The sequence below is a fragment of the Hyla sarda genome, chromosome 3 (genome assembly GCF_029499605.1).
Source record: "Hyla sarda isolate aHylSar1 chromosome 3, aHylSar1.hap1, whole genome shotgun sequence".
Taxonomy (NCBI): domain Eukaryota; kingdom Metazoa; phylum Chordata; class Amphibia; order Anura; family Hylidae; genus Hyla; species Hyla sarda.
Genome location: NC_079191.1, coordinates 417,137,036 through 417,209,124, shown reverse-complemented (window position 1 = coordinate 417,209,124; position 72,089 = coordinate 417,137,036). Strand labels below are relative to the sequence as shown.

General features: G+C 44.6%; 2 protein-coding genes across 6 annotated transcripts in view; one reads left to right on the top strand and one right to left on the bottom strand.

Annotated features, from left to right (window-relative positions):
* The window catches only part of PTPN14 (protein tyrosine phosphatase non-receptor type 14), a 155,298-nt gene extending 153,436 nt beyond the window's left edge, over positions 1-1,862 (top strand). For all 5 annotated transcript variants that reach the window (XM_056568314.1, XM_056568317.1, XM_056568316.1 and 2 more), the window contains one exon: positions 1,319-1,862. In XM_056568314.1, coding sequence (XP_056424289.1) covers positions 1,319-1,447 — 129 coding nt within the window. In that variant the 3' untranslated portion in view covers positions 1,448-1,862. The remainder of the gene's footprint in view (positions 1-1,318) is intronic.
* A 10,700-nt stretch (positions 1,863-12,562) lies between these two features.
* Positions 12,563-71,249, bottom strand: SMYD2 (SET and MYND domain containing 2). The gene is made up of 12 exons (XM_056568319.1): positions 70,916-71,249; positions 59,637-59,700; positions 55,651-55,761; positions 51,501-51,561; positions 47,992-48,116; positions 42,999-43,066; positions 41,016-41,118; positions 31,509-31,619; positions 29,490-29,610; positions 28,087-28,261; positions 19,837-19,945; positions 12,563-13,612 (listed from the first exon to the last, which is right to left on the bottom strand). Exons 1-12 carry the CDS (start codon positions 71,080-71,082, stop codon positions 13,535-13,537), a joined length of 1,293 nt encoding a protein of 430 aa, XP_056424294.1. The 5' UTR covers positions 71,083-71,249; the 3' UTR covers positions 12,563-13,534.
* Between the last annotated feature and the right edge of the window lie 840 nt (positions 71,250-72,089).

Below are 72,089 nucleotides of genomic sequence, written 5' to 3'. Positions count from 1 at the left end.
TGTTTGGGTCAGTGTATATATGTGTGTGTCACAGTGTGTATATGTTTGGGTGAGTGTATATATATATATATATATGTGTGTGTCACAGTGTGTATATGTTTGGGTCAGTGTATGTATATGTGTGTCACAATGTGTATATGTTTGGGTCAGTGTATGTATGTGTGTGTCACAGTGTGTATTTGTTTGGGTCAGTGTATGTATGTGTGTGTGTCACAGTGTGCATATGTTTGTGTCAGTGTATGTATATGTGTGTCACAGTGTGTGTTTGTCAGTGTAAGTATGTCACATACATATACGTATATGTTTGGGTCAGTGTATATATATATGTGTGTGTCACAGTGTGTATATGTTTGGGTGAGTGTATATATATATATATATATATATATATATATGTGTGTGTCACAGTGTGTATATGTTTGGGTCAGTGTATGTATATGTGTGTCACAGTGTGTATATGTTTGGGTCAGTGTATGTATGTGTGTGTCACAGTGTGTATTTGTTTGGGTCAGTGTATGTATGTGTGTGTGTCACAGTGTGCATATGTTTGTGTCAGTGTATGTATATGTGTGTCACAGTGTGTGTTTGTCAGTGTATGTATGTCACAGTGTGTATATGTTTGGGTCAGTGTATGTATATGTGTGTCACAGTGTGTATATGTTTGTGTCAGTCTATGTATATGTGTGTCACAGTGTGTGTTTGTCAGTGTATGTGTGTCAGTGTGTATATGTTTTGTGTCAGTGTATGTATGTGTGTCACAGTGTGTATATGTTTGTGTCAGTGTATGTGTGTGTCACAGTGTGTATATGTTTGGGTCAGTGTATGTATGTGTGTGTCACAGTGTGTATATGTTTGGGTCAGTGTATGTATGTATGTGTGTGTCACAGTGTGTATATGTTTGGGTCAGTGTATGTATGTATGTATGTGTGTGTCACAGTGTGTATATGTTTGGGTCAGTGTATGTATATGTTTGTGTCACAGTGTGTATATGTTTGTGTCACAGTGTGTATATGTTTGTGTCACAGTGTGTATGTTTGGGTCAGTGTATGTATATGTGTGTGTATGTTTGTAGGAATGTATAATAGTGTGTAGGTCTGTGTGAATCTACAGTGTGTGTGTGTGTGTGTATATATATATATATAATATAAAGTGCACGTGTGTCAGTATGTTTATGTTTGTGTTAAAATATGTACTGTATATATACAATACATTTTTAGTTTTTGTTATTTACATTTTAATAAAAAAAAACATTCTGAATCACATATTAAACTGTATAAAAATTTGTTGCATCTTCAAATTTTAATAATTTTTTTCTTTCTAGAAAATTGAGATCCCAACAATGTTGAAACTTCTGCGGGAACAGAGGATGTTCATGATTCAGACGATCGCTCAGTACAAATTCGTCTACCAAGTTTTCATCCAGTTCCTTGAAAGTTCCCGACTCATTTAATATTGTAACTAGGACGATTTTGTTTGTATTTAAAAAGCTCTGTTCTGCAGAAGATACGGCCATTGTTGTTTTTGTTTTTTTATAAGTTAATTTATTTCTCTTAATTTATGTAAAAAGTTGAACAGATTATTGAACCACATTTTATGATATAAGATGTTTTGTGGTTCTGAGTATTTTTTTTTTTTTAATCGGACTGAATATTCGATCCTGGAACGGCGCTCTGCGTCTGTACGAAAGCAATAAAAACAGTAACAATTGCTTCTTGTGTAATATAAATATAACGCACTAGTGTATATGCATAGACACCTGCCGTGCTTACCATTATTTTTGTGTTTTTTTTTATTTTTGTGTTTTATTTTTGTGTTGGTTTTTTATTTTTGTGTTGTTGTTTTTTTGTGTTGGTTTTTTATTTTTGTGTTGTTTTTTATTTTTGGTGTTTTTTATTTTTGTGTTTTTTGTTTTTGTGTTTTTTGTTTTTGTGTTTTTTGTTTTTGTGTTGTTTGTTTTTGTGTTGTTTGTTTTTGTGTTGTTTGTTTTTGTGTTGTTTGTTTTTGTGTTGTTTGTTTTTGTGTTGTTTGTTTTTGTGTTTATTGTTGTGTTTATTGTTGTGTTTATTGTTGTGTTTATTGTTGTGTTTATTGTTGTTTATTTTTGTGTTTATTTTTAATTTTTTTTAATTTTTGTGTTTTTATTTTTGTGTTTTTATTTTTTATTTTTAAGTAATATATACTCTTGTCTATATCCTGCTGTATAGATAGTATACCTGAAAAAAAAAATGCACCTTACCCAATTTATATCAGACCATTATAGAGACCAAAGAGCCTCATGCATCAAGCCGCCAGAATAAGTGATCATGTGACCCAGAGTCATCAATCAGAGCACAGCTTCACTTTTCTAAACTGCACAGGAAAAATAAAAGCTGAACCCTGATAGGTCGGTACGGCCGCTTGTTCTTTTGATACATGAGAATCTATATCCCCTAAAATTACCGCACTGTTCTGGGAGATTTATGAAGAGAAATGCAAAAAGTGTTACCCATGGTAACCAGAGTACAGACGTCATTTTTGACAATAGGAGCAGCAGCTTTTTTTTTTTTTAGTCGTTGGTGGTAACTTCTCCGTTTTTAATTATGTTTGTTAATTTTTGTAAATCTCAAGTGTGATATTAATATATTTCTCAACTGCAAAATTTACCTGTTTATTTGCCCTTGTTTATGTTAAAAGGATTATACGGGATTAGAAAACATTTTCTCCCCGAAACAGCACCATTCTTGCCCTCAGGTTGTGTGTAGTATTGCGGCTCAGTTCCACTGAAGTGAATGGAGCCGAGTTGTAATACCGCACACAACCTGAGGACAGGTGTGGTGCTGTTTTTTGAAGAAAGTAGCTATGGTTTTCCGTATCCTGAATATCCCCTTTAGGGTACGTTCACATGGACGGATCCGCAGTGTATTTTACGATGCGGATCCGCCGACGATGGAGCAGCAGCAATCCACCGCTTCGAGTCACCGCACGCATGCGCAGTATACTCTCGCACATCACGGCTGCTCTCGGCCTAGCTGGGGGGGGGAGCAGCCGCTACGTGTGCGAGCACACTGTGCATGAGCGCGGCGACTCGCACATTGCAGTGTGTCTGCTTGTAGTGGCGGATCGCTGCATCAGGCCCAGATGGAGGCAACACTGTAGGGTCCATTGTTGGCGGATCCAAACCGTAAAATACCCTGCGGATTCATCCATGTAAACGTACCCTTAGGGTCTGTTTACACATCCATGTTCTGCTGCATATTTTCCACATCTGATGTTGCTACCCTTTAAAATTAATGGGAAGCAAAACCCAGCTGCACAAAATATGCAAACTAAATGACTGAACACAGCTTCAAATCCTGCGTGTCAAATATGTGTGAATGCACCCTTAAAGGGGTATTCCAGGGAAAAACAATTTTTTATATATCAACTGGCTCCAGAAAGTTACAGATTTGTAAATTACGAAGAAAGTAGGTAGATGCCAGCGATTAAGAAACTTCCCCTTTATTAGGACCACGTAAAATCATCGACATGGAGAGACTTCAATAAGACAAACATTTAAAATTCCAGGAATCAGCGCCAAGCATGACGCGTTTCAGATCATGTGACCTCTCATTAGATGCATGCATCTGATGAAAGGTCACATGACCTGAAATGCGTCATGCTTGGCGTGGATTCCTGGAATTTTAAATGTTTGTCTTATTGAAGTCTCTCCATGTCGATGATTTTACGTGGTCCTAATAAAGGGGAAGTTTCTTAATCGCTGGCATCTACCTACTTTCTTCGTATCCTTGGAGGATTTATTGCCGTGCGGTGGCCGGGTGAGCTGACTACTCTTCTACTTTGCTCCAGATTTGTAAATTACTTCTATTAAAAAATCTTAATCCTTTCAATAATTATCAGCTGCTGAAGTTGAGTTGTTGTTTTCTGTCTGGCAACAGTGCTCTCTGCTGACATCTTCTTGTCTCGGGAACTGCACAGAGTCGAGGAGATTTGCTATGTGGATTTGTTTCTAAACTGGGCGGTTCCCGAGACACGTGTCCTCAGAGAGCACTTAGACAGAAAAGAACAACTCAACTTCATCAGCTCATAAGTACTGAAAGGATTAAGATTTTTTTTTTATAGAAGTAATTTACAAATCTGTTTAACTTTCTGGAGCCAGTTGATATATAAAAAAAGTTTTTTTTTCCTGGAATACCCCTTTAAAGAGTATCTGTCACTAAATTCTCAACATTTATATGTTTTTAATGTGATTGAAAAAATGTCCACTAGGTGGCTCTGTTCTGTTCTCTGCCGCAAGTCAAACAAGTAGAGATCTCCTTTTAATACTGTTTAGTACCTCTGGGACAAAGATGAAGTATTTATATGCAGAACTGTATATATATAAAACAAATTATTCATTTTTTCCCATATGTAGAATATTTAAAAGGGTTATTCCAAGAATATAAATTCACTGAATAGATGATAGTAGGTATCTGATTGGTGGGAGTTCGGCCCCTAGGACAAGCACAGATTTAGAGAACACAGATTTTTTGCCCCCTAGATCAGTGTTTCCCAACCAGTATGCCTCCAGCCGTTGCAAAACTACAACTCCCAGCATGCCTGGACAGCCAATCAGATACACTGCCCTAGAGGAATGTAGTGGTGGTCGCTGCACACTTCTTTATTCTTGCTCTGTGGGACTGATGGAGAAAGTGAGAATAGTATTGGAGTGAATGGAGAGACAACACACATGCTTGACAGCCGCTACTGTCACTCCTCGGGTTGTCAAGCTACGAGTCCCTAACAACCAATCAGTTTTACTCCCGGGGTTGTCAGGCAATGAGTCCCTAGCAACCAATCTGTTTTATTCCTTGGGTTGTCAGGCATGGAGTCCCTAGCAACCAATCTGTTTTTTACTCCTGAGGTTGTCAGGTAACGAGTTCCTAGCAACCAATCTGTTTTACTCCTGAGGTTGCCAGGCAACGAGTCCCTATTAACCAATCTGTTTTACTCCTGGGGTTGTCAGGCTACGAGTCCCTAGCAACTAGTCTGTTTTACTCCTGGGGTTGCCAAGCAACGAGTCCCTAGCAACCAATCTGTTTTACTCCTGATGTTGTCAGGCTACGAGTCCCTAGCAACATATCTGTTTTACTCCTGATGTTGTCAGGCTACGAGTCCCTAGCAACCAATCTGTTTTACTCCTGATGTTGTCAGGCAACGAGTCCCTAGCAACCAATCTGTTTTACTCCTGGGGTTGCCAGGCAATGAGTCCCTAGCAACCAATCTGTTTTACTCCTGATGTTGTCAGGCAACGAGTCCCTAGCAACCAATCTGTTTTACTCCTGGGGTTGTCAGGCTACGAGTCCCTAGCAACTAGTCTGTTTTAGATTATTCCTGGGGCTTTCAGGATAAGGTCATGTTCACACGACAGAATTTCCAAGCCGATAGAGTTGCTAGGGATTCGATTAGTCCTGCGAGTCCTTAGTTAACAAATCTGTTCTAGATTACTTCTGGGGTTGTCTGTCCTTTTAAATTGTAACATGTAAAACTTCACATTCCCGGTGCCCTGAGCACACACATTCTATACTATGCATTTTTATATTAATTATTTTTATTTTAACAAAAATGTTTGAGTAAAATTCAACATGAACTTAACTACTTCAGAACCTGTTTGCACAGTGCGGATGTATATGTATGAGCTTTGATACTATACTGTATTATATTTCAGCTTTTGTATATTGGCCTTCTTACCGTTCATTTTCTTGTTTAACACCCTGTGTGCGTTTTTTTTCCCCTTATGGCTGTTTTTATACTGAAAAAAAAAAAGTTTGTATTTTGTGTATATTTCATTTTCATAAACTTTTTGCATTTGTTTTTATGTTAACTTTTTTATTTTAAGAAAAAGAAAATCCTAATTGGTTGAACAAAGTTTTTTTTTTTCTATTAATGTATATATATATATAAATAAACACTGTTCTTGCCAAGTGAAATTTCTTTTTTTTTTCCTCTTCTTGAATAACCTACGACGCACAACCGGATACCAGTATGACAAATGTGGCTGCTACCCCCTTGTGCCATTCCCCCCCCCCCCCCATGATCCCCCTAGTGTCACTTTTCCTTCCCATCTTAAAATCGCCCCTGTGCCACATTACCCCTTTGATCCCCCACCCTGTACCACTTGATTCTTCCCCATCACCCCCTGTGCCACATCCTCCCTCCCCCCTTGATACCCTCTTGACCACCCCCTGTATTTCAATGTCCCTGCTGGTAACTTTGTCTGAAAAATACCGTACGGCGCAGCAGCACAAGCCGCAGCTCACCATTATATGAAATAGCACAACCGCCCTATGTAATTTCAACACAAACCCCCCCCCCCCTCTGATCGCGCCCCCCTTGTACTATTTCAGTCCCCCCATCTGATTCATCCTGTGCCATTTCAATCCACCCTCCGATCACATGCTGCCCCCCTATGATTCCCCCCGTGCCATTTTCATCCCCTTCTGATCCCCCTGTACCATTTCAATCCCCCCCAACAGATCCACCCTGTGCCATTAAGTATGAGGCTCGGCCTTATGGTCAGTTCACACGTCCTTATTTATGCTGCAGATTTTTCTGCCTTTTGACTGCAATAGGTAGCAAAATCTGCAGCAGAAACTACAGTGTGAACTCTCCCTTAGGCTGCGTTCCCGCTGTGAGTGTGAATGAGGGCGAGATCTCCACAGCAGATTGTCGACAGCAGAATTTCCTCTGTGTAAAATGCGCCACAGACCCTATTGACTACAATGAGGTCTGTGGTGGACTTTTTTCCATAGGGAAAATTCTGCTGCTGTAAATTTGCCGCAGAGAGCACCTCCCCATTCACACTCACCGCAGGAAACACAGTATGATTGTGGAAACATATAGCATATATTTTGCTGCATATTTCACTGCCCTTTGCTGGTTTAACCACTTTAGACTTCAATGGGTATGAAAATCGGCAGCAAAACACTGAGTAAAATGTCAATGTACCCTTATGCAGAATGATGACTTGTATGGTGGTATTGTTCAGTCATGATGTGGCGGTGTTATCCACTCTTGGTAAGTTGGTATTGTTCAGCCCCGTTATGGCGGTGTTATCCAGTCGTTGTGTGGGGATTTTCAATTACAGTATTATTTAAGGTAGGGTAAATCTTTTATGGAGTCAGTATATAGAATAAATTCATATATGGGGTCAGTATAATAGTATAAATTCATATACAGTGGGGCAAAAAAGTATTTACTCAGCCACCAATTGTGCAAGTTCTCCCACTTAAAAAGATGAGGCCTGTAATTTTCATCATAGATATACCTCAACTATGAGAGACATAACGTATTTTCCGGCGTATAAGATGACTTTATAACCCTGTAAAATGTTCTGAAAAGTCGGGGGTCGTCTTATACGCCAGCTTATTATCCATTATCCATACCGCGGGCGTTCCGGCCGAGATTAATTTCTCCCATCACTATTAAGGACATCCCTGTGTCCCAAAAGATCTTTTCGGAACACAAGGATGTCCCGGTTACCTTTGTGTGGCACCGGTTTAACTTTAAAAGCACAGGGGCCCATAGCAACAGCAAAGCAGAGCAGCGAAGACGCACGGGCATGGTAAGTTACCAGCACGTCATCTTCGCTAAAACGACTATGGTCGGAGCACTGAAGTGGGGCAATACATAGACATACAGCCTCCAGCCATACAATGTATATGGCTGAAGGCTGTATGTCTGTGGGGTCCACTGCCAACCTAATGTGGGGGAACTATATTGCCAACCTAATGTGGGGGAACTACAATCTAATGTGGGGAACTATACTGCCTACCTAATGTGGGGGAAACTATACTGCCTACCTAATGTGGGGGAACTACAACCTAATGTGGGGGAAACTATACTGCCTAACTAATGTGGGGGAACTACAACCTTATGTGGGGGAAACTATACTGCCTACCTAATGTGGGGGAACTACAACCTATTGTGGGGGAAACTATACTACCAACCTTATGTGGGGGAACTACACTGACAACCTAATGTGGGGGAAACTTTACTGCCAACCTAATGTGGGGGGAACAATGGTAAGGTACCGTATCGCAGTAGAGGGGTAGTCTTATATGGTGAGTATATCCCAAACTATATTTTAACTACAAAAGTTGGGGGTAGTCTTATATGCCGGAAAATACGGTAATGAGAAAAAAAATCCATAAAATCACTGTCTGATTTTTTTTTAAAGAATTTATTTGCAAATTATGGTGGAAAATAAGTATTTGGTCAATAACAAAAGTTAATCTCAATACTTTGTTATATACCATTTGTTGGCAATAACAGAGGTCAAACATTTTCTGTAAGTCTTCAGAAGGTTTTCACACACTGTTGCTGGTATTTTGGCCCATTCCTCCATGCATAATCTCCTCTAGAGCAGTGATGTTTTGGGGCTGTCGCTGGGCAACACTGACTGTCCACTCCATCCAAAGGTTTTCTATTGGGTTGAGAGCTGGAGACTGGCTAGGCCACTCCAGGACCTTGAAATGCTTCTTGCAAAGCCACTCCATTGCCCGGGCGGTGTGTTTGGGATCATTGTCATGCTGAAAGACCCAGCCATGTTTCATCTTCAATGCCCTTGCTGATGGAAGGAGGTTTTCACTCAAAATCTCATGATACATGGCCACATTAATTCTTTCCTTTACACGGATCAGTCGTCCTAGTCACTTAGCAGAAAAACAGCCCCAAAGCATGACGTTTCCACCCCCATGCTTCACAGTAGGTATGGTGTTCTTTGGATGCAACTCAGCATTCTTTCTCCTCCAAACACAAGTTGTTTTTACCAAAAAGTTCTACTTTGGTTTCATCTGATCATATGTAATTCTCCCAATACTCTTCTGGATCATCCAAATGCTCTCTAGCAAACTTCAGATGGGTAGGACATGTACTGGCTTATCCAGGGGAACACGTCTGGCACTGCTTGATTTGAGTCCCTGGCAGTGTAGTGTGTTCCTGAGGGTAGCCTTTGTTAATTTGGTTCCAGCTCTCTGCAGGTCATTCAGTAGGTCCCCCCGTGTGGTTCTGGGATTTTTGTTCACCATTCTTGAGATCATTTTGAAACCATGGGGTGAGATCTTGCATGCAGCCCCAGATCAAGGAAGATTATCAGTGGTCTTGTATGTCTTCCATTTTTTAGTAGTTGCTCCCACAGTTGATTTCTTCACGCCAAACTGCTTGTCTATTGCAGATTCAGTCTTCCCAGCCTGGTGCAGGTCTACAATTTTGTTTCTGGTGTCCTTCGACAGCTCTTTGGTCTTGACCATAGTGGAGTTTGGAGTGTGACTGTTTGAGGTTGTGGACAGGTGTCTTTTATACTGATAACAAGTTCAAACAGGAGCCATTAATACAGGTAACGAGTGGAGGACAGAGGAGACTCTTAAAGAAGTCACAGGTCTGTGAGAGCCAGAAATCTTGCTTGTTTGTAGGTGACCAAATACTTATTTTCCACCATAATTTGCAATTAAATTCTTTAAAAATCACAGTGATTTTATGGATTTTTTTTTCTCATTATGTCTCTCATAGTTGAGGTATATCTATGATGAAAATTACAGGACTCTCATCTTTTCAAGTGGGAGAACTTGCACCATTGGCTGAATATACTGACCCAAAAGTATTTATTGTATAAATTCATTTGTGGGGCCAGTATATAGTTTTGATTCATATGTGGGAGGTATTAAAAGATCTATTTAGAAAAAAAAAGGGGGGGGGGGGAGGGGTCGGTGGCACACCGGGTGACACCCTGACCCAGGTGCGTCTAACCAGCCCAGTCACTGGCTATTTTGGTGAGCTCAGTGCAGACTGCATTTCACAGCGAGTGCATACAGAAACAGCCAGTGACAGGGACAGTCCGAGGCCTGTGGAGGATAAAGCTCCCGCTGGGAACTTACTCAGCTCCTCTTCTGATCAGTAGCTTTCCCTGCACAGGTCATGTGACATCATCACATGACCCCAGAAAGCAGGAAGAGCTTCTGATTAGTACAGAGGATACAGGAGTCCAGCAGGTCAGGAAGCCTTCTGAGGCAGGTAAACTGGGGGGCACTGTGTCCTCCAAACAACCCCCATCTCTCTCTCACACACACACACCATCCCTTTCCCAGAACCGTACCCGCAACAACAGATAGCGTGTGAACGCACCCTTAAATAGCAAACAGAGGTCGTGAATAAGAGGAGATGGATTGGCTTACCCTGGTTGTCCGCCGCCGCCGCCTGCAAAATCCCCATGACCACAGACACAGCCATTAAAACTTGGCTAAGCTTAATTGACACAATTTTTCTGTGATGATGATCTAACTTTGGCCTAAAGGGGTTATACAGGATCAGAAAAAATTTATCAAAACCTGTGCAGAGGAAGAGTGGTGCAGTTGCCCATAGCAACCAATCAGATCGCTGCTTTCATTTTTCAGTCCTCTTTAAAAATGAAAGCAGCAATCTGGTTGCCATGGGCAACTGCACCACTCTTCCTCTACACAGGTTTTGATAAATCTCCCCCATAGTTTCTTTCTTCCAAACAAAACCTACAACTTGGCTCTATTTGCTTCAGCAAAACAGAGCTGCGATACCACACACAACCTGAGGATAAAAGTGGTGCTGTTTCTGAAAGAAAAAGTTATGTTTTTTTTGGGGGGGGGGGGGGTTTGCATCCAGGTTTTAGTATACAAAACATTATGTTGATCCTTATTTTGCTCGGTATTTTTACTAAAACACAGTATTTTTAACCAAAAGGTTATATTTTCTATGTGAGAAATTGCCTAATGTTTCCCAACCAGGGTGCCTCTTGCTGTAGCAAAACTACAACTCCCAGCATGCCCGGACAGCCAAAGGCTGTCCGGGCATGCTGGGATTTGTAGTTTTGCAACAGCTTGAGGCATGCTGGTTCAAAAACACTAGCCTAATGCGTAACTCAAATAACCGCTGGCACTGGGCTGGATGGCAGCCAGTCTCATCGCCATTGCGAGAGTGGGCGCCACCGTTTATACTTCCCAGAAGTCTTCTAATCGGTTGCCGGTCCGAGGCTAATAGTGCGACCCTCGCTGGCAAAGAGGCTTCATGTGACCCATACGGTCTTCTTAAGTATAAGAGCATATATGACAGTGTTGGATTACAGTTTCTGTCCTTTTAACTTTACTCCTATAACTCTATAAAGCACCCCTGATGACTTCACTGAATAACTAGTGATAGAAACGTGTTGGGTGAGGGTGAAATAAGTGACCAAGGGAGTGTTACCCATAAGAGTAATCCTACATAGGTGCTCTGAGGGGGTCTAGGAGTGCTTTTTGTAAAATATTATAGCACCCTTGACCATATTTACCGTATTTTTCGCCGTATAAGATGCACTTTTTTTTCCCCAAAAGGGGGGGGGGGAAGTTGGTGCGTCTTATACGGCGAATACACACCTATCTGGTCGGTCCCTGCGGCCATCAACGGCCGGGACCCGCGGCTAATACAAGATATCACCGATCGCGGTGATTCCCTGTATTAACCCTTCAGACGTGGCGATCAAAGCTGACCGCCACGTCTGAAGCGCAAGTCGTGCTGTTCAGGACCGCCGCGGTGAAATTGTGGCGTCCCGAACAGCTTACAGGACATCGGGAGGGAACTTACCTGCCTCCTCGGTGTCTGCTCCTTGCCGGGATCCCCTGCATGGCGGCACTCTCCTTCGACGCCATCACGTCGTCATCCAATAGGAATGGCGTGCGTAGCGACGTGATGACAGAGCGTGGATTCCGTGGAAAAAGACGTCCGGAGCGTCGGGGGACACCCCGGGGACGCGGCGACAGCGATGGAGCGACATCCAGGGCAGCGGTGACGGGTCCGGAGCGGCAGGGACACATGAGTATTACCTCCTATCCAGTGGTCTTCAACCTGCGGACCTCCAGATGTTGCAAAACTACAACTCCCAGCATGCCCGGAGCATGCTGTCCGGGCATGCTGGGAGTTGTAGTTTTGCAACATCTGGAGGTCCGCAGGTTGAAGATCACTGTTGGGTGCAGAATCTTTTTTTTTCTAGATTTTGCACCTTTAAAATTGGATGCATCTTATATGCCGGTGCGTCCTATAGGGCGAAAAATACGGTACAGTATATCTTGCTCTTTATAATTTGAGAATCAATACAAAATTGCAAGCACATTATACACTTTAATTGCTTTAAACTTTTAAATGGACTAATAAAAGCTATATTTTAGGCACCTCTAACACCCAGTTTAATTTTGGTCAGCTGGTGATTAAGATAACTAGAGAGGAGCGAACTTACAGTAAATTCGATTCGTCACGAACTTCTCGGCTCGGCAGTTGATGACTTTTCCTGCATAAATTAGTTCAGCTTTCAGGTGCTCCGGTGGTCTGGAAAAGGTGGACACAGTCCTAGGAGACTCTTTGCTAGGACTGTATCCACCTTTTCCAGCCCACCGGAGCACCTGAAAGCTGAACTAATTTATGCAGGAAAAGTCATCAACTGCCGAGCCGAGAAGTTCGTGACGAATCGAATTTACTGTAAGTTCGCTCATCTCTAAAGATAACTCAAATAACCCATAAGAAAATGCAGCCCAAAATAAAAACACGTTTCTTTTCTCTCTTTTTTTTTTTAATTACTTTGCAGTGATAAACAGCAATTCCGTAATAAAACTCAGGGACAAAACTTTGGTTGCAGGCAAAACAAAGAGAAAAAAAAAAAAAAAGCATTTTAACATTTCTAAAAAGAAATGAACCAAAAAAAAATTATATATATATTTTCATCCAAAAATCATAAAACAATTGCCAAAAATTATTAGCTTCAGTATACGTTGCAGGCGTGAAATTGAGATGTCTCAGGCTATGTTCAGACGGCGGAAATATTCCACACGGAAATTTAGTTGCAGCAGAGTTCCACTGTTTTCAATGCACACCGCAGAATTTCCGCATCTGCCGTGGTAAATGCCGATTTCGTCTCGGAAACACCATAGACTGCGCCTATCCCAGGGGTCCTGCGGGAATATCAACTCGGGAAGTCTGCCGTGTGAACATAGCCTTAGAAGGCTGCCATCATCAAACGAAAAAAAAAAAAGACTGGGTTCTGTGCAGGACGGAACGCTGTCAGAAATCAATAGCTCACGTTGAGATAGAAATTAAATGAAATTTTAAAAATTGACTAAATTATTATTTTTTTCAAAGTAGAAAGTGGTCAGAATTTTTTTTTTTTTTTTTTTTATTATTTTCTATTCCTGCAGATTTTATGTTTCTGCTACACGGGCGCTGGACATGTAGCCCTTTAAATGCTACAACAACCCCTGCAGGGTTTACAGTTCATCCAAGGATGAGTGTTCCAAGAGTGCCCCCTAGTGGCGGCATGAAAAGTATCGTCCGATTTTTAGCGAAGAAGCCCCTGAGTGCTGTGGGTGAGACATGCCATGACGGGACAAAGAATAAATATAGATTTCAGGTGTTCAGCTCCAGCACACGGGGTAAAGCAGCACGTCGCTTAGCGGCTCCATACAGACATACACGTTTGCATTCTGACTAACATTTAAGGAGGAGAAGTGCGTTGCATAGACCTCAGACTTCATTGTTCCAGCTCCTTCTTTACTTCGGCTACATAATGGTGATCGGCACCGTGCGCTATCTCCATAATAGCGATGGCCTAGAGGGGAAAGCACATTGCACAGAAAAAATTTAATAAAAAAAAAAAGTGACCAACACGCTGGGAGAACAGCCAAACTCCATGCAGATGTGACCCACAGTCTAAATAAAAACCCAGGACCACGGAACAAGTGCCAAACACAGTTACCTATTGGTTACTTTGATTCCAGAAATATTCTACTAATATCCTGCTGACACATCTGCGCGGTTTGTTACACTGTGTCAGGCATTTTTGCGTAACAAACAAGCACCTACACTAAGACACAGGTAGAATGCATTTTAGGTAGGTCTACAGACCCCACACTGAAAGCACCATTAGGGTCTATTCACACGGCAGAGTTTCTGCTTGCCAAATTCCGCCTCAAATTAAAGCCCATAGACTTCTATGGGATTCCGCACTCCAGTTCACACTTTACGATAGCGGAAATTCAGAAGTGTAAGGCTGGGTTCACACTGTGGAATTTCTGGGCAGAATTTGTTGGGAGATCAAGCCGGCGGCACTAGGACCGCACGGACTGCATTGCCGTCCCCATAGATGTCAATGCATTCTGAGCAGATCTCCCAAAAGATCCACCCAGAAATGTATTGCCGTCTATGGGGACGACAATGCAGTCCGTGTGGTTCCTAGTAGGGATCGACCAATATCGTTTTTTTTAGGGCCGATACCGATAATTGGTGGAGGTTAGGGCCGATAGCTGATAAGTTATACCGATATTCCGGTATATACCCCCCCCCCCCCCGCTGCAGATCATTGATTTAAAGCGGGCGCTTTAAATCAATGCACTGCAGTGGCTTTTGTGGTGCCATAGACCGCCGCTGCTCTCTTTTCTCCCCCTACCTGTCAGGATGGTCCTGAGTCCTATCACTGCCACCGCCCCCCTACCGCCCCCCCGCACCGCCCCGGCCCCATTGCTTCCCCCATCCCCGGTTTTATAATTACCTGTTCCCGGGGTCCACTCTACATCTGGCTCCGGTGGCGTCCTCCTGAGCTGTCACTGTGCACGGTGATTGTGACGTCACGTCGCGCACGTCACGTCACTCGTCATTGAGCACAGTGTAACGCAGGACGCAGCAGGAGCCAGAAGTAGCGTTGATCCCGGGAACAGGTTATTATAAAACCAGGGATGGGGGAGGCAATGGGGCCAGGGCGGTGGGGGGTGCGACACGGTGCGGCGGGGGGGGGCGGTCGCAGTACGTGGGGGCAGTGCGGGGCATTATCGGCAAGGTAATTGCCGATACCGATAATGCCCAAAATCGTGATTATCGGCCAAACCGATAATCGGTCGATCCCTAGTTCCTAGTGCTGCTGGCTAACTCTCCGGCAGAAATTCTGCCCTTTAGACTAGGTTCACACTACGGAATCTCCGGATTCCGAGTGCGGCCAGCGCTGACTGAATCAGTTGGTGCTAGGACGGCGCGGACACTGCAGTCTCCAATAGACTGCAATGTGTTCCGTGAGTATTTCCGCCTAAGGAATGAGAAACGCTATTCTTCTTCAGGCGGACATTTTAAAGCGGATTTTCCGTTCACAAATTCCAAAGTGGGTAAACCCATTCACTATACTCTATATTTCAAAGCAGAACTTCAGGCGGAAATTCCGTATTGTGTGAACCTATCCTTAATGGGAGTGCGGAATCCCATAGAAGTCTATCGGCTTTAATTTGAGGTGGAATTCTGAAAGCCAAAATTCTGCCGCGTGAATAGACCCTAATGGTGCTTTCAGTGTGGGGTCTGTAGACCTGCCTAAAATGCATTCTACCTGTGCCTTAGTGTAGGTGCTTGTTTGTTACACTGTGTAATTCCCTTGGTCCTAGAGGGATTAAAGGGAACCTGTCATTTAAAAAAAAAAAAAGTTTTTTTTATATATTTAAATAAATACAAAATATTTTTATATTCTTTATTAAATATATACTTTGTTTTTTAAATATATACAATGTTATAAAAAAATATAATATATATCAAAAGTTTTATATAAACTTTTGATATAAAATAATTTTTTATATATAAAATAATTTTTTATATAATATATATAACTTTTGATATATATTTTTTATTTATTATATATATATAAAAAATTATATTATAAAATAATTTTTTATATCTAAAATATTTTTTTATATATCAAAAGTTTTATATATAAACTTTTGATATATATTATAAAAATTATGTTTTTTATAATTATATATATATATATATATATATATATATATATATATATATATATATATATATATATATATATATATAGACTGACGAACAGGGAACCTTTTGAAATTACTTTATTATTAAAATTATGAACACTTGTCGGGTATATATTAATAGATCGCACCTTAGCTGCCTATTTCTTGCCTTAAGCGTAATTATCATAAAGAGACATGTGTCTTGCTTCTGTCTTCTTGTTGTGTAATATCAGGCAGTGTTCAGACTGTGCATATATTATGCGTTGTATTGCTATGCACAGTTATTTGCAAAAGTGGCTATGTGCAAAATTCTTCTTAACTTTCGCAATTAGTATATCAGGCAGTGTTCAGACCGTGCATATATCATGCGTTATGTTGCTGTGCACAGTTAATTGCAAAACTAACTATGTGCAGGAATTCTTCTTAACCTTCGCAATTAGTATATCAGGCAATGTTCAGACTGAGCATATATCATGCGTTATGTTGCTGTGCACAGTTAGTTACAACAGTGGCTATGTGCAAAATTCTTCTTTACTATATCCATTAGTGTAGTGCTTGTTCTTGTGAGTACATTGCATATATAGCCCTCATTTACTCATAGCCATGAAGTATTCTTGCACTGTCCACAGTTTCTTATTGCACTATTAATTATTACATATGCCACTTAGCTTATTTTCTTTTTCCTTTAGGAGATAAGGTGCGTCTTTGGCATCCTTGGAGCTTGAATGTGCATGTTAAGCCGATCCTAAGCCGATCCTACGCGTTTCCTCTGTGCGATTCTTCAGGGACCTTGTTGCGGCTTTTTAAAAATCTTGGCTTGCATCTTTTTGTGTAACCGGCTCCTTTTATGTGTGTGGCTCTGATGCCGGCCATACTCCATTTTTGATTTTCCCGCCGTGCTTTATACTCAATAACTCCTCCTTCGCTCCGCCTATTACTTTGGTCCGCCAATCTCCAGCTTGCGCATGGAACCTGCGCTCTCTATTGCCGTGGCTGGACTCTCTCAGGTATGGCTGGGGGGGGGGGGAGTGTCTTCTATACTCAGGTGTGCTGTTCAGCCCTCGTTCTGAGCTCTGGACAGTCAGTGGACAGGTAGCTTTTCTTGCGTTCCAGCTGTATTTTAACTCTTTAATCACTGGATTTCGTGTTCTTATTTTCCATTTTTCCATTTTCCACAAGAAACAGCCACAAATTCCCTGCTTCGGTGGGACAGCTGCCACCCACGACCACTGAAGCAGGGAATCCCAACGGGCCAGTACCTCCGTATTAGGAGAAATTGTTCCACCCTGGATGAATTTATAAGCAAAGCAGGAGAGCTTCGCACCAGACTCAGGAATAGGGGATACCCCAACAAAATAATAAAAAGAGCTTATCATAGAGCACTGAAAGCAAATAGGTCCTCACTTCTGACCCCAAAGAAAAAAGACTGTAAAGAAGGAAAAGAAATATCCAGAATAATAGGGGTATATGATGACAAAGCCAGAGAGATAAAACAAATCCTCAGCAAATATTGGAGCATACTAAGGCTAGATGATACTTTAAAAGAACTGATCCCTAGTGAACCTCACATCACATACAAAAGAGGATGTAATCTAAAGGACAAACTAGTCCATAGCAACTTTGAGAGAATCCCAAGTGAGAGATGGCTTACAACGAAACCCAACGGAACATTCCAATGTGGTAAATGTACAATGTGCCGATATATTAAAAAAGGAAGCAAATTTAGTAGTGCAGTAACAAAAAAGGAATATCAGATCAAACACTTTGCCAATTGTGAAACAAAAGGAGTAATTTATCTCCTAACCTGCACATGTCCACTAAACTATGTGGGCAAAACTTTTCGGAATTTTAGACGAAGGCTCCAAGAACATGTAGGGGATATAGTGCACATGCGAGACACCCCGGTAGCAAACCACTTTGCCTCCCATCACCAAAGTGATTTACAAGGTCTTCAGGCACAAATCATTGAAGTTATACCCTCACCAAATAGAGGAGGAGATTGGGATAACATACTCCTTCAAAGAGAAGCCTTCTGGACCTTCACTTTGGAAGCAGTAAAACCGGAGGGTTTAAATGACTTTATATCCTACGCATGTTTTATCAAATAATATAACCTACAGCTGTTTACTAAAATACTAGTAAAAATACTAGCAAAACAACATCAAAAAACCTAATATAACAGTTGTCAACAGAACATCAATTAATATGCGAAAAAAACAAATAATGCAAATAATGGAAAATAAGAACACGAAATCCAGTGATTAAAGAGTTAAAATACAGCTGGAACGCAAGAAAAGCTACCTGTCCACTGTCTGTCCAGAGCTCAGAACGAGGGCTGAACAGCACACCTGAGTATAGAAGACACTCCCCCCCCAGCCATACCTGAGAGAGTCCAGCCGCGGCAATAGAAAGCGCAGGTTCTATGCGCAAGCTGGAGATTGTCGGACCAAAGTAATAGGCGGAGCGAAGGAGGAGTTATTGAGTATAAAGCACGGCGGGAAAATCAAATGGAGTATGGCCGGCATCAGAGCCACACACATAAAAGGAGCCGGTTACACAAAAAGATGCAAGCCAAGATTTTTAAAAAGCCGCAACAAGGTCCCTGAAGAATCGCACAGAGGAAACGCGTAGGATCGGCTTAGGATCGGCTTAACATGCACATTCAAGCTCCAAGGATGCCAAAGACGCACCTTATCTCCTAAAGGAAAAAGAAAATAAGCTAAGTGGCATATGTAATAATTAATAGTGCAATAAGAAACTGTGGACAGTGCAAGAATACTTCATGGCTATGAGTAAATGAGGGCTATATATGCAATGTACTCACAAGAACAAGCACTACACTAATGGATATAGTAAAGAAGAATTTTGCACATAGCCACTGTTGTAACTAACTGTGCACAGCAACATAACGCATGATATATGCTCAGTCTGAACATTGCCTGATATACTAATTGCGAAGGTTAAGAAGAATTCCTGCACATAGTTACTTTTGCAATTAACTGTGCACAGCAACATAACGCATGATATATGCACGGTCTGAACACTGCCTGATATACTAATTGCGAAAGTTAAGAAGAATTTTGCACATAGCCACTTTTGCAAATAACTGTGCATAGCAATACAACGCATAATATATGCACAGTCTGAACACTGCCTGATATTACACAACAAGAAGACAGAAGCAAGACACATGTCTCTTTATGGTAATTACGCTTAAGGCAAGAAATAGGCAGCTAAGGTGCGATCTATTAATATATACCCGACAAGTGTTCATAATTTTAATAATAAAGTAATTTCAAAAGGTTCCCTGTTCGTCAGTCTATATTAAAACTTGGGAGACCTCCAAAACTTATAATAACGGGCAAACCGATCAGTGATATTAATTATATATATATATATATATATATATATATATACATACATACATCTCTCTATATACACATACATATATCTCTCAAAGTTGTCAGTCAGGATCTCAGTGCTGAGACCCCCACCGATCACGAGAATGGAGAGAAGTGCCCAGAGATCATGGAGCAGCAAGACATAGACCAGGGTGTAATGCGTACTGCCACATGCCTATCCCCACCTGTTCTCCTGATTGGTGGGGGTCTGTAACAAATAAAAAAAAACATTTTTTTAAAGTGAGAGTGTCCATTTAAAAGTGTTTTTCCTATAACCTCATAAAATAAATGGCCTGTCCGGAGGACGGTCCAACTCCCAGCACCCCCAAGCGTCAGCTGTTTCAAGGGACTGTGCCGCAGCCTATCCAATCCTTACCAGCGCTTGTACCTGCATCACTGAACTACTAGTAGAGGTGCTGCAAGGTACTTCCGCACTGCCAAGTCCACTTAAATAGGACAACCCTTCAGTATCCTGCACTGCGCAGGCACAAGCGCTGGTAAGCATTGAAGAGGCTGCGGCACTCGCATGAGCACGATGGTCCTTTCAAACCGCTCACCATGGGACATGCCAATGAAAGCCAATAGAATTTATAATACTGGAAACCAAACCCCCCCCCGATAGTTCACTCTGAATGCACAGATACCTTTTTCAGGGCTTTTATCCCGGACGATTTCTTTTCCAGGCCCATGTAAAGTCGTCCCAGCTTCAGCCACATGGAGGCGACATTCAGGGAGTAGGGCGGATAGTGCTTACTGGAAGACAAAAGCAGTCAAGACAATAGAACAGTCTCCCCCGCCACCACTCACATGTACCTAGACCAGTGTTTCCCAACCAGGGTGCCTCCGGCTGTTGCAAAACTACAACTCCCAGCATGCCCGGACAGCCTTCGGCAACAGCTGGAGGCACCCTGGTTGGAAACAATGACCTAGACCAGGCATAGGCAACCTTCAGCACTGCTGATGTTATGGACTACATCTCCCATGATTCTCTTACGACCAAAATGCTGCAAAAATCATGGGAAATGTAGTCCAAAACATCAGCAGTGCCGTAGGTTGCCTATGCCTGGTCTAGACCTATATGTGCGCCCACTTATGCATACTTCACCCCATGCATGCTTGGACTGGTGCACTGCAAAGTCACCTAAAAACTATGCACATCTCGAGCACAGTCCTTGCACAGAATTAGAAAAACATGGCCACCAAGATGGCTGTCCACAGGTTGAGTGTGGAATTACAGCTCTGCCCTATTCCCTTTAAAGAAGCACTCTTGCAATAATTTTTATTTTTTATTTTATTTTTTTTACTTAAAGGGGTACTCCACTGGAAAAAATAGCCATCAGCCTATCACCGGCCGCAGCGTTGTTCCGCCTCAGCCGGTGATAGGTAGGGGGGGGGGGGGGGGGGGGAGGGGGGGCAGAACAGCGCTCACGGGTCACATATGATTAGTTCCCTGATGTGAGGACAGCGCAGCGCTGGGCTGATAAATTCATTCATTCCCGAGGGGGAGGGGCCAAACCAGTATTGCGGTATGGGTTAAAATTCATATCGTGCAGGACAAAAATGTTGGTATTCGGTATGAACCGGTATACCGCTACATCCAAGTGATATAAACACCCGTGAAAAAAAATTAATACAAATGATATAATATATATAACCCTGCTCTGTACTGACGAGGGGCAAGTACCCCGAAACAGCTGTCTGCAGATGGGTACTCTTTCCTTCTGGAGAGAGTTCTGGCTTGGCATAAAATCCCAAACAGTTCTGAATCTTCTTAACTGGAGTCGGAGCTGGTTGCAGGACACACTACCTGTATAGGGGGTGTGGTGAGCTCATTTGAATATTTTTTACCCAGGTGCCTGCGGAGTGCAAATGGCCTACTTAAATATCCGTCTCACGTCACGAGTGGCGTCCTCTCCCTGAGGAAAATACTGATCCCGTATATATATAATTTTTTTATTTAGAAAGACAAAAAGGGTGGGAATGCAGCGCCTGAGAGAATACCAGCAACCAAGATTAGGGTGGGATAACCGTTTGGAGAACCTTATGACCAAAGGATAAAATCGGAACAGTTTCCCACGTCCAACCTATAGTGGCAAAAAAAAGTGTGAGGAGACGACCAGGTGGCCGCGCTACAGATTTGGTCTATCGTGGCCCCTCTCCTCCCGGCCCAAGAGGAGGTAACTCCATGGGTAGAGTGAGCCTTGAGACCAACAGGATGAGAAAGGCCAGAGGAGCCATATGACAAACAAATAGCCTCCCTGATCCATTAGCTATGGGGTCACTTCTAACACTATCACCCTTATTCTGGCCGGAGAATTGGATAAAAAGTCTATTTGATTTCCTAAACTCTTTAGTTCTTTCCAAATAAGAGAACACACCTCCTCCTTACATCCAGCATATGAAGAGATTCTGCCATTATTTGCCGGATTGCTACAGAAAGAAGGTAAAATTATCTCCGGAGACAACTGAAAATTGGATATCACTTTTGGCCAAAATGCTGGGTCGGTCCTAAGAACTATTCTGTCATCTAGGATACGAGTATACGGTTCAAGACATGAAACATTAGCCATCACCCCTACTCTACGAGCCGAGGTGACAGCTACATGGAGAGCAGCAGTCTTCAAAGTCAGGATTCTGATAGAAATAGAAGAATCGGGCTCAAAGGGTTCACCACATAACAAAGTGAAATCCCAAGGAGGAGTTTTAGGAATTTTTAGGAATCTGGAGTCTTTGACTACCTCTTGAAGCTCAACAAGAGAATGCCAAGAGTGTGCAAAGCAGTAATCAAAGCAAAAGGTGGCTAGAACCTAGAATATGACAGATTTTCACACTTTTTTGTTATGTCTATAATTCCACATGTGTTAATTCATAGTTTTGATGCCTTCAGTGCGAATCTACAATTGTGATGATGTTTACCTAAGGGTTAAATGGATTTGTATTAATACCATGCACCTTCCCTGTTCCCAATATGCCTGATGAAGCGGTCTTTTGCGAAACGCGTTGCATTGTGGGTAATAAACCTTTTTACTCTACACGGGATCCACGCGTCTTGCTTGATCCTGTGGTACAACCACCGATGGTGGCCCCTGAACTAGTGTTCATTTCTCCATTTCCATCTATGTTATCGCACTATGGAGCTTTCCTTTGTTTTAGCGAAGGTCTTCAAAAGGAAGAGATCCCTTTCTGGAGATCTTGGAAATAGACACGCCAATTTTTGGAGGTTGATGACAAGTTTTAGTTTCAGTGTCAGCAAATGGATATTTTCTCTTTAAAGCTTTAGGTATAAAAGTGTCTTTTTATCAGGGTTCTCCCATTCCTTAAGAATAACTTTTGAGATAATTTTGTGTATAGGAAATATCCTGTATTTTTTAGAATCAAGACCCTCAAACATTATGGCCCTCATTTTCCCGACAAGCATGTTTTGTCAGGTTGTGCGCCAGAGTCTGTCGCATTGTGCCAGAAATTCTGTCTGCGACAGATTTTGCACCAGAATTGAAAAAACCCGACTTGGGCTGGGTCCACACTACGTTTTGTCCCATACGGGAGCGCATACGGCAGGGGGGAGCTAAAAGCTCGCGCTCCCGTATGTGACCGTATGTGCTCCCGTATGTCATTCATTTCAATGAGCCGGAGTGAAACGTTCGGTCCGGTTGGCTCATTTTTGCGCCGTATGCGCTTTTACAACCGGACCTAAAACTGTGGTCAACCACGGTTTTAGGTCCGGTTGTAAAAGCGCATATGGCGCAAAAATGAGCCGACCGGACCGAACGTTTCACTCCGGTCGGCTCATTGAAATGAATGACATACGGGAGCGCATACGGTGACATACGGGAGCGCGAGCTTTTAGCTCCCCCCTGCCGTATGCGCTCCCGTATGGGACAAAACGTAGTGTGAACCCAGCCTTAGGCTGGGTTCACATCACGTTTTTGCCACTGTTTTCAATACGTTTTTCTAAAGAAAACCGTATGGCAAAAAAACGGATGGAACAGTATGGAAAAAAAGTAAACCGTATGCGTTTTTAAACAGTATACTGTTTTTAAAAGTGCATACAGTTCCGTCAGTTTTTATTGAAAAAAAAACCCCATACGTTTTTGAAAATTTTGTCCATTTTTAATGGGAGGGGTCTTGGGTGGGGACTTTAGGATTCAAATGTGCATGTGCAAAGTAAAAATGTATACGTTTTTCCTGTATGGAACCGTATACATGTGCGTTTCCCATTGACGTCCATGTTAAAAAAACATATGCGGTTGCAGTACGGTTTTTAAACCGGAGACAAAATTGTGGTCAACCACGGTTTTGACTCCGGTTTAAAAACCCTACTGCAACCGCATCCTTTTTTTTTTTTTTTTTTTTTTTTTTTTAACATGGACGTCAATGGGAAACGCACATGTATACGGTTCCATACGGGAAAAACGTATACGTTTTTACTTTGCACAAGCGCATTTGAATCCTAAAGTCCCCACCCAAGACCCCTCCCATTAAAAATGGACAACATTTTCAAAAACGTATGGGTTTTTCTTCAATAAAAACTGACGGAACTGTATGCACTTTTAAAAACAGTATACTGTTTAAAAACGCATACGGTTTACTTTTTTTCCATACTGTTCCATCCGTTTTTTTGCCATACGGTTTTCTTTAGAAAAACAGATTGAAAACAGTACGGCAAAAACGTGATGTGAACCCAGCCTAACTCTCCATTTTGCGAAGAAACCCTAAAAAGGGGCGTGGTCTCAGAAAAGGGGCGGGGTCCCGACATTTTCACAAAATCCCAACATATTTACTAAGGTTTCCACAGAAAATTTGATGGATTTGAGCCGAGGAAAACCCGACCGATCAGAACATGTGTAAAAAAAGCAAAATATAGGGAAAGTGGAAAATGTAGGGAAACCTTAGTAAATACAGTGGAAAATAAATTGTAGGGAATTAAACCCACAAAGAAACCTACACAACACTAAATAAGGGCCAATGTCTTGAATTGACCTTGGTTCTCTGGGCTCCTCCATATTCGGAGCGGAACGTACAGCTTTTACTAACTGATCAGTGTCCTCAAAGGAAGGTAATTCTTTCCCTGAGGAGTCTTCCTCCGGCTCCTCTCCTGAGTCCGACCCATCTGGCACAATAATCGCTCTTCTTCAGAATCACATTGGGTTAAGGCCACTGGAGCAGTGATAACATTTGAAGCAGAGGGAAGAGGAGCGGCATCAATGGCGAAAGGATTAGAAGCCGCTGTTAAATTGTGAATGGATGACTGGATCTCCTTTCTAATAAAGATCCTGTATTTGTGCCTGAAGAGACGGAACGAAGGCTGGAACCTCCGAATGAATAAGCTTATTAATACAAGACGGACATGAAGCTTTTTCATATTCAGGAGGTAACTTTTCTTTACACGTTACATTCACGATTTTTTTTTTTTTTTGGGAAGCTTTCCTAGATGCATCATCACTCTGCTGAAAATAACCAAAAAGACCACAATGTAGAAAAAAGATTTGAAACATAGAAGAGATACGTTCACTCATAAACCGCCGGTCCCGTAGATGGAGTCTTTGCTGACGATTCAGATGGAGTACGCGTTGGGTTGTCACCGCTGGTACTCGTGCTGGAAGTACAGGAAAAATCCCCACTCCAATGCTGGACAGGTATGGAATGACTGGCCGCCTCACAACAGGAGGAAGAATGGCAGAAAAGGACTTTTTTTTATTTTTTATATCTGCCGCCTCCTGAGCCCCGGCGTGTGACGTCACATCCGCCACCTTTGACCTCCAGAACCCTCCCGCATCCTCACTTCCTCTGTAGTGACGATGCTAATCTTCGCCCACTATGCAGCCCGCAGCCATCCGCAGCTATCCCAGCTCAGACGCCAGGATCCTCCGCCAGCAGCAGAGAGCCCGGCCGCAACCCGCCCGCATACCAGCGGCGGCGGATCATACTATTTAGTAAGTTAGCGCAGGCTGCTGACGGAGGGGAGAGGGGGAAGGGGCAGGAGATTTAAACTTTGAGGAATATGTGAACCCTGCTAAGATCCCCAAACCAGGGCTCATATAGAGATCCCCCATCGCCTACACCGAGGGGCCCAGTATAAAGGAATCCCCCAGTCATTGTGATATCCTAGAGCCCCACCTGAGACATGGCTTCTCTCCAGACCTCCCATAGGGACAGGAAACCACTGAGGATGGAGAGGAGGGAACTTTCTTTTATTCTCCAAGGTTTCCTGTCCCTAGGGGCGGAGTCCCTCTCTCAGGTAATGCTGTCATCGTGATGGGGGGAAAAAAAATATATGTTTTCCAGTGGAGTACCCCTTTAACCCCTTAAGGACCCGGGGTTTTTCCGTTTTTTTGCATTTTCCTTTTTTCCTCCTTAACTTTAAAAGAAATCATAACTCTTTCAATTTTTCACCTAAAGATCCATATGATGGCTTATTTTTTGCGCCACCAATTCTACTTGTAATAACATCAGTCATTTTACCCAAAAATCTACGAAAAAAAAAAAAAAAATCAATGAGAGACAAAATTGAAAAAAAAACAAAACGCTATTTTGTAACTTTTGGGGGCTTCCGTTTCTACGTAGTACATTTTTCGGTATAAAAGACACCTTCTCTTTATTCTGTAGGTCCATACGATTAAAATGATACCCTACTTATATAGGTTTGATTTTGTCGCACTTCTGGAAAAAATCTTAACTACATGGAGGAAAATGTATACGTTTAAAATTGTCATCTTCTGACCCCTATAACTTTTTTTATTTTTTCACGTATGGGGCGGTATGAGGGCTAATTTTTTGCGCCGTGATCTGAAGTTTTTAGCGGTACCATTTTTGCATTGATAGGACTTATTGCTAATTTTTTCATGATATAAAAAGTGACCAAAAATACACTATTTTGGACTTTTGAATTTTTTTGCGTGTACGCCATTGACCGAGCGGTTTAATTAACAATATATTTTTATAATTCGGACATTTCCGCACGCGGTGATACCACATATGTTTATTTGCACTGTTTTTTTTGGGTTTTTTTTATGGGAAAAGGGGGGGGGATTCAAACTTTGAATAGGGTAGGGGTTAAATGATCTTTATTCACTTTTTTTGCAGTGTTATAGCTCCCATAGGGACCTATAACACTGCACACACTGATCATTGTTATCCCATAGGGACCTATAACACTGCACACACTGATCTTTATCATTGATCACTGGTTTCTCATAGGAAACCAGTGATCGACGATTCTGCCGCTTGACTGCTCATGTCTGGATCTCAGGCACTGAGCAGTCATTCGGCGATCGGACAGCGAGGAGGCAGGTAGGGGCCCTCCCGCTGTCCTGTAAGCTGTTCGGGATGCCACGATTTCGCCGCAGCTATCCCGAACAGCTCCCTGAGCTAACCGGCATGCTTTCACTTTCATTTTAGACGCGGCGTTCAACTTTGACGCGGCGTCTAACGGGTTAATAGCACGCGGCACCGCGAACAATGCCTCGCGCTATTAGCCACGGGTCCCGGCCGCTGTTAGAGGCCCTGGGTCCTTAACAAGTTAAAGGGGTACTCTGGTAGAATTTTTTATTTTATTTTTTCAAATCAACTGGCTCCAGAAAGTTATACAGATCTTTAAATTAATTCTAATAAAAAATATTAATCATTCCAGTACATATCAGCTGCTGTATGCTACAGAGGAAGTTGTGTAGCTCTTTCCAGTCTGACCACATTGCTCACTGCTACCACCTCTGTCAGTGTCAGGAACTGTCCAGAGTAGAGGCAAATTCCTTTAGCAAACCTCTCCTGCTCTAGACAGTTCCTGACATGGACAGAGGTGTCAGCAGAGAGCACTTTGGTCAGACTGGAAAGAACTACACAACTTCCTTTGGAGCATACAGCAGAAGATAAGTACTGGAAGGATTAAGATGTTTTAATAGGAGTAATTTACAAATCTGTTTAACCTTCTGGCACCAGTTAATCTGAAAAAAAAAAAAAAAAAAAAAAATTATATATTATATATATATATATATATATATATATATATATATATATATATATATATATATAAATAATAAAAAAAAAATTCAGATTAACTGGTGCCAGAAGGTTAAACAGATTATACATATATATATATATATATATAGATATATATATATATATAGATATATATCTATATATCTATATATCTCTATATATCTATATCTATATAGTTTTCCACTGGAGTATCCCTTTAAATAGTGCAGCATAGGCTGTTAATAGAGAATAATGTAAAGGTTCTTGTGTATGCCTTGTGCCTACCTTTTTTTTTTTAGCAGGCATGGGTTAGGTTCCATACTGGGTACAAATAAATCACTGAAATGGTTCTATAAGGCTATATTCACATGCAGAATTCCTGTGCTTCTGCTCAGATTCCATTCTGCGTAGCGGGCAACTAATTTCTTTCGCAGTATTGCCGATTCCGCACAGAACGGGCACAGAATTTTTGCTGAACCTATACAGAATTTCTTGCACTCAACACATTCTTTTTTGCTGTTCATACTTTCTTGCTGAATCCAGAATGCGGAATTTACACAGCAGAAATTCCACAGCAAAAAATAAATAAATAAATAAAATAAATCTGCTGTGTCAATGGGAATGTGGAAAATTCCATTCATCACTAGGTTAACTTTATGTAGCAGAATTTTCTAAGCTGAATTTTTCTGCCAGAATCTGCACGGAAATTCTGCTGTGTGTACATACCCTAATGCTGCCTACATTGCCCATGTATTCTCGGGCTGAGGGTGTGGTGTTTGATCACTTGTTATCCAATCAGACTGATTCAACGGGTCAGGTGAACTCCAGCACCAGCAGCCATGTTTTACGAATCCTGTACAGCCCCCCTGGATGCCTGATTATTATTATTATTATTATTATTAATAATAACACAAATTTACCTGTAGGGTTGAACTATTTTCTGCCCGTACTTCAGAGCACCTTCCCAGTCCTGCAGGTACAGGCAGACGCCCATGGACTGGTACATCATATGTAACATGTACACGTTGCTCTCCTCGAACACGGCGCCCATCTTCTCTATGCTTAGCTCACACATCTCCAGCAGCTCATTGGGAGGTGGCACAGTTAAGGAGAGAAGGGTGATGACAATGAAGAAAGGTGCGCAAAACTACAACTCCCAGCATACCCGGACAGCCGAAGGCTGTCCGGGCATGCTGGGAGTTGTAGTTTTGCAACAGCTGGAGGCACACAGGTTGGGAAACACTGAAGCATTGTTCAAACAAGATTGCTGTCACACAATTCAATTCTATAGCCCTGATGGAGAGCGCTGAATACTCGGCTATCTAGGTCACACCCAACATGGTGCCAGACGCCATTCCTACCCCTGTGTGGGGCAATCAGGGCATAGATGGGCTGTACCCAAAGACAGGAGATTCATCTGCCACCCTTAAAGGGTTAGTCCAGGAAAAAAAAACTTTATTATATATCTCTATTAGAGATGAGCGAACTTACAGTAAATTCGATTCGTCACGAACTTCTCGGCTCGGCAGTTGATGCCTTTTCCTGCATAAATTAGTTCAGCCTTCAGGTGCTCCGGTGGGCTGGAAAAGGTGGATACAATCCTAGGAGACTCTTTCCTAGAAATGTATCCACCTTTTCCAGCCCACCGGAGCACCTGAAAGCTGAACTAATTTACGCAGGATAAGTCATCAACTGCCGAGCCGAGAAGTTCGTGACGAATCGAATTTACTGTGAGTTCGCTCATCTCTAATCTCTATATCTCTATCTATATATCTATATATCTCTATCAACTGGCTCCTAAAAAAAAAAGTTAAACAGATTTGTAAATTACTTCTATTAAAAAAATCTTAATCCTTCCAGTACTCATCAGCTGCTGAAGTTGAGTTGTTCTTTTACGTCTAAGTGCTCTCTGATGACACCTGTCTCGGGAACTGTCCAGAGTAGGAGCGAATCCCCATAGCAAACCTCTTCTACTCCGGACAGTTCCTGAGACAGACAGACATGTCAGACAGAAGAGAACAAACTGTTGTCAGACAGAAAAGAACAACTCAACTTCAGCAGCTGATAACTATTGGAAGGATTAAGATTTGTTTCAATAGAAGTAATTTTACAAAATCTGTTTAACTCTCTGGAGCCAGTTATTTAATGGAATATCCCTTTAAACTCCATTATATAGATCAGGTAAGAGGCCACTGCTCTCCACCAGTTTCCGAAACTACAACTCCCAGCAGCATGCCATTCTGAGTGTTGTAGTGTTTTTGCATTAACTGGGAAGCAAGGTTTTTAAAAAAAAATAAAAATAAAAAATAAAAAAAAAGGATATTTTTGTAATGTTTTGCCCTCCGGAACTCCTCCACCACGTTGCGGGCATAATTGATCATGTCTCGTATGGTCTTAGGACTGGGAGGGTCACTGAGTTTCCTGATCTCCATTTTTGCTGGATCCTGTAGAGAATTATAAAGACAGGTGAGGGCACTAAGACCGATATGGCACAATGATGAGGGTTCCCACAACTAGTATCTCTGGAAGTTGCAAAACTACAACTCCCAGCAATTCCCAGACAGCGGAGCTAAACTAATAAACACACAAGCAGGTGTACTGTTCACATTTTAAGCTGAGTAAACACCCACAGGACAGGGAGAAAAATAAATAAATAAAAAAAAAAGTGGACCCTGTAAATTTTAAATAAATTGAATTCTACTAATAAAACATCATCTGTGTTTATTATTGTGACTTAGATATCAATCAGAGCACACTTTATTAGTAGAATTCAATTAGTTGCAGTTTTGCAACAGCTGGAGGCACGCTGATTGGGAAACACTAGCTTAAAGGGGTAGTCCGTGGTGAACAGATTTGTATATTACTTCTATGTAAAAATCCTAATTCTGCCAGTACTTATTAGCTGCTGTATGCTACAGAGGAAGTTGTGTAGCCCTTTCCAGTCTAATCACAGTGCTCTCTGCTGACACCTCTGTCCATGTCAGGAACTGTCCAGAGTAGGAGCAAATTCCCATATCAAACCTCTCCTGTTCTGGACAGTTCCTGACATGGACAGAGGTGTCAGCAGAGAGCACTGTGATCAGACTGGAAAGAACTACACAACTTCCTCTGGAGCATTCAGCAGCTGATAAGTACTGGAATGATTAAGATTTATAAATAGAAAGAATTTACAGGTCTTAGAACTTTCTGGCACCAGTTGATTTAAAAAAAAAAAAAATTCCACTGCAGTACCCCTTCAAAAGGGGTATTCCAGTGGAAAACTTTTTTTTATTTCTTTATTATTTTTTTTTTTTATTATTATTCTTATTTAAATTAACTGGTGCCAGAAAGTTAAAACAGATTTGTAAATTACTTCTATTAAAAAACAATCTTTACCCTTCCAGTACTTTTTAGGAGCTGTATGCTACAGAGGAAATTCTTTTCTTTTTTTAATTTATTTTTTGTCTTTACCACAGTGCTCTCTGCTGACACCTGATGCTCGTATCAGGAACTGTCCAGAGCAGGAGAAAATCCCCATTGCAAACCTATGCTGCTCTGGACAGTTCCTGAAACTGACAGAGGTGTCAGCAGAGAGCACTGTGGACAAGACAAAAAAAGAAATTCAAAAAGAAAAAAGAATTTCCTCTGTAGCATACAGCTGCTAAAAAGTACAGGAAGGATTAAGATTTACAAGTAATTTACAAATCTGTTTAACTTTCCGGCACCAGTTCATAAAAAATAAATAAATAAGAAAATTAAAATAAATAAAAGTTTTCCACCGGAGTACCCCTTTAAGGCTATAACACCGACACCTTTACCTAATAGGTTTTTCCCAGTAATTGATTCTTTAATAGAACAGTCCTTTTCATGAAGTTTATGACAATCTGTAATAAAGGGGGCACTTCTTTCTTTCGACAGGAAGTGCGCATGGAATTGCATTGCCGTCAATGGAGAGGGCGCATGTCCGCACAGTCATGACCGAGGATACATAAAGACGGCGCCTGCTGCACACAAAATTCTGTAGGGTGCATGGGCCCTAAATGTGCTGGCACTGGGTATGCTGGATTCAGATGAAGGCGCTTTCCTTCAGTCTATTAGGGTCTGGGGGGGGGGGGGGGGGGGAAAAAATCGCCCAATGCCAAGTGATATGGGCTCAATACTTCACCACCCATGGGTATCGAAGCCCATGTGCCCCATGCACTCCCTGATACAGTGTTCCCCAACCAGGGTGCCTCCAGCTGTTGCAAACCTACAACTCCCAGCATGCCCGGGCATGCTGGGAGTTGTAGATTTGCAACAGCTGGAGGCACCCTGGTTGGGGAACACTGCCCTGATAGAACATCTTATAAAGCCGTCCTCCTACCTTCTGCTTGGTGGTGCACTCCTTGCAGTCACAGGTGAAAAAATAGGAATCCTTAAGTCTGTCATTTCGATCTTCTGTAGGATAGAGCAGGTCTATATAACTGGTGAACACCTGAAATAGTCAAAGAAAAGAATAAACCAAAAGGAAATCGCAACATCTTAGAATCTAAGCCGCAAGAAATGGAGCCAGTGTCAGATAGCCTAGAAGAGAACTTCTAATGAACATTCTATTTATCTAGAAGTTTTTAAAAGTTTTTTTTATTCACCATTTACAGTTACTGTAAAAGTAAATAAATAAGATTAAATAGAATTAAAAAAAAAATATTTTTTTTTATATTACATCGTTTTAGAATAAATATAGATTTTTATGATCTCAGTCCATCAATTAAAAAAATAAATAAAAAAGTAATTAAAGAAGATATCCCATGCAGCAAAGAAAAAAAGATACCTAGCCATTCCATAGTATATTCACCTACCACCTCTCTGACATGTTTGTGATTTTTTTTCCGCCCCCCCATTCACCGGCTATTCAGCTCATAAATTGCAGTTACTTCCTGGTTATGGTGGCTATGCCTGTGATCTCAAAGACTACATTTCCCTGCATGCACTGCTCACATTTCCTGCTCTCAGCTGCCTGAGCAGAGAGCTTGTTACCACCCCTAATTTATGTTAGTCACGCCCACATAACACTGAGCTCCAATCATATCCCTATACAGCAGGGTGATCACATAACACTGAGCTCCAATCATATCCCTATACAGCAGGGTGATCACATAACACTGAGCTCCAATCATATCCCTATACAGCAGGGTGATCACATAACACTGAGCTCCAATCATATCCCTATACAGCAGGGTGGTCACATAACACTGAGCTCCAATCATATCCCTATACAGCAGGGTGGCCACATAACACTGAGCTCCAATCATATCCCTATACAGCAGGGTGGTCACATAACACTGAGCTCCAATCATATCCCTATACAGCAGGGTGGTCACATAACACTGAGCTCCAATCATAGCCCTATACAGCAGGGTGGTCACATAACACTGAGCTCCAATCATAGCCCTATACAGCAGGGTGATCACATAACACTGAGCTCCAATCATGGCCCTATACAGCAGGGTGGTCACATAACACTGAGCTCCAATCATATCCCTATACAGCAGGGTGATCACATAACACTGAGCTCCAATCATATCCCTATACAGCAGGGTGGTCACATAACACTGAGCTCCAATCATAGCCCTATACAGCAGGGTGATCACATAACACTGAGCTCCAATCATAGCCCTATACAGCAGGGTGGTCACATAACACTGAGCTCCAATCATAGCCCTATACAGCAGGGTGGTCACATAACACTGAGCTCCAATCATAGCCCTATACAGCAGGGTGATCACATAACACTGAGCTCCAATCATATCCCTATACAGCAGGGTGATCACATAACACTGAGCTCCAATCATAGTCCTATACAGCAGGGTGATCACATAACACTGAGCTCCAATCATATCCCTATACAGCAGGGTGATCACATAACACTGAGCTCCAATCATATCCCTATACAGCAGGGTGGTCACATAACACTGAGCTCCAATCATATCCCTATACAGCAGGGTGATCACATAACACTGAGCTCCAATCATAGTCCTATACAGCAGGGTGATCACATAACACTGAGCTCCAATCATAGCCCTATACAGCAGGGTGGTCACATAACACTGAGCTCCAATCATATCCCTATACAGCAGGGTGGCCACATAACACTGAGCTCCAATCATATCCCTATACAGCAGGGTGGCCACATAACACTGAGCTCCAATCATAGCCCTATACAGCAGGGTGATCACATAACACTGAGCTCCAATCATAGTCCTATACAGCAGGGTGATCACATAACACTGAGCTCCAATCATATCCCTATACAGCAGGGTGATCACATAACACTGAGCTCCAATCATATCCCTATACAGCAGGGTGGTCACATAACACTGAGCTCCAATCATATCCCTATACAGCAGGGTGATCACATAACACTGAGCTCCAATCATAGTCCTATACAGCAGGGTGATCACATAACACTGAGCTCCAATCATAGCCCTATACAGCAGGGTGGTCACATAACACTGAGCTCCAATCATAGCCCTATACAGCAGGGTGATCACATAACACTGAGCTCCAATCATATCCCTATACAGCAGGGTGGTCACATAACACTGAGCTCCAATCATAGCCCTATACAGCAGGGTGACCACATAACACTGAGCTCCAATCATAGCCCTATACAGCAGGGTGGTCACATAACACTGAGCTCCAATCATAGCCCTATACAGCAGGGTGGTCACATAACACTGAGCTCCAATCATATCCCTATACAGCAGGGTGGTCACATAACACTGAGCTCCAATCATATCCCTATACAGCAGGGTGGTCACATAACACTGAGCTCCAATCATATCCCTATACAGCAGGGTGATCACATAACACTGAGCTCCAATCATATCCCTATACAGCAGGGTGGTCACATAACACTGAGCTCCAATCATATCCCTATACAGCAGGGTGGTCACATAACACTGAGCTCCAATCATAGCCCTATACAGCAGGGTGACCACATAACACAGAGCTCCAATCATAGCCCTATACAGCAGGGTGACCACATAACACTGAGCTCCAATCATAGCCCTATACAGCAGGGTGGCCACATAACACTGAGCTCCAATCATAGCCCTATACAGCAGGGTGACCACATAACACTGAGCTCCAATCATATCCCTATACAGCAGGGTGGTCACATAACACTGAGCTCCAATCATAGCCCTATACAGCAGGGTGATCACATAACACTGAGCTCCAATCATAGCCCTATACAGCAGGGTGATCACATAACACTGAGCTCCAATCATAGCCCTATACAGCAGGGTGGCCACATAACACTGAGCTCCAATCATATCCCTATACAGCAGGGTGATCACATAACACTGAGCTCCAATCATAGCCCTATACAGCAGGGTGATCACATAACACTGAGCTCCAATCATATCCCTATACAGCAGGGTGGTCACATAACACTGAGCTCCAATCATATCCCTATACAGCAGGGTGGTCACATAACACTGAGCTCCAATCATATCCCTATACAGCAGGGTGGCCACGAGGAAACAAAATGTAATCCCAGTGCTCAGAGAGAGGGACCCTGGAGCTGAAGCTGCAGTTTTACACTGTAAAATCACTCCCTCCCCCTCCTCCTCTCAATGAAACAGCTTTACAGTGGCACAATCACCTCCCCCCTCCTCTGCCCTGCACTCCTCTCTCCCCAGTGCTCAGTGTGACAATTCTCTCCCTCCCCTCCATTCTCAGTGTGACAGGTCTATGCTGGCAGCTCCCTCCCCTCCCCCCTCTCCTCCGTTATCAGTGTAAAAACATTAGCAAGGAGAGGGGAGAGAACTAGGATCTGAATCAGCCGGCATATAGGCAGTGCTGCTCAGCCAATCACTGCAGAACAGAGGGAGGACAGTGTGAATATTCATCAGATGGGAGGGGCTAAGGCCGAGCACAGGGATCTCTCTGCAGCACAGGGGTTTTCTGGGTAATTGTCACGTCACGGCCCCTGGATGCTGCTGATAACAGCCTGAATAGGGGGTCGAAAGTCATGAAAACCTGGAACAGCTGAATGTCCTGTCAGACAGAAGAATGCAGAAAAAGCTTGTTTCTAAGCAGCACTGGTAATGGAAGTGATTTACAAACCTATATAACTTTACCTTCTGCACTAAAAGCTGAACAATTGTTTACTGTGAGATTTGTCCTTTAATAAACATTAAAATGGACACTCCTTAATACATATTGTTGCTACTGTACTCCCATTGGTAAATATTTGCGTTTAAAAAAAAGCTGCCACTAGGTGTCTCCCTACTTGTCCAGAGCACATTTCCTCCCCATCTCTTGCACAGACTTTGGACTCCTGCTGGCCTGGCAGAAGTCCAAAATCAGGAAATGCAGTCTGGAGTGCTGAGGGGAGTGTGTGCAGCTTTATCCAATCATAGCTCATCTCACACTGAACTGCTCTGGGCTGTGTGTAGCAGAGTGAGGGAGGAAGTTCTCCCCTGTATGGCTTCAGATGATGTCACAGCCTGCTGGGGAACGCCCCTTCCCAGTCTGTGAATCTGACTGAGCAGAAAATACAGAACAATATCAAGGTAGAAAACAAAAAAAATAAATAAATAAATAATAAAAATAAAGGCAGGGGGTGGTTTATCAGGATGGGGACAGTGACCTGGGAGAAGTATAAAATGTAACAAGATCATGAGGAAAACTGTAGTGGAATATAACTCATTTCTTCAGATAGGGGATAATTTATAGATCGCGGGGGATCCGACTGCTGGGACCCCCCCACCCCTGCGATCTCCTGTATGGGGCCGCAGCAGTCGCAGGAAGGGATGATGTGGCGGCTGACACGCCCCCTCCATGTATCCCATAGAAATACATAGAGGGGAGTGTCTGGCACGGCCTCCTGCTGGGGATGACATGTGCTTCCTGCAGACTGCCGCGGCCCCGTACATGAGATCTCGGGGGGGGTCACAGCGGTCGGATCCCCCGTGATCTATAACTTATCCCCTATTCTTCGGATAGGGGATAAGCTATATTCCACTACAGTACTCTTTTTAAAGTTTTTCAGTAAATTAAATGGTAACATTTATAATAAATACAATTCTCAGCGTGGGATACTTTTTGGAAAAATCCTGGTGCAGTTCCTACTACCGGCCACCAGAGGTCCCCACAGGACAAGGTAACGTTACACTGCAGCAGCTGCTGGAGGCCGTATCTGAAGTCACAGCGCGCAGACATTTCTAAGGGAAGACGTCTCCTCACACATCTATAGTTGTCTCGCAGATCTTAGCGAGATTCCAAACAGTTACTGCACTTCCAGAAAGACAGAAGGAAAAGGGAAAGCGCTGCCAAAACAGCCATCGCCTCATGCAGTCATTATTATCCGGATAATCCTACAGCTGGTTATAGCCTAGCGTGTTACTACCGCCTCATAGCGGGAGCCTCCACTACCATCTTACACATCATGGCCCCTTATCCAGCAGGCTATACCGCACGGTAGAACTCTACCCCCTATAGGTCAAAGGCTTTTTATAGCAACGGTTTCTCAAGTGTCCTCAAACTTAAAGAATTTCCCAGAGGTCCCCACAAATTCCATGGACATAACGTCAGGATAAATTTCTACTATGGAAAGAGGAGATGGGGCGAAGCCGGGGTGGGGGTAAGGGGGTGAATGGAGAATGAATGATTCGAGTGACTTATGCATACAGTTACAAGGAAGAAAGTAAGTGAACCCCTGGAATGACCTGGATTACTCTGAGGGTTCTCCAAGTCACAATTAAAGATAAAGAACGTCTTTACACATCAGCAGTTTTACTATGTCTTGTACTAAGCACATTGTAAACACCCACAGGGCAGAGAGAACAGCATTTAGTTTACTTAGATTTTCTGTTCTAGATCACAATAATAGACAAACTAAATGTTGTTCTCTCGGCCCTGTGGGTCAGTACACCGGTTTGTGTGGCATTTGTTTATTTAGATTTCTCTATATCACAAATATAGACAACAATCTAAACAAATCCCACACAAACAGGTGTACTGACCAAATCGTATACTAAGTAAAGGCCCACAGGGAAGAGAGAAAAATGTAAGAGACACCTTTGGAATTACCTGGCTTTTTGCATGGATTGCTAAATAAATAAGTGTGGTCTGATTGTTTGTTCTCTAGGTCTATAATTGTGATACAGAGGTCCCTCAAGTTACAATACGAACTGATTCCAGGACGACCATTGTATGGTGAAACCATTGTATGTTGAGACCATAACTATAGAAACCTGGTAATTGGTTCTGAAGCCCCAAAATGTCATCCAAAAATAGGAAAAAGTGAGGATTAAACATAAATAAGTACCGTATATACTCGAGTATAAGCCGAGTTTTTCAGCACGATTTTTCGTGCTGAAAACACCCCCCTCGGCTTATACTCGAGTGAACTCCCCCACCCGCAGTGGTCTTCAACCTGCGGACTTCCAGAGGTTTCAAAACTACAACTCCCAGCAAGCCAGGGCAGCCATCGGCTGTCCGGGCTTGCTGGGAGTTGTAGTTTTGAAACCTCCGGAGGTCCGCAGGTTGAAGACCACTGCGGCCTTCAACATCATCCAGCCCCCTCTCACCCCCTTTAGTTCTGAGTACTCACCTCCGCTCGGCGCTGGTCCGGTCCTGCAGGGCTGTCCGGTAAGGAGGTGGTCCGGTGAGGAGGTGGTCCGGGCTGCTATCTTCACCGGGGAGGCCTCTTCTAAGCGCTTCGGGCCCGGCCTCAGAATAGTCACGTTGCCTTGACAACGACGCAGATGCGTCGTTGTCAAGGCAACGGCTCTATTCCGGGCCGGAAGCGCGGAGAAGAGGCGCCCCCGGTGAAGATAGCAGCCCGGACCACCTCCTCACCGGACCACCTCCTTACCGGACAGCCCTGCAGGACCGGACCAGCGCCGAGCGGAGGTGAGTACTCAGAACTAAAGCGGGTGAGAGGGGGCTGGATGATGTTGAAGGCCGCAGTGGTCTTCAACCTGCGGACCTCCGGAGGTTTCAAAACTACAACTCCCAGCAAGCCCGGACAGCCGATGGCTGCCCGGGCTTGCTGGGAGTTGTAGTTTTGAAACCTCTGGAGGTCCGCATGTTGAAGGCCGCAGTGGTCTTCAACCTGCGGACCTCCGGAGGTTTCAAAACTACAACTCCCAGCAAGCCCGGACAGCCGATGGCTGCCCGGGCTTGCTGGGAGTTGTAGTTTTGAAACCTCTGGAGGTCCGCAGGTTGAAGACCACTGAGGGCGAATGATGAGAAGAGAATGATGAAGGGGGGGGGGGTGTGGGGATGATGAAGGGGGGTGGGGATGATTACAAGGGGATGATGAAGGGGGGATGTGTGGGATGATAAGGGGATGTGTGGGATGATGACAAGGGGATGATGAAGGGGGGATGTGTGGGATGATAAGGGGATGTGTGGGATGATGACAAGGGGATGATGAAGGGGGGATGTGTGGGATGATGACAAGGGGATGATGAAGGGGGGATGTGTGGGATAAGGGGATGTGTGGGATGATGACAAGGGGATGATGAAGGGGGGATGTGTGGGATGATAAGGGGATGTGTGGGATGATGACAAGGGGATGATGAAGGGGGGATGTGTGGGATGATAAGGGGATGTGTGGGATGATAAGGGGATGTGTGGGATGATGACAAGGGGATGATGAGGATGTTAATGACGGGTCTGGATGATGACGGGGGGGATGAGGTATTTCCCACCCTAGGCTTATACTCGAGTCAATAACTTTTCCTGGGATTTTGGGTTGAAATTAGGGGTCTCGGCTTATACTCGGGTCGGCTTATACTCGAGTATATACGGTAGATAACTAATATAGATAAAGCAAATCCTTACATATAAAAGTTATAGAGATCTGCTGGGAGCTGTAATCACTGTCTATGTAGAGGACAGGAGCTTCTTCAGGGTCCTGTACAGTACACAGTGTCCTAAAAAAGTAACATGGAGCCGCCCTCACCTGGTGTCCTAAGGAGCAGTTAACCCTGGCACAGGTAAAGAGTATAGAACATGTAATACCTCCCTGTGCTGTAGGGGGCGCTACCAGACAGCCAGTCAGTGCATACGCTTCAGTAATACAGGGGTTTTAACAGTGAATGCCCATTCTGATTGGTCGGTTCTTCCGGCCATTGACACATTTCACAGATCTGGACTGTCTGTATCATTGTATGTTGAGTCTGTTTTCAAGTTACAATGGTCCAGAAAAGACCGAAAATATTGTGACCTGAGGCCATTGTAAGATGATGGACCACTGTATATAGAACTAACCATCACCACTTACGGAGCCACATTTTTTTTTTGTTCTTTTTGTTAGCAATCCATGCAGAAACCCAGGTCATCCCAAAGGTGTCACTTACATTTTACTCTCTGCCCTGTGTGTGTTTACTCAAAAGTTGTGAACAGTACACCTGTTTGTGTGTTATTAGTTTAGTAAGATTATTAGCTCTATATCTCACAATTATAGTCAGTCAGTCAATCTAATAAAACTAAACACACAAACAGGTGTACTGTTCACATCTTATACTGTGTAAACACACACAGGACAGGGAGAAAAACCAACAAATGAGTGAACCCTGAAAATTTAAACTGATCGAAATCTTTAATTGTGACTTCGTAAACACGAATTAAACCAGTGTTTCCCAACTGGTGTGCTTCTAGCTGTTGCAAAACCACAACTCCCAGCATGCCCGGACAGACAACGGCTGTCCGGGCATGCTGGGAGTTATAGTTTTGCAACAGCTGGAAGCATACCGGTTGGGAAAAAATGGCCTAAACTAATAAAATATACAAGTACAGTGGTCCCTCAACATACGATTGTAATCCGTTCCAAATGGACCATCCTTTGTTGAAACCATCGTATGTTGAGGGATCCGTGCAATGTAAAGTATAGGACAGTGGTCTACAACCTGCGGACCTCCAGATGTTGCAAAACTACAACACCCAGCATGTCCGGACAGCAGTTGGCTGTCCGGGCATGCTGGGTGTTGTAGTTTTGTAACATCTGGAGGTCCGCAGGTTGTAAACCACTGTTAGAGAAAGTTGTACTCACCTGTCCCCGCCGCTCCGGACCATCATTGCTGCCCGGGATGTCACCGCCCATCGTTGTCGCCGCGTCCCCGACGCTCCGGCAAGGCCTCTGCTTCCCCGGCATCCGCGCGCTCCGTCGCCGCCATCACGTTGTTACACACGCCGCTCCTATTGGATGACGGGACGGCGTGCGCAGCGACGTGATGATGTCGATGGAGAGCGCCGACAATGCAGGGGATCCCGAAGAGGACGCGCCGGAGCCCCGAGGACAGGTAAGTGATCGTCAGCGGACCACACGGGGCACCGTAAACGGCTATCGGGCGGCAGCTGAAGCAGTCTGCGCTGCCGGATAGCAGTTTATGCGATGGCCCCGACATACAAAAGCATCACATGTTGATGCTGTCTTCAACATGCGATGGCCTCTGAGAGTCCATCGCATGTTGAAATTATCTTATGCCGGGGCCATCGTAGGTCGAGGGGTCACTGTAGTTGTACTGTTCATGTGCTTTACTGGGCACATTGAGTAAACCTCAACAGTGCAGGGAGAAAAGGTAAAGGATCCCTTGAATTTATGTGGATTCTATCTGCTATGAATACACTTGTAGAGCTGAGGTCTGTGTTTGGTATGTTTATTATCTAGGGCAATGTTCTCCATCCTGAGGCTTCTCCAGCTGCTGCAGAACTACACCTCCCATGGTGGGAGTTGAGGTTTTGAAGTAGCTCTAGAACCACATGTTATACATTGATTTATGGGGAAAGAAAGTTAGTATGAATGGAATATTAATAAATTTCCTTACAACATGTACGCAGTTCCTACAGAGCTAAAAGGCCAACATCTAACCTCATCTCCAGCGTGGATCTCCTGCACGGCCCGCACATCGGCCACGGTGCCCTTGTAGGTCACAATCACGTTGGGGCAACAGCTGTGATTCATGAGTGCAACGCTGCAAGAAGACTTCAGAATTAGAATATAAAAGTAAAATTACAATATTAAAAATCCTATGTTTTACTGGCCTTAAAGGGGTACTCTGGTGGAAAACAAGTGTTTTCAGATGAACTGGTGCCAGAAAGTTATACAGATTTGCAAATTACGTCTATGTAAAAATCCTAATCCTTCCAGTACTTATCAGCTGCTGTATGCTCCAGAGAAAGTTGTGTAGTTCTTTCCAGTCTGACCACAGTGCTCTCTCTGCCGACACCTCTGTCCATGTCAGGAACTGTCCGGAGCAGGATAGGTTTGCTATGGGGATTTGCTCCTGCTCTGGACAGTTCCTGACATGGAAGCAGAGAGCATTGTGAGCAGACTTCCTCTGGCGCATACAACAGCTCAAGTACTGGAAGGATTAAGATTATTTTTTTTTTATAGAAATCATTTACAAATCTGTATAAAACTTTCAGGCACCAGTTGATTTAAAAACCATTCATTTTCCACCGGAGTACCCCTTTAAGCCGTGAATGGAGAAGAAAAAGGGTTCAACCAAGAATCTGTGTATTGCAAAGTTAAGCATTTATAAAGAAAGGATATAGAGGGGGGGGAAAAAAACACTTAAATTAAATCCAAGCTCAGCATCAAATAATTATTCAAGCAGATTACATGTAATCCACCCAACTCCTTGTCTTTAACCTTGAATATTGCAAATGCCCTTATAACCTCATCCATAGGTCTATATTAAAGAGCTGTGTTTTCCATACAGTGTGTATCCAAAAATTACAACTCCCAGCATGCCCAGACAGCCGAAGGCTGGTTTGTCAGCATGCTCTGTGACCTGTACAGAGGTCATTCTGCAGGGGAGGCTGAGCACCAATTGTCTTTTCTATCTACTGGCGTCACCTCTCACTGTCATTCTGTACAGATCTCTTTCCAGCAGACTCCTCCCTATCACAGACAGAACAGAAAGTCTCCACTTAGTTTTAGAAATAGGCAGAAATAAAAGAGACTTTCTTGTCAGGCTCTGTAAACTCAGGGAACACTTCAGTAGATTATAAATCTTCTTACGCGTTTTGGGGTTTGACCTCTTCATCAAATCATTGACCCGAGGAATGGGTAAAACCCAGAAGTGCGTAATCAACCTTCTCTTTAAATCTCCATTGAACTGGATGTTTAATCTGCCCTCTCACTTTTCGTTTGAGGCCTAGTGGCCAGATTGAAAACTACACAATTTCAGGATTATTTTAGAATATTAAAAAATAGACAATAAAGAAAAAGTTAACAAGGTATCCCCTATCTGATCAAGGAGGATCAGACATTTGCTGCCCACATAGCTCTGGTATCTCCGGGGCTTCCAAAGACAATGCATGGAGCATGTGCCAACGGGGCACCAATCCCAGTCCCAGAGATCGGACCCCCACGATCAGACCCTTTTATCCAATAAATACCTTTTTTAATAGTCGAGTACTCCTTTAATTCTCCCACACCCTTGTTTGCCTACAATGCATTTCCTATGCAGGTCCTGCACAGGCGGCCACCACTTAGTAGCAGAGGTGATGGGACTCAACAGAAGTAGGCCCCCCACTCTCCCAGAGCCCCGTAGCAGCTGCCTGATCTCTATACTACGTATGCCTTTAGATCATAGGGGGAGATCAAGACCTGTGCAGAGGAAAAGTTGCCCAGTTGCCCATAGCAACCAATCAGATTTCTTCTTTCATTTTGCAGAGGCCTTGTTAAAAATGAAAGAAGCGATCTGATTGGTTGCTATGGGCAACTGGACAACTTTTCCTCTGGACAGGTTTTGATAAATCTCCCCCATAGTTTATGATTTCAATATAAACTAAGTGAAAACCCACGAGACAACGTGCAGCCAAAAATGCCAGGAACGCAACGTACTCCGGGAATATGGCCGATCCCAAGTGAGACAGCTCCTCGTCTTCGATGGTAAAGCCATTGCAGTTAACCTAGAAGAATAAAAAAAGGGATTAGAGGGGATTAATGCATTCCATAATCCCCCCGACATTGTAATATTGCATATTACTTAATTACTGTCCTTTATACAGTGTATTTATCTCCTTGTATAGATCGTCATTACACTGAAGGTCAGTACGGGTCACCCACCCGCCTTCTTTGAGTCATATTTAAAAGGGTGGTGGGTTATAGAAGAACGTTAGATTGGCACAAGGAAGTCCGGGCATTGATGTTAATGAAGAGAACATAATAGATTTTTAATAAAGAAATGGACATGTGTCATGTGACCATTACCACAATGCACGGGAAAAGTCAAATCCACATATTAGAGGAGAAATCCTATAGGGGGTTTAGACAAGGACATGGGCAACCCTATCCTTATGTCAGTGTTTCCAAATCAGGGTGCTTCCAGCTGTTGCAAAACTACAACTCCGTTTAGCAAAGCTTTCTGAAAGTAACTGAGGAATTCAGTAAATTAAAGGGGTTCTCCACTGCCCTGCCTTCCGGAGCTCTGCTCGCAGCACCCGGAAGTTTATTACTCTGAACGCTGTGTGCGGGCTTCAGTGTTCAAGGCCGGCCCCTCGTGACGTCACGACCGCCCCCTCAACGAAAGTCTATGGGAAGGGGGCGTGAGTGGTCACGCCCCCTTCCCATAGACTTTTGTTGAGGGGGCGGGCTCGAACACGGAAGCCCGCACACAGCGCTCAGAGTAATAAACTTCCGGACGCTACGAGCGGAGCTCCGGAAGGCAGGGCAGTGGAGAACCCCTTTAGCACAGAAGTCTGCTGAAACTCAAGCCCCATTGAGTTTAATGGGATTCCACCATAATTATAATTCTAAGACTAGACTTCTGTTTTTGCGGAATTTTCGCCATGGAAATTCCTCTGTCTGAATGGGACGGCAGAATTCCATTGAACATAATATGCAGTAAATTCCGGAGGAATGCCTAAGAACGAAAACAGATACAGTGACCCCTCGACCTACGATGGCCCCGACATACGATCATTACAACATACGATAGTCTCTCAGAGGCCATCGCATGTTGAAGGCAGCATCAACATACGATGCTTTTGTATGTCGGGGCCATCGCATAAACGGCTATCCGGCAGCGCAGACTGCTTCAGCTGCCACCGGATAGCCGTTTACGGTGCCCCGTGAGCTCCGCTGACGATCACTTACCTGTCCTCGGGGCTCCGGCGCGTCCTCTTCGGGATCCCCTGCATGGTCGGCCCTCTCCATCGTCGTCATCACGTCGCTGCGCACGCCGTCCCGTCATCCAATAGGAGCAGCGTGCGTAGTGACGTCATGGCGGCGATGGAGAGCGAGGATGCCGGAGAAGCAGAGGCCTTGCCGGAGCGTCGGGGACACCCCGGGGACGCGGCGACAGCGATGGAAGGCGACATCCCGGGCAGCGGTGACGGTCCGGAGTGGCGGGGACACGTGAGTACAACTTCGTCTAACAGTGGTCTACAACCTGCGGACCTCCAGATGTTGCAAAACTACAACACCCAGCATGCCCGGACAGCCAACGGCTGTCCGGGCATGCTGGGTGTTGTAGTTTTGCAACATCTGGAGGTCCGCAGGTTGTAGACCACTGTCCTATACTTTACATTGCACGGATCCCTCAACATGCGATGGTCCGTTTGGAACGGATTACCATCGTATGTTGAAGGACCACTGTACCCAAAAAAAATGCAATAAATAAATAAATACAACCAAAAAATGCTACAGCGAGAAGAATGTTGGGAATCAAAAAGGAGATATAAAAACAGCATCTTTCCTCTTTTAGTGGCGTTTTTAGGCTCAATGGCAGTTCGCTCCGAGTGTGGATTTTTTTTTTTTTCCGGTTCCTCCTAAAATGCTGATGGTAAGGAGTCCAGAGGCGGCAGCTGTCACATGGGTCACAGGGGTCCCCGTATATCCACACTCAGACGGCAGCTGACCCTTCACTACTCATCACTTCTCCCAGCATGATCAATGGCGCCGTAGTCTATGTAAACAGGTACAGGCCGGCTGTCACTGCCATCCATCATCCGGTGACATCCATGAGAACCTGACAACGCATTGTGGGCAACATGCACACTACTGTCCGTCCATCCGATACTAATCCTAATGTCTATTTCCATTCAAGAAAAGTATGTGCCCCCTAATCATGTCTGTCAAACGTGCAGGGATATGTGTGACCAACCTCATCGCTATCCAACATCCCGATGTCCTACCCCTCAGTCACATTCAAGGCGGACTGCTGGTTGCGGCTACTCCTAATTGTGTGCACGGGTCTCAATTACGCCAAACATTTTGGAGAAATAGCTTTCCAGCTACATCATTGTGTAATCGCGCCGGAAATGGAAAAACAGCAGGACGGGTTCTGTGCAGGCACCGAACCAGCAGGGGGTGCCGGACTGATATAAGCTCAAGCTAGAAATCAGCAGGAAGCAAGCAAAAAAAAAAGTTTTCATGCAGCTCTGGGTGTGACTAGAGGATTTAGGCAGAGTATATGCAAAAAAAAACAACACAAAACACATTACAGGGGTACTCCGGTGGAAAACTTTTATTTAAAAATGAACTGGTGCCAGAAAGTTAAACAGATTTGTAAATTACTTCCATTAAAAAAATCTTTATCCTTCAAGTACTTATTAGCAGCTGTATGCTACAGAGGAAATTCTTTGCTTTTTTGAATTTCTTTTTTGTCTTGTCCACAGACAGTGCTCTCTGCTGACACCTCTGTCCGTGTCAGGAACTGTCCAGAGCAGCATAGGTTTGATATGGGGATTTTCTCCTGCTCTGGACAGTTCCTGATGCGGGCATCAGGTGTCAGCAGAGAGCACTGTGGACAAGACAAAAAAGAAATTAAAAAAGAAAAGAATTTCCTCTGTAGCATACAGCTGCTAAAAAGTACTGGAAGGATAAAGATTTCTTTAAATAGAAGTCATTTACAAATCTGAAAAAATTATATAGGTATGTGCAGCTCACAACTAATACGCACCAAGGTCAAACTGGGCAAGCAACTATACCTTAATTGCTAGAAAGGGGAAAACCAAAAAATATACAATGTAGCCCGGACCTTCTAGGTGAGTAAATGAAAATGGATATACGTGGATCGTGCTTCAATAATAATAAATATTTATTATAAAATATAAATAAGATTCGACACTTCTCACAGGGCCCTTGTGAGAAGAACATACATATTAAAAGGCAACCTAACAATGTATTTAGGCAATAGTAATTAAAACTATAAACCTGGCATAGGATAATAAAATAGCAGAGTAAGATCTGTACCAAACAAATATGTTAGAGTTGCTCTTCTGGGTATTTAGGGTAGATATGTCCCTTTTAGATACAGTAGCAAACAGTCTGTAATATTAGAAATTGTTACCGGTCTGTAAATGGTAACTCAGGCGATGGGTGTTGTTCCCGCAATGGCTGAGTGTCCGTGGTGTGCACAGTCCTCTGTGCGGCGCTTCCAATTGTGAGCCTGGTCCAGTAGTATCTGAGCGCGGTGGCAGTCGCTGTCGGCTGAGGCGCTGACAGGCGCCGAAGATCGCAATGATGTCCGGGGACTGCTGACGCTGGCGTGTGCTGGAGTTGGTATTCCTCACCGCTTTACTGGTTGGTGAACAGGACCATATACTGGAGAGCTGGAAGTTCACCTCGTGTTGCCGGCGTCTGACATCAGCTGTAGTCAGAGCCGGGATGGCTACACCAGGATGGTTACACCGGAATGGATCTGAACTGCTGAACCGGGTAGGTAGCAGAGTAAGAGCGCTGATAATGGTACAGTTCATAAAAGATAACTGGCCATGAGGTTTGGGCACAGTTCTTCGAGGGTAATACTATGCCAGTAGATAACGACTAGACGCGTTTCAGGGTTGTATAATATAACCCTTTCCTCAGTAGTTCATGAACTACTGAGGAAAGGGTTATATTATACAACCCTGATCAGCGCTCTTACTCTGCTACCTACCCGGTTCAGCAGTTCAGATCCATTCCGGTGTAACCATCCTGGTGTAGCCATCCCGGCTCTGACTACAGCTGATGTCAGACGCCGGCAACACGAGGTGAACTTCCAGCCCTCCAGTATATGGTCCTGTTCACCAACCAGTAAAGCGGTGAGGAATACCAACTCCAGCACACGCCAGCGTCAGCAGTCCCCGGACATCATTGCGATCTTCGGCGCCTGTCAGCGCCTCAGCCGACAGCGACTGCCACCGCGCTCAGATACTACTGGACCAGGCTCACAATTGGAAGCGCCGCACAGAGGACTGTGCACACCACGGACACTCAGCCATTGCGGGAACAACACCCATCGCCTGAGTTACCATTTACAGACCGGTAACAATTTCTAATATTACAGACTGTTTGCTACTGTATCTAAAAGGGACATATCTACCCTAAATACCCAGAAGAGCAACTCTAACATATTTGTTTGGTACAGATCTTACTCTGCTATTTTATTATCCTATGCCAGGTTTATAGTTTTAATTACTATTGCCTAAATACATTGTTAGGTTGCCTTTTAATATGTATGTTCTTCTCACAAGGGCCCTGTGAGAAGTGTCGAATCTTATTTATATTTTATAATAAATATTTATTATTATTGAAGCACGATCCACGTATATCCATTTTCATTTACTCACCTAGAAGGTCCGGGCTACATTGTATATCATTTACAAATCTGTTTAACTTTCTGGCACCAGTTGATAAAAATAAATAAATAAATAAAAATAAATTTCCACCGGAGTACCCCGTTAAAGCAGGGTTTTCCCAGAGTGGCTGTGGTTGTTGCAAAACTACAACTCCCAGCATGCCCGGACAGCCAAAAGCGGTCCGGGCATGCTGGGAGTTGTAGTTTTTCAAAAGCCGGAGGGACTCTGGTTGGGAAACGCTGCGTTAAAGAATAATTGTAAGGAGCTTTTACCTGTGCAAAGAGAACTTCAAGTGCGGCATTGTCACCGTAGTGCAAATTCTTGGAGTAGAAGTGATGCAAGGCAGCGATATCGTTCTGAATGAGTTCTCTCTTTTCATTGTCAAGTTTGTCAAGGTCTTAAATGGGTAAAAAAAAAATGTAAATATAAATATATATATATAAAATTGTAAAACAAAACTATTGCAGCACTACTCTACCAAGAACAGGCAAGGTGCCAGCGTCCCAGACCCGGTCAAAGTCTATCCAACATGGAAAAAAAAACTATGGCGCAGCACTCCAAAGTGGTGAAAAATTTTTTGTTTTTTTTTTCACCACTTTGGAGTGCTGCACCATTGCTTTTCATATATTATATATTTTTTCTTTTAGATTAGATTGATAGGATAGATACATACCTATACATACCGTATTTTTCGCCGTATAAGACGCACTTTTTCTTCCCCAAAACTGGGGGGGGGGAAAAAGTTGGTGCGTCTTATACGGCGAATACACCCCTATGGCGGCGGTCCCTGCGGCCATCAACGGCCGGGACCCACGGCTAATACAGGACATCGCCGATTGCAGTGATGCCCTGTATTAACCCTTCAGACGCGGCGATCAAAGCTGACCGCCGCGTCTGAGGGGAAAGTGACACTAACCCGGCTGGATACCCGGCCGGCAGCAGAGACGTTCCGGAACGACGGGGACACGGCGATAGCGATGGAGCGACATCCAGGGCAGCGGTGACGGGTCCGGAGCGGCGGGGACACGTGAGTATTACCTCCTATGCAGTGGTCTTCAATCTGCGGACCTCCAGATGTTGCAAAACTACAACTCCCAGCATGCCCGGACAGCCAACGGCTGTCCGGGCATGCTGGGAGTTGTAGTTTTGCAACATCTGGAGGTCCGCAGCTTGAAGACCACTATTGGGTTCAAAATCTTTATTTTTTTTAGATTTTGCACCTATAAATTGGGTGCGTCTTATACGCCGGTGCGTCCTATAGGGCGAAAAATACGGGTAAGTACTTATCTGCCGTCGCATTTAAACCACCAAACAATGTGTAGATCCCCCAACCCATCTGGACAACCCCACCTGGACTCCATAGACCACTGAAGGGGTCCTGCTGTATCTGGCACCAACACGTCAGTATTATATCCTGTAAGTTGTGAGGTGCGGCCTCCATGGATCCAACCTGATTATCCAGCACAGAAGATCGATCGGATGAGATCCGGGGAATTTGGAGGCAGAGTCCCCACCTCAATCTTTGTCATGTTCCTCATTCCTGAACAATGTCTGCAGTGTGGCCGGGGGATATTATCCTGCTGAAAGAGGCCACCGCCATTGGGGGGGGGGGGGGGGGGGGGGGGGGAACCACACTTGGTCTGTACATTGTTTAGGTAGGTGGTACATGTCACATTAAAGCGCACCCGTCATGAGGTTTGGGGCATATAACCTAACCACAGCGCGTGTATGATATGTAAAATGTCTCCAGCCTTGTATCCCTCTTATTACGGCTTTTATTAGCTCAAAAAAACACTTCTATATGCAGCCACTGGCAGTCGGATAGGCGTGGCCAGGGGTTCGTACACCAGCGCTGGGACCGCTGTGTGACTGACAAACAGGTCCCAGCGCATGCGCACCTTATCTTTCATATGTAAGCGCAGACATTTCTTTACAGAGCGCGATCGCTCACTTCAACTGTCTGACGCCTCTGTGCGCCTTCTCCTCTTACTTCTCCACGTGCGGGAGACGCGCTGGGCTCTTCTGCATTCATTAGAGGCGGAGAGCGCTCACTCTCTGCCTCCAGTATTGCCCGGGCGCATGGGAGGTGTCAGACAGAGCGCTCGCTCTAAAAAGAAAGGTCGGCCGGCGTTTACATATGAAAGAGAAGGGGTGCATTCGTTGGGACCTGTGTGTCAGTCACACAGTGGTCCCAGCGCTGGTGTACAGGGGACAGGCGTGGTGGGCGCGAGGTATAGCGAACCCCTGGCCACGCTTATCCGACTGTCAGTGGCAGGATATAAAAGGGTTTTTTGAGCTAATAAAAGCCGTAACAAGGGTGCTTTCACACCACGTTTTGTACTTACGGTTCCCGTATACGGCTGGGAGGAGGGGGGTGGGGGGGGCTTAATCACGGTGCCCGCACTCAGCCGTATTCGGGAACCGTATTTAATGCATTGTCTATGAGCCGACCGGAGTGAACCGCAGCCTCTGGTCGGCTGCGTTTTCAGCCGTATGCGGTTTCCCGACCGCAGGCAAAAACGTGGTCAACCGGAGGCTGCGGTTCACTCCGGCTCATAGACATGCATTAAATACGGTTCCCGAATACGACTGAGTGCAGGCGCCGTGAATAAGCCCCCCCCCCTCCTCCCAGCCGTATTCAGGAACCGTAAGTACAAAAGGTGGTGTGAAAGCACCCTTAGAGGGATAAAAGTAAGGCTGGAGACATATTTTACCCACCATACACACTGTGGTTAGGTTATATGCCCCAAACCTCATGACGTTTTAACATCCACATGATGCCAGGACACAAGGTCCCCAGCAGAACACCGCTCTTTACACTGTCTTCGCCGACCTTTCTTCTTTCCATGGTGAATCCTGGTGCCATCTATTCTCCAAGTGACGCACACACGACCGTCCACATGATGGAAAACGTGATTCATCAAACCAGGCGCATTGCTCCATGCTCCAGTTATAAAGCTTCGTGTAGACACTTCGGTCCATGGCCAGGGGTCAGCGCAGGTTATTTGTCCGGTCTGTGGTTACAATGCTGGTGACAAGCTGGGATGATCAGACGCCTTTCTCAGACGTTTTTCAGCAGTTTACTCTACAGCTCTTCTAAGGGATCATTCCAGACAGGCTGGCCTTCACCCCCATACACATATCAACTCGAGCTAGAATTTTTTTTCCCCTCAAATTCTGAAGATACGCTGACCCAGTCACCAAGCCACCTAGACATCTCAATTGGTCCCTTATCACAGTTGCCCAGATCTTTACATTTGTCTATATCATGGAAGAAAACGTATGCCCTATTCAAAGGTTAGGTGATAAGTTTTGGATCGCGGGGGAGGTCCAACAACCCCCTCCCCCGGATCCTCTGTACTTGGCCTGGGCTCTCTCCGTGAACGGGGCATGTAGACCACCCCATCCATATATCTCTATGGCAGAGCCATTCCGCTATCTTTGGTTCTCCCATATATTTGGAGGGGGAGTGTCGGCTGCCACTTCATGCAGGGGCAGACACGCTCTGTTCCAGGGGAGAGCCGGGGGCCCCATAAAGGAGATCGCGGGGGGGTCCCAGTGGGCAGACCCCCCCCCCCCCCCCCTGTTCTAAAACTTCTCATATATCTCCTTTCACTTCAAGAACTACCGATGGAGATATTAAATCATGACTGAGCATTACTAGACAAAAATGTCACTGCTATAAAAGGCCAGATTGAAATCTCCAGAAATAAGGAAAAAATATATATATATATATAAAATACATTTAAAAAAAAAAAAAATTAGAAAAAACTATTCTTACGAGCTTCAAATTCCTTCACGGACAGAAATTTCTCTGATGGCGTTCTCTCTGGATGCAATTTCTAGGATAAAAAAAAAAAAAAAGGAAATAAATAAAAAAATGTAATTTATTAAATTAAAATTTATGTTCATCATAAACAAAAAAAAAAGTAAAACAATAATAAAAATAAATGTAATACAATTATAATCGTACAGTTTAATGGTAATTATATATATATATATATACACACACAAGGATAAGTTGGCCAGCACATACTCCGATACCGAAACTGCTGCATGGATCTGGCATACAGGTGCACGCTGCTAGGCTGAATGTAAATAAACAGGAGAATACAGCAGCACACTGCTAGCACAATGATACAGATAAAACATGAAATTCTATGTAGGTATAATGCAAAAAGTGAAAAAGTTAGGTACTTAGCTCACAATTTGGCGGCCAAATAGTTTGGACCATCCCACCAAGGTGGGATGGTCCAAACTATTTGGCCGCCAAATTGTAAGCTAAGTACCTCACTTTTTCACTATTTGCATTGTAGTATTTCATGTTTTATCTGTATCTTTGTGCTAACAGTGTGCTGCTGTATTCTCCTGTTAATATATATATATATTTTATCTTCCTACACTACATTGCCACAAGGCCGTATCAAGAGCTTCCTCCATCTGCATGTACGGCGATCAGAAAAATAGCAGGGTTCATTTAAATATGTAATTTCCCTTTGTTTCCGATGCATCCAAATAAGGCCGACTCGCAAGTCGGACTTTGAGGTAAGAGAGTCGTCTCGCTGTTGACAGAGTTGAAACGCGCCGTTCAGCTGTTGGCCTTAGGCCAGTACTTTGTAATCTTGCCCATTAAATATGGGTTTGCAGGTGGCTCAGCAGCTGAGGTTAAGAGGACTGTTTTTTTGCATATTAAGCTTTTCAGAAAGTCGATGGTGTTTATCTATTCCTACAAACTCGCCATCGCCCAGTCTTGCCAGTCAGTTTCAGCGAAGAAAAAGATCATTTGTTTTGCACCATCAGAGTTTACCTTTATGACAGACAGAGCTCCGGGCAGAGCCACTCAACTCTTGCCATATCAGTTTTTCTTTTGTAGAAAGACTTGAAATGATATTAAAATAAAAAAATATCTTCACAGCTGACACTCTCCAGCAGCGCTTTAGAAATTGGTTTTAAATGTGTTCCGCATACGGCCGCGACACGCTAATTCTGCCCTTCACTGTAACCTTGAAAATAATAAGCTTGGATTATAACAAAAGGTCAGTAATAAATATTTCAAATATATCTATTTTATACTGTATTTATACTACTCATTTATCTTTAAAGGGGTATTCCAGGAAAAAAAGTGTTTTTTTTTTTACATCAACTGGCTCCAGAAAGTTAAACAGATTTATAAATTACTTCTATAAAAAAAAAAATCTTAATCCTTCCAATAATTATCAGCTGCTGAAGTTGAGTGGTTGTTTTCTGTCTGGCATCAGTGCTCTCTGCTGACATCTCTGCTAGTCTCGGGAACTGCACAGAGTAGAAGAGGTTTGCTATGGGGATTCGCTTCTAAACCTGGCAGTTCCCGAGACACGTGTCATCAGAGAGCACTTAAACAGAAAAGAACAACTCAACTTCAGCAGCTCATAAGTACTGAAAGGATTAAGCTTTTTTTATAGAAGTAATTTGCAAATCTGTTTAACTTTCTGGATAGAGATTAGAGATATATATATATATATATATATATATATATATATATATATATATAAATAAATAAATAGTTTTTTTTTCCTGGATAACCCCTTTAATAACTAAAGAGAAAAGGCTACACTTTATATTTCCTTTTAATTTATATAATAATCTATATACTTTTTTTTATTTATTTATTTATTTTTTTTTATGTAAATGGGAGAAATATTCTGTGAACATTTTTTAAACCTTTTAAATTACAATAAGTATCTGATCTTAAAAAAGACCAATCGGGTCTCCAGGCAAGGCCTTGGCTTCCTCTTACCCAGACAGGCTTGACTGACAGCCTGAGTGCTTGGAGAAGCCTAGCTGTCATTAAAGGGGTACTCCACTGCCCTAGCGTTCGGAACATTTAGTTCCGAACACTGGGGGCAGGCTTCAGGGGTCACCACACCCCCTCAATGCAAGTCTATGGGAGGGGGCGTGACGGCCGTCACACCCCCTCCCATAGACTTGCATTGAGGGGGCATGGTGTGACATCACAAGGACGTGGCTTGACATCACAAGGGGTGTGGCGACCCCGAAGCCCACACCCAGCGTTTGGAACTAAATGTTCCGAACGCTGGGGCAGTAGAGTACCCTTTTAAAGGCTGACTATCAGGAGAAGGGCGCAGTGAGAGAACCTAAACCCCCTTTATACCCTCGCCCGTGACTAGATACCAGTCACAGCGTGTCCCAGTCAAAGTTCTATTTCGGCAGTACAGTTGTAGCCAAAAATTTGGAGTCTGAAACAAAATTAGTTTTTTCACCAAGTTTGTTGCTTGAGTTTTTATAGTGGAAACTTGCATTGTTTTGGGAGTGTTAAATAGAGGGATTCCCTACCATTAAAACTACATTTATCACAAAAACCCCACTGGAACCATGTCCTGTGGTCTAATGAGACCAAGATACATTTTTTTGGTCAAGATGGTGTCAAGCGTGCGTGGCGGCAACCAGAGGTAGTACAAAGACAAGTGCGTCCTGCCTACAGTCAAGCATGGTGGTGGGAGTGTCATGGTCTGCGCTGCTGGTACTGGGGGCTACAGATCATTGAGGGAACCATGAATGCTGAGTTATTTTGCGGGGACACAGCATTAAAAGGGGTACTCCACTACTCAGCGTTTGGAACAAACTGTTCCGAACGCTGGAGCTCGTGATGTAATAGCCCCGCCCCCTCATGACATCACACCCCGCTCGCTCAATGCAAGTCTATGGGAGGGGGCGTGTCGGCTGTGACATCACGAGCGCCAGTGTTCGGAACAGTTTGTTCCAAACGCTGAGCAGCAGAGTACCCCTTTAAATATTGTTACACAGGCCGTGCACTCACTAATTTACATGTGACAACAGTAAAGAACTGACACCTGTCAGTGTAAGGATAGAAGAAAATATTTTCAAAAATGGAAGGGGTGGAACAACTTAGGCGAGATAGTGTGTGTGTGTGTAATATATATATATATATTATATATATATAATATATATAATATATATATATATATATATATATATATATATATATATATATATATATATATATAAATAATATATATATACACACACACACACACACATACACACACACACACACACACTGACCCCCCGACCTACAATGGCCCCGACATACGATCATTTCAACATACGATGGTCTCTCAGAGGCCATCGCATGTTGAAGGCGGCATCAACATACGATGCTTTTGTATGTCGGGGCCATCGCATAAACGGCTATCCGGCAGCGCAGACTGCTTCAGCTGCCCTCGGATAGCCGCTTACGGTGCCCCGTGTGGTCCGCTGACGATCACTTACCTGTCCTCGGGGCTCCGGCGCGTCCTCTTCGGGATCCTCTGCATTGTCGGCGCTCTCCATCGTCGTCATCACGTCGCTGCGCACGCCGTCCCCTCATCCAATAGGAGAGGCGTGCGTAGTGACGCGAGAGCGAGGAAGCCGGGGAAGCAGAGGCCTTGCCGGAGCGTCAGGGATACCCCGGGGATGCGGCGACAGCGATGGAGGGCGACAGCCAGGGCAGCGGTGACGGTCCTGAGCAATGGGGACAGGTGAGTATAACCTCCAATAACAGTGGTCTTCAACCTGCGGACCTCCAGATGTTGCAAAACTACAACTCCCAGCATGCCCGGACAGCCAACGGCTGTCCGGGCATGCTGGGTGTTTTAGTTTTGCAACATCTGGAGGTCAGCAGGTTGTAGACCACTGTCCTATACTTTACATAGGACGGATCCCTCAACATACGATGGTTTCAACAAACGATGGTGCATTTGGAACGGATTACCATCGTATGTTGAGGGACCACTGTGTGTGTGTGTGTATATATATTTATTTTTTTCACACACACCTATAAACATACTCTGGCACCTGGTAGAAGACCGCCCCCTGCCTCACATCACCCACCCTCCATAGCGACGTATACCCGTTCTCCCCGGCAGCCTCACCTGTTTGGCCAGTATCCTTGCAGTGAGTCTTACGGTTTCCGAGGGGTTCCAGTTCTGTCCGTACGTGCACATCGAGGAGCATTCCAACTTGTGCATGGGCCAATCTCCTTTCTACATCAGCAGAAAAGAAAACATTGCAAAGCGATTAAAAACAAAGGATGTAGTTGTCTTCTCCGTGGGCAAAGGTTAGGGGAAATATGTTTCCTTTAAAAATAAAGGGATGACAAAAAAATAAATAAATAAATAAAAAAAAAAAAAAAAGGATGAGATCCTACACAAAAACCCACACAGCAAGGCAAGAAAGAATCCATAAAGTGACATCAACACAACTTTATTTACAATTCTGGATGAGAAGTGTAACCTTTCCAGCAAACTCACTCTAGCGCCCTTACATGAATGGGCACTGTGTAATGCTTCATTTCCCCTGTGGTGGCGCTGCAGGAAAACTGGACACCACTGACCTAGCAGTTTTGACCAGTGAAATTAAAGGGGTTCTCCACCATAAGGTGATTTTAGTACGTACCTGGCAGGCAGTAATGGACATGCTTAGGAAGGATATGCGCTTGTCTTGGGGATAAATGGCTACGTTGTGAGATTACCACACTGTGGCTAGCTTTTTGTGAACTTGTATTTCCCGTTTGACTTTTTTTTTTTTTTTTTATACTACAAATCCCACAATTCCATTTTCCTCCCTCCCACACATCAGCCACCCCACCCTTTGAAAACCACAGGTCTTTTGAATGGATGCAGCTCATTTATGTTTCAATCAGGGTGCCTACAGCTGTTGCATTAGTTTCAGATTGATCTCTCTCTCACCAAGCGATCGCTCCACCCATTGAAGCAGACAGGCTCCCTGTCATCAGCTGACTAGGGAGTCAGGTCTTGGCCGCATTGCAAGCTGGGAAAAATCTGAGACAACAGTCATTTTGTATGCTGGTAAAAATAAATATTGGAGTGAAATCACATAAGAATTGTGAGAAAACCTGTCACACACAGGTACAGACACTGTATTTATGAACTACACTAACCTTACAGCTGGAATACCCCTTTAAGGTAACCTAACAAAGACCGTAAAGGGGCCAATATTGAAAAGGGGTTGTCCACTTTGGACAATTCCTTATAAAGAAGATAGTCTACATAAACAAGCTGTTAGGCCCTCTAATCAGTTATCTGTCAAGGAACCAGACATCAAGAGTTCAATTTCCCTACAGCGCCAACACAGGGAAAGTTAAAGGGGTACTCCACCCCTAGACATCTTATCCCCTATCCAAAGGATAGGGGATAAGATGTCTGATCACAGGGGTCCGGCCGCTGGGGACTCCCACGATCTCGGCTGCGGCACCCCAGACATACGGTGCACGGAGCGAACTTTGCTCCATGCTGGATGACTGGCGATGCGGGTCGGAGGCTCGTGACATCACGCCCATGTGACGGCCCGTAGACTTGCATCTAGGGTGTGTGGCACCTGGCGCTGCACCCGACGCTCTAAACGAATGCCGGGTGCAGCAGGGAGATCATGGGGGGACCCCAGCGGCAGGACCCCGGCGATCAGACATCTTATTCCCTATACTTTGGATAGGGGATAAGATGTCTAGGGGCAGAGTACCCTTTTAGGCATTACATAATGCCCACTGAAATGAGTGCAATGATTGGTCCTCCAAAAAATAAAAAATAAATAATATAACACTTTTTATAGTAGCTAGTGCTAATACATTGAGGTCACCTCTCTATTATCTCAAAAGTTAATAGGTTAAGTATTTTAAACCCCCCCCCCCCCCCACCCCCAAATGGTTACGGTTTACAAGGTCAAACTCCAACGTCTAATTAATTACCAAACCCAAAAATACAACCATGGCTTTCGTTCTCCTCCAGGCAATACTCTTACTTCCAAGCACATGGTATGGCCCAGTGATGAACAACTTTTTGTTCTTAACTAAACTTTTAATATTTAGTCAGCCATCTCAGGCCGTGACACCACCCAGTCTCAGTGGGCAGTCTCAATCCCCCCCTCTTAATGGTGGTGACTAATGTGGACAAAATCATGATATTTGAAAAAAAAAAATAATAATAATTTCGGATACAACAATGACCAAATAAGTTCTATTTCTCAGTCATGCTTTTAGAACTTTATTTCCATTCTTTTGTCCTTGGGCTATCTAGAAGATTAAAATTTTGGAATAGTTAAGAAAAAAAAAAAAAAAAGAATCCAAAATTAATTATTGCTGTATTGGATATTTCCCCTTAAGGCATTCCTAATTAAAACTTATCCTCGGGCAGGATCAAGCAGAGTTGAAGAAAAAAAAAAAAAAGTGACCGGCATATATAATTTGGGATGATTAATAGATTGACGAATTTTTTTCTTATGAAAAAATTCAAAATATATCATAAAAAAAATTCTATATTTTTCAAAAGAAACAGGGATATTCTATCAGATGAAATGCCATAATGTGCAATAGAGAAAATGATAAGATTTGTTATACTGCAACCAGCCTGATATTTCACCCTTGGAGTGGCAGCCCCTCAGCTTAAAAGGGTACTCCGCCCCTAGACATCTTATCCCCTAAACATGTATGTGCAGAACGCTGTACAGTGGTCCCTCAACATAGGATGGTAATCCGTTCCAAAGGGACCATCGTTTGTTGAAACCATCGTATGTTGAGGGATCCGTGCAATGTAAAGTATAGGACAGTGGTCTACAACCTGCGGACCTCCAGATGTTGCAAAACTACAACACCCAGCATGCCCGGACAGCTGTTGGCTGTCCGGGCATGCTGGGTGTTGTAGTTTTGCAACATCTGGAGGTCCGCAGGTTGTAGACCACTGTTAGAAGAAGTTGTACTCACCTGTCCCTGCCGCTCCGGACTGTCACCACTCGTCACCGCTGCCCGGGATGTCGCCGTCCATCGCTGTCGCCGCGTCCCCGAGGTGTCCCCGACGCTCCAGCAAGGCCTCTGCTTTCCCGGCATCCGTATGCTCCGTCGCCACCATCACGTCGCTACGCACGCCGCTCCTATTGGATGACGGGATGACGTGCGCAGCGACGTGATGATGATGATGATGGAGAGCGCCGGTGATGCAGGGGATCCCAAAGAGGACGCGCCAGAGCCCCGAGGACAGGTAGGTGATAGTCAGCGGACCACACGGGGCACCGTAAACTGCTATCCGGTGTCAGCTGAAGCAGTCTGCGCTGCCGGATAGCAGTTTATGCGATGGCCCCGACATACAAAAGCATCGTATGTTGATGCTGCCTTCAACATGTGATGGCCTCTGAGAGGCCATCGCATGTTGAAATGATCATATGTCGGGGCCATCGTAGGTCGGGGGGGGGGGGGGGGGGTGTCACTGTACTGTATTGTGGGCTTCCGTGTTCTTGATGTCACATCAGCAGTAATGCCCCCTCCATTCATGTCTATGGGAAGGGGTGGGACATCTCCATGTGACACCCTCCCATAGACATGAATGGAGGGGGTGTAATGACTGTGGTTGCCCCTCATCTGGCACGGAGTGGAGCAGCCGGACATCTTATGCCCTATCTTCTTGATAGGGGGATAAGATGTCTAAGGGCGGAGTACCCCTTTAAAGCCTCTCCATGTTATACGTGGTCAGGGTGAGGCTGGCAGAGCACAGGTCACTCTTTCTTGGCTAATACAGAGGGGTTTACATGCCCTAATGAGATAGACAAGGGCTCATTTTATGAGATATCCCCTTTCATTACAAATCTCTCCCTACATATTTGTGACAGGACAAAAACTCAGTACCCTAAAAGAAGGGTGTAATATATCATTACTATATTACACCCACTGGTAGTTGGGGTACTGAGCAAAAAAAATGGCTGGCTATTTTTTTTTTTAAGTTCCAACACCTTTTACCAGTAGCAAAAACTATATATATTGAAAACAATGGAGTGATTTTCATTAGAATCTTAAAGAGACAGGATCCTCTTTAATGCACGAGTATGATGGAAAAAGTAACCTCTGACATCTTACCTGACAGTCCACATTGCAGTAAAAGGCCTGCTTGCATTTGCCACATTTTGAAAGCCCTTCTTTTCTACAGAGGAGGGGGAAAAAAATATAAAAAATATAAAAAATCACATTCAATATCTAAGTATATAAAACAAAAATGTTGTAATAGTACTTGCAGGAGGTGTACATCAATAAAGTGCAGTGCTACAGGCTGTTTATTTTAGTTATACACAGTGTGATTTAAAAAAAAAAAAAAAAAGCGTGAAAACCATTTTCCGCCTAAATATAAGCTCGGGTCGTAGCCCTTTTTCACCACCTATGCTTTTTACAGCAGCTCTGCTTTCTAAGTTAGGCTGCTGAGTATAAGCACAAGCACGCTCCCCTAAGTTTTATTTTCATTCTTTATTTGTATAATGCATATACCATATATACTCCAGTATAAGCAGAGTTTTTCTGCACATTTTTATGCTGAAAAATCCCCCTCGGCTTATACACGAGTGAGGACATGATGGGCCGTCTATCTGCCCATCTGCCCCCCACTACTCACCTCCTCATGTCATCCCATCGGGAGGCCCCCCTTCTCTGGTGGTGCCACTCCGGGCCGACCGCGGCCCCAAGTAAACTCAGCCAGGGTAGGGACCCTGCTGCTTTAAGAGCATCAGACATCCATGCGCAGGGACGCCCCTGACGTGTCCCCTTTCGCAGCTGCGCTCCGCAAGAGGAGGACACCGCCGCCGCAAGCTGCAGCTCCTACAAAGTGCAGAGAGCATTTTGGGGGCCTGGGATGGCTGTGCTATATGTGCGATTTGTGGCTATGGAGGATGAATGGGTGGGGGGGGGGGGGGATGGATTTGTGGCTATGGAGGATGACAGAGGGGATGGATTTGTGGCTATGGAGGATGGATTTGGGATTATGGAGGATGACGGGGAGGGGGGGGGGTGGATTTGTGGCTATGGAGGATGAGGGGGGGTGGATTTGTGGCTATGGAGGATGACAGGGGGGATTGATTTGTGGCTATGGAGGATGACAGGGGGGATGGATTTGTGGCTATGGAGGATGGATTTGTGATTATGGAGGATGACGGGGAGGGGGGGGTGGATTTGTGGCTATGGAGGATGACAGGGGGGATTGATTTGTGGCTATGGAGGATGACAGGGGGGATGGATTTGTGGCTATGGAGGATGACAGGGGGGGGGATTGATTTGTGGCTATGGAGGATGACAGGGGGGGATGGATTTGTGGCTATGGAGGATGACAGGGGGGGATGGATTTGTGGCTATGGAGGATGACAGGGGGGGATGGATTTGTGGCTATGGAGGATGACAGGGGGGGATGGATTTGTGGCTATGGAGGATGAAAGGGGGGGGATGGATTTGTGGCTATGGAGGATGAAAGGGGGGGGATGGATTTGTGGCTATGGAAGATGAGGGGGGATGGATTTGTGGCTATGGAGGATGAGGGGGGATGGATTTGTGGCTATGGAGGATGACGGGGGATGGATTTGTGGCTATGGAGGATGACAGGGGGGGATGGATTTGTGGCTATGGAAGATGAGGGGGGGATGAATTTGTGGCTATGGAGGATAAGGAAGGGATGGATTTGTGGCTATGGAGGATGAGGGGGGATGGATTTGTGGCTATGGAGGATGAAGGGGAGATGGATTTGTGGCTATGGAGGATGAGGGGGGATGGATTTGTGGCTATGGCAGATGACAGGGGGGATGGATTTGTGGCTATGGCGGATGACAGGGGGGATGGATTTGATGCTATGGAGGATGACAGGGGGGTTGGGATGGATTTGTGGCTATGGAGGATGACAGGGGGGGATGGATTTGTGGCTATGGAAGATGAGGGGGGGATGAATTTGTGGCTATGGAGGATAAGGAAGGGATGGATTTGTGGCTATGGAAGATGAGGGGGGGATGGATTTGTGGCTATGGAGGATGAGGGGGGATGGATTTGTGGCTATGGAGGATGAAGGGGAGATGGATTTGTGGCTATGGAGGATGAGGGGGGATGGATTTGTGGCTATGGCAGATGACAGGGGGGATGGATTTGTGGCTATGGCGGATGACAGGGGGGATGGATTTGTGGCTATGGAGGATGACGGGGGGTTGGGATGGATTTGTGGCTATGAAGAATGAGGGGGGGGGGTGGATTTGTGGCTGTGGAGGATGACAGGGGGTGTGAATTTGTGGCTGTGGAGGATGAGGGGGGGTGGATTTGTGGCTATGAAGGATGAGGGGGGATGGATTGGTGGCCGTGGAGGATGAGGGGGGATGGATTGGTGGCCGTGGAGGATGAGGGGGGGTGGATTTGTGGCCGTGGAGGATGAGGGGGGGTTGATTTGTGGCTGTGGAGGATGAGGGGGGTGGATTTGTGGCTGTGGAGGATGAGGGGGGTGGATTTGTGGCTATGGAGGATGAGGGGGGTGGATTGGTGGCTATGGAGGATGAGGGGGGGATGGATTTGTGGCTATGGAGGATGAGGGGGGGTGGATTTGTGGCTATGAAGGATGAGGGGGGGGGTAGATTTGTGGCTATGAAGGATGAGGGGGGGGTGGATTTGTGGCTGTGGAGGATGACAGTAGCTGCTGCATTTCCCCCCCCCCCCCCCCCTTTGCTTATAATAGAGTCAAAAAGTTTTCCCAGTTTTTTGTGGTAAAATTAGGTGCCTCGGCTTATATTCGGGTCGGCTTATACTCTAGTATATACCCACACACATACATATACTTACACACGAACATCACTGAATGTCTACACCAATGTTTCCCAACAAGAGTGCCTCCAGCTGTTGCAAAACAACTCCCAACATGCTGCAACAGCTGGAGGCACCCTGGTTGGAAAACACTGGTGTACACATACAATTGTTTCCACACCAAGGGCTTCCTCCCGTGTTCCCTATCTACGTAGTTATCAGTGATGCTCCATATCCAAAGAAGGCATGCCGGGCCCAGCGAGAGGGATCTGGATTGTGTCGGACGCCTCGCCGCGGTGGATAATGACACCGACTATCTTCAGTTGGTTTGAAGATCACAAACACTTTGCCAGAATAGGAAAATCTGCTCGGTTTGATCGTTGGGACTTAAGGCAAATTAACAGGATGAAACCTAAGGGAGAATCGCAGATCCAAATGAGAAGTGTCTGAAGTACAGGATGGGCTCTTACAATAAGTAAATGTTATACCAGAAGTCGAGGTTTAAAAGGGTTATCCGGGATTAAGAAGAGCACCAGCACCACACCTGTCCTCAGGTTGTGAGGTATTACAAATTTGCTCTATTGACTTCAATAAAGCCATGCTGCAATACCACAGAACAACTGAGGACATGGGTGGTGCTGTTTCCAAAAAGGAGAAAGCAGCTATGCTAATCCTGGATAACACCTTTATAAACTGTATACAACGTACAGGGGTGAAATCCGCAGAAAATCTCCATCAAAATCTGCATGAGGATTTGTTGACCTAACCTTATAGTACTGACAGGATATTGAGGATATAGGTGCGCTACCACCAACATGTTTCAAACCTATGGGTTCTTCCGGTATCAGAAGATGTTTTAGCTTGATTCACGTGACAGGAAGTTGTGTAGTCCTCTCATTGTCAGTGTGGTGTTGTCTCTACAGCTCCTTCCTCTCTCATGGCAGAAAGATGTGTAGCCTTCTCAATTGTCAGTGAAGTGTTTTCTCAGCAGCTCCACCCCCGTCAGTCTCATGTCAGGAAGTTGTGTAGTCCTCTCATTGTTAGTGTGGTGTTGTCTTTGCAGCTCCCTGGCTCCTCCCTCTCTCCCCAGACAACACATCATCCTCTGACCAACCTCTACAGCTCCCATTACCATATCCCTGTCATATCCAGAAATATCTTTATTGGGAAAATAAGGAAAGAATGTCAGCGTGGGGGGGGTAGGTTTTGCCACCTGGTCGGTATTTTTGCGACCCTACCGGTGATTTTATATTTTAAAAAATCCGGCAATGCAATGGCAGGTATTTATCCAACCAATCCTCATACCAGTGTTTCCCAACGAGAGCACCTCCAGCTGTTGCAAAACTACAACTCCCAGCATGCCCGGACAGCCAACGGCTGTCCGGGCACGCTGGGAGTTGTAGTTTTGCAACAGCTGGAGGCACCCCTGATTGGGAAACACTGACAAATACTATATATAGTCCAACATGCTGTGAGTTGTAGTTTTTGTTTGGGGCAGCTGCTGAGCCACAGGCCGTATCAGGGCATGCTGGGAGTTGTAGTTAGTAACTAACTGCAACACAACTCAAAAAGTCACATCGAAACAAAAATGGTACTGCTAAGAACGACAGATCGGGGGATCAAAAAACGAGCCCTCATACAGGCCCGTATAAGGCTGGGGTCACATCACGTTTTTTACCATACGGTTTTCAATCAGTTTTCTAAAGAAAACCGTACGGCAAAAAAAAAAAAAAAGGATGGAACAATATGGGAAAAAGTAAACAGCATGCGTTCTTAAACTGTATACTGTTTTCAAAAGTGCATACATTTCCGTCCGTTTTTATAAAAAAAAACAACAACAAAAACATACGTTTTTGAAAATGTTATGCATTTTTAATGGGAGAAGTGTTGGGTGGGGACTTTAGGATGCAAATGCGCATGTGCAAAGTAAAAATCGTATACGGTTTCCTGTATGGAACTGTATACATGTGCGTTTCCCATGGACGACGTCCATGTTAAAAATAAATAAAAAATAAAAAAAAAAACGTATGTGGTTGCAATACGGTTTTTAAACCGGAGACAAAAACGTGATGTTAACCCAGCCTAAGGAGAAATAAAAAAAAAGTTAAAGGGGTCAGAATAGGACAACATTTTCCCCACATATGTGTATCCTGTGATGTCACACATATATTATACATTAATTAATTATGCAAATTAGAATGGCCAGTATTTTCTTTTTTTTTTGCAAAAAAGGTGGAAACCCTAGCCCTGGGGGGGGGGGGGGGGATGGGGGGGGGGGTTCTGAAAACCTGTGCGGAGGACAAGTGAATGCATCGCTTTCCCTCAGCTCCTCATCACGGCCTTCATATGGCTTTGTTGACAGAAAAATAAAGAGTAACAGCACTTGGAAGGAGACTATGGAAAAATGGAAGACATTTCCCGAAAGGGGAAGGGGCCATGTGACTGCACTGATGTGTGGATCCACATTTCCATATACAAGGTCTCCATGACAACATGGCACCTGACAGAGCTGAAGGGATGCAGTAGTGCAGAGACTCAGGCTTCGGCCTGTTACTTCAAGTGATCATATTATAAAGACAGAAGTAAGATGTTAAAGGGGTTCTCCGCCCCTAGAGATCTTATCCCCTATCCAAAGGATAGGGGATAAGATGTCTGATCGCGGGGGTCCCGCCGCTTGGGACCCCCGCATTCTACCACGCGGCACCCACCTGTAACGGCTTCCAGAACCGCTGGAGGCCCTCAGGTTAATACCATCCCGACCACGGGGACGTAAAATCGTGATGTCACGACTCCGCCCCCATGTGACATCACACCCCGCCCCCTCAATGCAAGTCTATGGGAGGGGGCGTGACAGCTGTAAGATGTCTAGGGGCAGAGTACCCCTTTAAAAGGGGTTGTGCGCTGCCCTGCCTTTCGGAGCTCCGCACGCAGCGTCCGGAAGTTCATTACTCCGAACGCTGTGTGCAAGCTTCCGTGTTCGCGGCCGCGACGTCACGCCCGGCCCCCTCGTGACGTCACGCGCGCCCCCTCTACCAAAGTCTATGGGAAGGCACAGCGGTCGCGCCCCCTTCCCATAGACTTTCGTTGAGGGGGCGGGCGTGACGTCACGAGGGGGCCGGGCGTGACGTCACGCCCGGCGGCCGCGAACACGGAAGCTTGCACACAGCGTTCGGAGTAATGAACTTCCGGACGCTGCGTGTGGAGCTCCGAAAGCCAGGGCAGCGCACAACCCCTTTAAGGGTACGTTCACACGTACAGGATCTGCTGCATATTTTCTTCTGCTGATTTCGCTACCTACTGACTTTAAAGGGGCACTCCACTGGAAAACATTTTTTTTTTCCAAATCAACTGGTGCCAGAAAGTTGAACAGATTTGTAAATTACTTCTAGTTAAAAATATTGATCCTTCCAGTACTTAGCTGCTGTATACTACAGAGGAAGTCCTTTTCTTTTTGAATTTCCTTTCTGTCTGACCACAGTGCTCTTTGCTGACACCTCTGTCCATGTCAAGAACTGTCTAGAGTACAAGCAAATCCCCATAGAAAACCGATCCTGCTCTGGAAAGTTCCTGATACAGACAGAGGTGTCAGCAGAGAGCACTGTGGTCAGACAGAAAGGAAATTCAAAAAGAAAGAAAGAACTTCCTCTGTAGTATACAGCAGCTGATAAGTACTGGAAGGATCAATATTTTTAATTAGAAGTAATTTACAAATCTGTTTAACTTTCCGGCACCAGTTGATTTAGAATTTTTTTTATTTTCAATGGAGTACCCCTTTAACGGGAAGCAAAATCAGCTGCACAAAATACGCAGCAGATCCTGTTCCTGTGAACACACCTTTCGGCTATGTTCCTATGGCCATACAGCAGCATTTGTTTTTAGTATCGGTTAGGAAACGTTCATAAGGAATGTCCGCCAGGAAAATTTCCAGTGGACATTCTGCAGATAGCAGAGCATGCCAGCACCAGGACTGGTCAGAAGTGTATGGCAATGCATTACTGAGAGAATTCCGCAGAAATAATTCACTTGTCAATTCTTTATGCGGAGGCCGAAATCAGAATTCCGCTGTGTGCACAGTGCAGCTGAACTGCATTGAAAACAATGGGACTCTGCTCCAATGGAATTTCCAAGCTAAATTTTTCTGCCGGATTTCTGCTTAGAAATTCTGCCGTGTGAACAAGGCTTAAAAGTAGAAATTTGTTTTCTTTTTCAAAGAAGTATAGAATGCATACATTACATGGAACAAACACACAGCGCAAAGCCACACCTTATCAAAACTTGTGCAGAGGAAGACTGGTGCAGTTGCCCATAGCAACCGGAATCCGATTGAAGTGTATTGGCTATAAATTCATGCAGAATTCAGTACAGAAATTCTTAGGGTTCACTCAACGGAACCTCCGCATATCTGCGTGAATTCTGCATTCGCTCTGGTTCTGTGCAGAATTCTGCAGGTTTTTTTATCATTTGCAGAATCAGTGCGAAAATTCTACACAAATTCTGCAGAAATTGAGCCCCGTTGACTTTAATGGGATTCTGCAGCCAAAGTCCGGAAAGACCAGACTTCTATTTTTCCAGAACACAGAATGCAGAATTTCGTCAGCGGAATTACGCATTTGGAAATTCTGCTGTGTGAATGACATTGCGCAATCCCATTAAAGTTAATTAGCAACGCTTTCATGCAGAATTCTGCGCAGAAGCCTTCTTCGTGTGAATGCGGCCTTAGAGTACATGGTGGCGTTTGCTGTACAGGATTTCTAGTGTGAATTAAATCTTCAGAAAAAAGCCAGGTTATGGCGCAATCCACTCACAGTCGTATCGGTTTAAAAAAAAACTCTTTATTTGCCACTTTACAACGTGTTTCAAGCAGTATCTCTTCGTCAGGTAAACAGGCTTGTATGATACCTCGAAACACGTTGTAAAGTGGAAAATAAAGAGGTTTCTTAAACCTATACAACGACTGTGAGCGGATAGCGCCGCAACATTACTTTTTTCTGAAGATTTTATTCACGCTGCAATTCTCGGCTCTGACTCCCCTCCACGCCGACGCTGAGAAGGCTGCACCACGTTACTAACAGTCAATGCGCATTTGTGTCTAATAGCACAACCAAACCAGGTGAGCATAACACAATACGGAGGGTTTTCTGTTCTTTCCCCCATTGTAACTCACCACGTGTACCGACGATATCGTCCCGTGAGGAGCTCTGCACTTTTTATTTATTTATTTATTTTTTTATAGAAGTTTCATTTTGTACAGGATTTCTAGGCAGAGTTACCAATTGGGAGTCTTGAAAAGTTAGGAAGGAACCCTGGCAATGGACGCTAGGGATCAACCGATTATTGGTTTGGCCGATATTATCGGCTGATATTCACGATTTTGGACGTTATCGGTATCGGCAATTACCTTGCCGATAATCTGATAATGCCCCAGCCCCCACACCGCCCCAGCCAGAGACCACCGCCGTTGCCCCATTGGTTTTATAATTACCTGTTCCCGGGGTCCGCACTACTTCTGGCTCCTTCGGCGTCCTGCGCTGTGCGCTGCGCAATGATGAGTGACGTCCTCAACGCGACGTCACCGTCAGTGCGCACAGTGACAGCTCAGGACATCGCCGGAGCCAGAAGTAGCGTGGACCCCGGGCCCCGGTAATTATAAAAGAGGGGATAGGGGAGGCAATGGGGCAGCGGCGGTGGTTGGACTAAGGACCTGAAGGGGAGAGAAGCGGGCGGCGGCGGTCTCTGACCAGAGGATAGGCAGGGGGGGGGGGGGGGCAGCGGCGGTGGTTGGACTCAGGAGGAGCCCAGGACAGGCAGGGAGAGAGAAGCCGATAACTTATACCGGAATATCGGTGTAAGTTATCGGCTATCGGCCTTAAAGTCCACAGATTATCGGTATCGGCCCTAAAAAAAATAAATAAAATTTTAAAAAATCTATATCGGTCGATCCCTAATGGACGCTATACTAGGGGTCATCCAATTTTCTAATAAGTATATAAATATAAAAATAAGGATAAGCTTAAAAGAGAAATTACTTTTAAATGATCCAATCTGAGAAGCAGGAGAGCACCCGGGCAGCGTACAGACGAGACTATGACTGGAATCTGCACGGGCGACACATATCAGCAGCGGTTAATTAACATACTGTCTGCGTGACGATGGACGACTGATTAATTGTGAGGGTCAGGTCGAGTCTTATATGGATGGCATGCAGCTAATAGCCGGGGGCTTAACACTCTGGGGCCGCTTTATAAAAAGAAGCCGCAACGTGATTTTACAACATAGTGACAACAGCTGCCAGTCCCCAAAAAAATAGAGAGAAAAAAAAAACAACAGCTGAAAAAAGTCTGGAAATGGGGGTAAATGCAGACACAGGGGGAACAGTGTCCCATCTTATCCGTGCGCACCGTCCCTTCTACCACACGGGCACCACTTATTGGCCGCTCTCCAGTCCTCCCGTCCCAGGACGATCTCGCCGTCAGTCTCACACTATGTAAGAGGATTTCTTGTTAACATCTGTTCGGACCCCCAGCCGGGCACCCCCGACTGCTCTGAAGTCTTAGAAGTGCTTAGCGTGGCACGAATGCGATGTCTATTAATTGTAGAGCGGCAAGTGTGAAAGACGGGCGGCCTAAGGACAAACGGGAGTGGGAAATCATTATGTGGCTGAAATGACTGGATAAACAGAAAAAACAAAATAAAGGTAGAACGCCAAAGTAAAACGTTTTTATACACCTAAAAATGGCAAAAGAGACAAAAAATAATAATAATAAAAAAAAAACAAAAAAAAAAAAACACAAAGTCAAAGTCACTAGATTTAAAAAAGTAAGAAAAATATAAGGAGGGGGTTCACTTCTGGATCCTCTTCTGGCTATGGCTCAAATATCTGCATGCGTGTTTCCAACAGAACAAAAAAATAATAATAAAAAATCTGAATGACTCCATACAGTAAAGACTTCTAGAAGGGTGGGCCCCGACCTGTGGCCCTCCAACTGTTGCAAAACTGCAACTCCCAGCATGCTCATGAATAGGGGATACGATGTCTGACACCCCCCCCCCCCCCCCCCCCAAACTCTGAGCAGCACTCAGCATTCTGAAAGGCATTTCAGAAAGCTGGGTTTGGGCGGCTGTGGTCATGATGTCACGCCACGCCCCCTCGTGATGTCACACCACACCCCCTCCATTCATGTCTATGGGAGGGGGCGTGGCGTGACGTCACTACCAAGGCCGTCCATACCCAGCTTTCTGAAAATAACTTTCAGAACGCCGGGTGCTGCACGCAATTCGTGGGGGTCCCATCGGCTGGACCCGCGCGATCAGACATCTTATCCCCTATCCTTTGGGGCAGGCCTAGTACCAATGTGTAAACATGGCCTTTAGAGATCAGCGAACTTACAGTAAATTCGATTCGTCACGAACTTCTCGGCTCGGCGGTTGCTGACTTTTCCTGCATAAATTAGTTCAGCTTTCCGGTGCTCCGGTGGGCTGGAAAAGGTGGATACAGTCCTAGGAAAGAGTCTCCTAGGACTGTATCCACCTTTTCCAGCGCACGGAGCACCTGAAACCTGAACTAATTTATGCAGGAAAAGTCATCAACTGCCGAGCCGAGAAGTTCGTGACGAATCGAATTTACTGTAAGTTCGCTCATCTCTAATGGCCTTATACCTCGTCCGTCACCAATTCTGCATTTTACCCCCAATCATGATGTCGGTCCTGTGTCACAGAAACCATGATGCAAATGTGAACAGCGCCTTAACACAAACTGCAGTTCCTATGTATAGTTAGCAAAGCCCTATGGATATACACAGGATAAATATAGCCTCCTCTGCCGCCATGGTTACAAAACACCACGGAGACCTGTCATAAGTGCCTAGTTGCCTTACCAGCGTGCCTCCAGCTGTTGCAAAACTACAACTCCCAGCATGCCCAGACAGCCTTCGGCTGTCCGGGCATGCTGGGTGTTGTAGTTTTGCAACAGCTGAAGACACACTGGTTGGAGATTTATCAAAACCTGTCCAGAAGTAAAGTTGCTGAGTTGCCCATAGCAACCAATCAGATCGCTTCTTTCATTTTAGAAAAGGACTTTTCAAAAATGAAAGTAGCACTCTGATTGGTTGCTATGGGCAACTCCGCAACTTTACGTCCTACGCTCTCTTTAAAACCCATATGGACGTCCCATTTGGGCCCCTGCAGGATGACCAGCCTGCAATACTATCTTTTCTCCTGTAGTGGCCGCTGTCTAGCCACTGGAATTAACTCTTGACTGACCAGCCACCAGCTGATCGCCTCCATTCCTTATAAGGGGATTGTCATGGTAAATCAGTCCCTTTGACGCTCTAGGTGATATAGTCTAGAAAATACGGTACTAGTAATGGAGCAAAATGCATTTATAATACGTTTCACGTTATTAAAAATAAAGGAGAATGTGGAGGCGCTAGGACCCGGCGGCCCTGCAGCAGTGTGCGCTTCCTCCCACGTGTAGAAGCAGAGGCGCCGCAGTAAATCTTGTATTATAAGCGCAGCAGTGCTGGACCCGGGCTATGGGGGGGTCATCACAGGGGGGGGTAGCGGGGTATACAGCGGCCCGGTGCCCGGTAAGGGAGAGGAGGTACCTGGAGAAGCAGTGATCGCACTGGTTGCCGCGCTCATTGACAGTGAGGACGGAGGTGTAGGCCGGGCAGGAGAACAGCAGTTCGCCCAGCCTGTAGTCACGTACTGCCCGCATCCCTCGGCCTTTCCCGGGGCTTATGAAGCGCTCGATCCCATCGGGGGGTCCCATGGTGTCCGCGGAGGGTGTGATGTGCGGGGCCGGAGACAGAAGGAAGAGGCCGCTGTGCCGGGAGCAGCTATTAATGTCTCCCCGGGACAGGCAGACAGGGGAGGACAGCCGTGCAGCTGCGGGAGCCGCGGGGTCCTAGAGCCGACCCATACACCTGCTGTGTACTGTACAGAGAGCGCTGCGACCTGCTGCAGTATAGAGAGCGAGAGTGCATGCTGGGTACTGTACAGAGAGCACTACTGCATGATGTGTATAATACAGAGAGCACTACTGCATGATGTGTATAATACAGAGAGCACTACTGCATGATGTGTATAATACAGAGAGCACTACTGCATGATGTGTATAATACAGAGAGCACTACTGCATGATGTGTATAATACAGAGAGCACTGCTGCGTGATGTGTATAATACAGAGAGCACTACTGCATGATGTGTATAATACAGAGAGCACTACTGCATGATGTGTATAATACAGAGAGCACTACTGCATGATGTGTATAATACAGAGAGCACTACTGCATGATGTGTATAATACAGAGAGCACTGCTGCATGATGTGTATAATACAGAGAGCACTACTGCATGATGTGTATAATACAGAGAGCACTACTGCATGATGTGTATAATACAGAGAGCACTGCTGCATGATGTGTATAATACAGAGAGCACTACTGCATGATGTGTAGAATACAGAGAGCACTACTGCATGATGTGTAGAATACAGAGAGCACTGCTGCATGATGTGTAGAATACAGAGAGCACTGCTGCATGATGTGTATAATACAGAGAGCACTGCTGCATGATGTGTAGAATACAGAGAGCACTACTGCATGATGTGTATAATACAGAGAGCACTGCTGCATGATGTGTAGAATACAGAGAGCACTGCTGCATGATGTGTAGAATACAGAGAGCACTGCTGCATGATGTGTAGAATACAGAGAGCACTGCTGCATGATGTGTATAATACAGAGAGCACTACTGCATGATGTGTATAATACAGAG

Bases quoted from the DNA above. Each gene is read 5' to 3' on its own strand.
- SMYD2 (XM_056568319.1), bottom strand. From the start codon at position 71,082: ATGGGACCCCCCGATGGGATCGAGCGCTTCATAAGCCCCGGGAAAGGC. The intron at 55,762-59,636 runs GTAAGATGTCAG...CTGCTGATGTAG, and splicing joins ACTGCAATGTGGACTGTCAG to AAAGGAGATTGGCCCATGCA. The intron at 13,613-19,836 runs GTATCTGTGCAT...TTTCCCCTCTAG, and splicing joins GGATAAAAGCCCTGAAAAAG to GCCATCGCTATTATGGAGAT.